General features: G+C 34.8%; 1 protein-coding gene across 1 annotated transcript; it reads left to right on the top strand.

Annotated features, from left to right (window-relative positions):
- The first annotated feature begins 14,263 nt into the window (after window positions 1–14,263).
- LRRN3 (leucine rich repeat neuronal 3) lies at window positions 14,264–49,637 on the top strand. The gene is made up of 2 exons (XM_026073208.1): window positions 14,264–14,405; window positions 46,682–49,637. The coding sequence occupies exon 2, from the start codon at window positions 47,032–47,034 to the stop codon at window positions 49,153–49,155; it is 2,124 nt and encodes a 707-aa protein (XP_025928993.1). The 5' UTR covers window positions 14,264–14,405; window positions 46,682–47,031; the 3' UTR covers window positions 49,156–49,637.
- Window positions 49,638–72,089: the final 22,452 nt, after the last annotated feature.

The following is a 72,089-nucleotide window of genomic DNA, read 5'->3' as shown; positions in this document are numbered from 1 at the left end:
TAGATATGAAAACCAGAACCACACTTTTAGAACACAGAAAACTAGATCAACCCGCCTGCAGATACGTTTGTTTTCACTAAAACCAAATTCATTAGAAATGCACAGACATACACACAGAGAACAGGGCAGTGGAAAATGCAAAAACAGTGTGACAGCAAATTCCACCCAAGCACATATACATTAAATTAACTCTTCTTCTTTCTTGATTCAAGCTTATTCTGTACTAACACTTCTCCAGCCAAGACATGGGAAATTCTTAGCACACTGAAATCAATAAATCACAAAATTCTCTTCAGCAAAACTAAAATTTTACCTGTGTTTTCATTTAAATACTGCTCACTATTGCTGACTATTATTTATTGTAGCATATGGGTAATTTGCTTTTCAAGGGTATGAAAGAAGACAATATGGAAACCTGGAAAACAGTAACCATGGCATATTTTCCATGACTTCATGAAAATAAGTAGGATTTTCTTGTTATAAATCCTTAATTCTGAACCCCATAATGTAAAAGATTTTATTACAACATCTATCTCATTCCCTACGAGCGTGTTCGGGAATGATTTGTTAATAAAAGTGAGAATGATTCCATGCCTTCCAATTCCTTGAGATGTTATCTATAAATTACTGCGAATTAGCTACCTAATAAGCCCCATGTTGCTGTTGCAAAATGTTTCATTTCCACAAGCTCTTTAGAGAGAACCAGAGCATTGTTCCACTGAACTACTGAAATAATGAATTATGCAGTATTAAAGGTAAGATATGTGTTTATACAGTACATTGAATGCTTTCAAAAATAAAGACCTACAGCCTTTCATTGTTTAAAAACAGTTTCTCTCTCTTTCTTTAAACCATTTATAAAGCTTATGAAGATTTTAATAATCACAGGATTTAGACACAGGTAAAATAATAGATGTACAGTTCTTGGAACAAAACGATTTGCTACCTATTATAAAGTTCTCTAATACTGGAGCTCTTCTGAAAGTATTGATTAATCATACTATTTAAAGGTTGTGACACATGTATGCTCAAACTAATACAAGCAGAGTTAGCAACGCACCGTTACTAACCTGTAAAAAGAGATAATGGGATACTTGGTTTTAAATCATGAACCGTTTTGCTCCCTGCCTGTTGCTTTATGCTGAAGCCAATCAAGTAGCATATCTTAACTCTTTATAGATTTGTGTGTTAAGAAAAAAAAGTCTTAATTTTTTGTTGGTTACATTTGCATTGAGAAGTATTTGTTATTTAGTTGGCTCATAAAAACCATAAAAACTGTTTAGAATAGCGATAATAATTCATGTTGCACCTCTCCTTAGCCAATATTATAAAAGTTAGTGTCACTTTAAAAAAATCAGCGGAACACTTTTTTAAAGAAATAAAGGTTGACAATAAATACACTGAAGATATCAGTCTAATTTATAAATAAATATTTAAATAGTTTTTAGTATATTCTGAACATAGACCTTCAAGCTTTAGAGAGACAAAACTTATTCAAGGTGCTGAGCAGTCTGAAAATTTGCTTAGAGAGACACTGGATATTTGGTGCCATCAATACCCTAGAATTCTTGGAATACAGTTGTGCTGAAAGTGGGCAAGAAAAAGGTCATACTGGCATATGCCAAGTAAAAGCTTCTCTCACCAGCTCATCGAAGCCAGAACACTGACCTTTCAATTTATTTGCTCTACAAGCTTACAAAGCATTTACCATGAATGATATACCCTGCTATATCTCTTTCTGCCCTTCCCTTCCACCAAAAAGAAGAAAAATTGACTGCATCCATGATTTCACCTTCCCCCACCTTAAACTGAGACATGGGGTTGCAGCTTGTGACTCGAGGAGCAATGCAGTGAGGACAACAGATGTTGAAAAGGCAGCAAAAGATGCGAAAGATAATTTCTTCACTAAGCTTAAGGAGGAAGCAGAGGACTGAAATCTCCATCCGTCTGGACAGAAGCTGGCAAGGACAAGGACCTAAGTAGTCAGTGGAGAGCCAGGGCCATCCATGCAGAAGACTTTGGAAGAGAAGGGTGAATTGCTTTTTTCTAACTAACAAGCAGGGTGGGGGGAAACGACTGAACTTTCTTTGCAGAACCATAAAGAAGAAGGAAACACTGGACATAAGGATGATGAATTAGTATAAAGTGAGCTTCAAAGCACAAGTTAATTTATGGATAGCCTGGTTAGGAATATTCGATTAAAGGCCTGGAAGTGCTGTGTAGGTAGCAATGTAGATTTTGGCTTCTCTCCCAAAAGTAGCTGCACTCACACCCAGGACTGGGACAGTCTCAGGAGGGGCTAGTGGAATTAATGGAATTACTAGAATCTCCTTTCCTGGTCAAAAGTTAGTGCTCCTGCCTGACATACAGAATGATCCACCATTTAGGTGACTCTTGAGGCTCATCTGTAAATGACAATATTGAGTCTCCTTTACGTTCAGTTCAATATTTTTCATTTGATATAACAGCAACCATGATAAAAATATGTGGCCTGAGAGTGCAGTTAGCAAAATGTAAGATTGAGTCAGCAGTCTGATTTCTCCCTGCTCAGCCCATGCATTTTAACTGGTTGAGTTTCCAATCTGAATGTTATTACTATTTCATTAAGGCCATAACCATATGTGTTCCAGTTCCTGTTTAGCATAACATTTGTATTAGCAATAATGAGAAAAATACTCTCTGCCATTATGAAGTTTGTTACCTTGATGAATATCTCTCTGTAGGAAAATCTGAAATGAGTTAATGTGCCTGCCTTTTAAAGATACTTCAGTAGATGGCTGATCATATAGGAAGCCTATCAATCAGCTAAAGAGACACTCAACATAAAATCCAACAAAGAAATACTGAGGTATTTAAAAAGTGGGTTTATTACAGCTATTTCTTACAGCTACCCCTAGAAAAAATATTTGTCAGCTGAATTCAGAGTGCTAAAATATCACACTAAAAAAGTTAGGCAGTTTGGGGGAATTTGGATTTTGCACGTAAGAAAGTCACTCCAAATAAGGCTTTTTGTGACTTCCTTGTTGCTGAACTTAGAAAGTCTCATTATCTGTCATAGTAACCAAAAAAACCCCAAATGGAGATACTGAAAACATTGAACAATAAAGTGAGGTTTCTATTTGGTGATCAATGTGGCAGTTGGGAACAAAACTTCAGGTAAAATCTAAGGCCTTTGGATGACAATTTGTTTTAGAAAATATTGTCAGGGGTATTACTGTTTCCAGAAATATCAAGAAAAGTGGAAATCCAAGGCTATCACATGGGCTATTTCTTTCCTTTTTTCTTCTGATATTTTTTCCAGCGCCATTCTATTATTAGCAAAGTAGAGATGGATAGAACACTATTTTACAATGGTAAATAAATGTGAATTACTAAACTTCTATTTGCTTTATTTACCCTTACTGGGGTAAATACTGAGATGAGCTGTTTTAAAACTGACAAACCTGTGTTTCAACAAGATGGAGGGTTAATAATTCCCACGATCCCAAATATACAAGATTAACAGAGACAGTTTAATAGAATTTAGAATGTAGAGTCTGGCACAAGACTTGCACCAAAATCTGCTAATTAGGGTTTATCTTTGATAAGGAACAGAAAACTAGAAAGACCTTCCTAAAATACTATGTCTAGCCCCTTCTTCTGTAGGCATCAACTCTTTTATAAATATACCAAACTCAACCTTTAAAGCTTTTCTGTTTAGTTGGTTTGATCTGGGTTGTTGTTTCATTTTGTTCCTGGTTTTGTTTCTCTACCCAAACTATTTCCACAGGAAACCTGTCCCAGGATGTGGTAACTCAAATATGAAAAAAAATCCTTTTCTAATTTCCAAATGTAAATTTAATCACAGTCACTTACATACTTTTCTGCTAGCTTTACCTCTCATTGTGTACCAGCAGGATGTATTTATCAGCTGCAATCTTATCTTCTCTCAGACTCTGCTATACTAAACACGGCACGGCTTTATAAACCCCTCTGTAATGTGGGCTCCCAGTCATTTGAATAGTATTTAATTTCATGTGTTGCAGTTTGAGTTCACCTTTTATTCAACACAAAACCACAACTGAATGTATTATTCTAGATGAGATGCACAAGGCTACTACTTTCTTCTTGCTACTGGATTAACTTTCCTGGTGCATCCTAGGATCGTATCTGCCCTTTTCACAGCTGCAGCACACTGTCAGTTCATAGTTATTCCTTGATTGACCAGTAATACAGAGATTCTTTTTCCTTCTCAGCTATTTCTAATTAATAAGCCCACAACTTGCAGCAGAATTGTATGTTATTGACTCCAAATGACCTTTCATCCTAGACTATTTTGAGTGTAATCTCTTTTCTATGATTAAAGTTCATACAGTGTTTCTGAATCTCTATGTCTCTATGTCCCTCTGAGTTGCTTCCCCACAGGAAACTCCCTCCTCCTCCTCCTCCTGCTCTTTGTCCTCTGCCTCCTCCTGGCAGTGGTGCCATCACAAAATGTACTTGGCACTGAACTACTATTTATATTGTATTATCTAACGTTTTATTTATTATTTTATTTACTGAAATGTTTAAATTATTAATAAATGTTGATTCCTCTTCCCCAGAAAGAAGGATTATGAATTCAATTATTAACTGTTAATTGCCTCTCAAGATCAAAGATGTTCATGGTCCTCACCAGGTAAACTGACACTGTTGTGTCAAAATGTATGTTAGCTTTCTCTGAGGGTGCCTATCCCAGTTATTTCATAAAAAAATATTGATTTCATCTCTTCTGTAATAATACGGATGGGAGTTAGAGGCTGAATGCACTGTTTTGGAAAGGGTTAAACAATAAAAGAAATTGTCAGTATTACCAAACACTGAAGATCTTATTTCTTGCTGCAAGCATAAATTTAAGGATAATGAATAGCAATGCTTTTAGTGTACCTTGAGACTTGTTGTGAATCCTTGCAATAAGAGAAGAAAGTAAACACAATCAATATAGGATTCAAACAACAGAAATACTCTGGAACATTAAAAATTTATGCTTCTTTCAGAACTCTGTTCTGATATCTCAATGTAATTCAAAGATATTTCTTTTATTTCACCCGAAAGTATTCAACTAAGTCAGGCCAAGGACATTTCAGCTTTACCACAGCTGTCATTCTCTCTCTCATTAACCAGTTAGAGAGTTAAAGAGAAAAATCTATAAGGCACTGGCTGTTTATGAATTGCGCACACAGACACACACATAAATCAAAGCATACTGGTGTTAAAAGTAATCTCTTGTTCATATGCCTACAATGGCATATGAACTTGTAGAGGTCCTAACCGGAAGACTATTGTTCCTTGAGGAATTAGTGATGCACCTAACAGTTGACTTGAGTAGGCACAGGCCTATGTTGTGCCATGCTGCACAGTACTGCACATACCACTTGGCCCTCAGGCCTGCGCCGTGCCGTATGCTACTGCACAAATCACTTGGCCATCAGGACTGTGCCGTGTGGCACAATCTTCCTTGACATGGGATGAACTTAGCCAGCTAATTGTAACAGAAGAGCCTGTAGGCGGCACTAACTTGGCATCAGCGATGACACCACCAGCATGTCCTTGTCTTTATCTTGAAGTGAAGCAACATGTTTTCTTATAAACATCCAGTTGAAGAAAATCCTATAAAAACACTAAAGACCTCAATACAAGTGACCATCACCATGGACAGGATCTGCACAGTTTGCCAGGACCTGACTAAAAGTCTGCCCAGTGCTCGGGGCTCCCAGCATCAGAAGAGATGTAAGATTTTTTAACTTGCTATCTCCTTTTCTAGAATGTTAATAAAATGGTTATCTTTCTTGAGAGTGTTTGTGAATTTCTTGATTAGATCCAAAAAGAACCTGCACCTCCTGGTGCAAAACCAAGCGATGCAATATAGCTATGGGGTCACAGGGTTTGTAGGCCCTTAAAAATGGCAATTTCTGTCTCTGTCTTCAGTTTTCTATCCTGTTTGACAGAAAAACTAACTGATATTATTCAGATAGTAACCTTGGAAATGCTGAATAAGAACTTTTATTAGCCACATACTTAATTTCCCTGTAGTTCCCTGGTAATCTGTTAGATTATTACATTTGTTACTAGAAGCTTCCATTTGTGAACAATTATGATCTCTAAGGGAATATTCTGGATTCAGTTCCAAGCAATTTAAATACTTATACTTTAAATACATATTCCCCCAAATCAGATTCATCTGGCCATACTAAATCAGCTTTTTGTTCCTGAGTATACCAGTTGAGCATACACAGTTTATAATAGAGGGACTTTGAATTCAATTTCTAATATAGGTGTTTGGTCCAGTTCTTGATCAAAACAAAACGTGACATTCACTTGGGGAAAATGGGAGCTCTGCTAACACCAATATAATGTAAATATGTTTATGGGCGTATTTGCAGTCATGTCTTAATCTTCAGCCAGGAATTTTGCCAAAAGAGTTTTCTGGGCAAATGTTCAGTCAACTGTTGAATCTATAGCCATCCTAACCGCCTTGTTTTAGCCATTATTATTAGACAGGCACTTCATTCTACTCCTAACTAATACCACATTTCATTTCCAAAAATTAAATCAAAACTTATATTGATACTATCTAAATGGTAAACTGGATTTCTCAAATATCCTTACAATAGAGGAATGCAAAGTATTGGACAGAATGGCATCTGTTTTCCCTATTTACTTATTAATACTTTCACTCTATTTTTGATAGGAACAAAGCAATTAAAATACATATATATAAACCCTTCAAATATAAACAAATGTATACACTTTCATAAGCATGTTATACAATACTTTTAGACTATTCCTTAAAGATGTGGTGTTTTGAAGCCTCTTGTCTTTTGTTTTCTTTGCTTCTTTCTCAGTGCTATAATGCAGTCCTCAGGGTTTGAGCACCAGACTTCAAATGAGAGATCTATTCAAAACATGCACAGACAAAATAAGTGGTTTCCTTAGTAATGGGAACTATGTGAAAGCCTCTGAAACAGCTCCTCCTCCAATAAGTCATTATGTACATGATCCTTTCTACTCTTCTCCACTTATTATCGGAAAGACAACTTTTGAAGTACATCAAAGAATAGCTAATGTGCACGGCAGTTTTTGACAGTCAAACTACAGAGGAGAGGGGAAAAATTACTGCATTTCTAATTAAATATATTACTTTTCTAATCAGTAAGGATGTTGTACATTCCAGTGACCTTTCAATTCATTTTCTAGATCTGTGAGTTGAAAAAAATGAGATTGTGTAAATAAACTACTAAGATCTTCTCTTCAGTATTCATTACACACCCATAGTTTAGTGTATTTGCTTTAAACTATCTTTAGCTAACCATATTCTCAACACACACTGCACACATCCTTGCTGCTCCTTGTCTCAGCCTAGATAACTTCATGACAATTATCCAGGGCCACAGCTTGAGAGTGCTATTGAGGAGATGGGAGGATTACTATGATGCTTCTTTTAGTCTCAGAGTAAAAGTAAGTAAATCCAAAATGATATTGTAGCTCCAATATTCAGCAAGTGGCTCTATTTGCCACAAATATTTTTGTCCATCCATTTATAATATTAAAACACAAAAAAATATAATAAAATGGTGTTTGTTTCGTTTCATCAGAAAAGATAAGAAATTCACGCCTTTCAGACACACGCTGAGGCTTGCCATGTATACTTAAAAAATAAATGTGACATTAACAGGGACATTTCATGGCTAAAACCTCAAAACTGGGGGGGAAGGAAGTTCCCTCTCCCTAATCATGTGCCATATACCACAACACACAGTGTTACTATAAAAATGATAAATCTGTTTTAGATAAGAAATCAGTTAATTCTCCATAGAAAGGAAAACAGAGATGAGCAAAGCAATGGAGAAAATCCTCTCTATAAGGACAGAGAATGCAATACTTACCACTATGCATAAGATTATATACATATATATATATAGTTTATATATATAACAGGTTACTGTCTGGGTGAAAATTCTGGTGGCTTGTCCTATATCTAGGCCCTACACTGAAATCATTATCAGTACCATTTCCTTTATCAACCTCAGACACAGACTAATTCAAAAAGCCATGACACTAAAATGCATTTCCCATGCTTACATTGGGTCTCATGAGCAACAGATATCCACAGCTTGCATTTCTGTTACATGAACTGTGGGTTCTCCATGGCCCATAACCACTCAGTGTAGGGTGGGCCCAACTCCTTCCACACAAAAAATTCTAAGTATGTATGTGAGCTGGTAATCAGACTTAGTTAGAAAGTAAATGTCATTGAAAATTCCTTCATTTCCCTTGGCAAACTAGAACAGTACCATTGACTCCTTTCATTTTTTTTTATTATGACTATCTTCTGGAACAGAAGAAGAATTATTCTAAGACAAGGTATGCATAAATCTCTGATTCAGTGAGGTTCAGACACCATCAGAACAGTGCTCCCAGCCATTTATTCTCATATTTTCTTGGGAATGTTTATTTGGCATCCTTCCCTGTCAGCATGAACAAAAAACTCTTCAGTCTCTACAGTACTGGCTAAGAATCAGGGAAGAAGAAAGTTTCAGGAAATTCCAGGCCTTGCTCTACCGGAGCTAATATAATTTCCGGGGGGCTTTTAAAAGGTTTTTTTATTTTATTTTAGATGGTGCTGTTATAAATATGGTAATTTTTCATGGGTACTCTGAAAGACTGAAACTGTCTCATTTGCATGTTTCATTATCAATTAACTCATCTTTGCCTGGAGAGAAGCAAAATTCTTTAGTGCCCAGTGGTTATAAAGTATACATTCATCAGTTTTGTATTAGTAATGAATCCAAGCCATCTTTGTCAGATTCTTATCAAATCAACACAGGAGTCTCAGACTTAACAATCCACCATCTAGAAGATCCCAATAAATTATAAAATTACATCCAATTATTATAGTTTACAAAAACTGAGATGCCAACACAAGTAAGACATAAACATACTGAGATAAAATCCATTTTAAAAAGGAAAACATACTTGTAAAAGAAATACATGAGCTTGAAAACCTCTTTACAGATACCATATTTTATCCATCTAATCCAGCTGCACATACGAATTCTCTAGCTGCTTTTCACTACTTCATCTTCATTAAGATTCCTACGCGGCACAGACAGGTTGTGGTTGCTATGTGTGACTCATTTCCAGCCTTCAGCAGATGCTGGGATGGGAGAGATTCTTGCCTATTAAAATAGACCCAGGGATGAAAATTAAAAGAACTCTGATATCATCCTGAGTTGTACGAGGAGACCTGATAGGCGCTAGTACAAAATATGTTAAGATTTTTCAGACCTCAGACCATTCCTGAGGAAGGCTCACTATAGTTTTGGCCTCTCCTGGGATCTTGTCCTTTCTGTTTCTTAGAACACAGTTGCTACATGAATAGGAGAATTTGCTGGAATATGCAAAATCCCCTTGATCACCAAGATAAGTGTCAGCTCATCACCACTGCTTTCATTCATCCACATTACACATGCTTGAGTTTGCCTGTACTATACAGCTGCTTTTACGACGCAGTTCCAGACTTTGCTAAGTCATATATACTTAGAACTAACATCTAGCTTTTAATGAAGTGGCTGGTGCTTTGCATGGATATGAACTTGTCCCTGTGTGAAATTCTCCTTAGGTTCACGGCCTAAACTTGTTTCCTTCTGCTTTATCTCTATCCCATCAACACTACTCAGGGATCTGATAAAAGAAAGCTGGTAGCAGGTTAAGTGATCTGAGCATAACACTTCCAAGCATGAAGTACAGCCATATTTAGAAACTTGAACTTATCATTGCTGGCAACAAGCATTTCATCTTCAAAAAATGAAGCCAATGAACTTCATTGGCTTTTGCTCATCATTAAAAAAATGGTTCAGTTTTAGTGGGAGACACATTAATACAAATTTTCACTTGTCTATATGGAAGCATAGCCTTTAGGAAAATGCAAATAGTTAGGTGCCATTATATCAGACCATGCGCATGACAGCGTCAGGTTGATGACATTGCATCAGCAGCACTGAAAATGCTGGTAGAATGAGGTTATGGGAAGTGGTGCTACTTATGTCTCTCTTCCAGGCAAATTAGGCATCACAACTGCTATAGTTAATAATAACTATAGCTATAATAACTGATATATAATAAATAATAACTATAATAACTATAGTTAATAACCTTGATGAAGTCGCAGGACAGATTTTCTTGACTCAGAGCAATTCTGAAACCTGCTTCAGAAAAGAATACCTCCTCACACCTCACATGGAAGATACACTAAGGGTATGCTTTGAAGAACTGGTGAGAATCAGTCTTAAACATCAGCTCCTTTCTTTTTCACTCTAAGGGCTACAAGAAGAAAGAGAGCAAAGAGCCGCCACTCAGCCCTCTTATTTGTAGTCATGGTATCTCAGAAACCATGAAGGAGGCATGTGTTTCAATAATGGATACAGCTATTCAAAAAGTGCCTGTTCTTTTATACTTGGGCAAAAACTGTGTAGATAATTACTTTAAAAGAATTTTTTAATTGCCAATTGCTAATATGAAGTACTTCACCTTAGAACTTAAATCACATACTTTTGGCTTTTTACTGTAACTGCATAGCATTTATTTCAGTTTTTAGCTATACTTGCTGGATTCCACAATGGAGCTCTGTTCTCAGTGCCTAAAAATACTAGAGGTGGTCACCCTGAACCACAATAAGCATACAGCGTATTAATGGTAAAGCCCAGAGATACTCATCCTTTTTATAACACAAAAACAGGAAAAAGTTTTGAAATCTCCTTCCAACTTTAGCAAAAATGCATGCACAAAACCCACTATATTTTAATAACTAAAGTTTTAATGCATCATTAATTATACATTACAAACTAGTAATTATTTAGTTTATTTTCATATGCACTCAGTAAACAGATAAAATGCATGCAAAATAAATACGTGAAGTTAGCATACATTACTTTCATCATATCTCTCTCAGTCTGAGGGATTCTTTTTCTATCCTGTAACCTAATAAGCTATATATATAATTCTGGTGAAACAGATTACGTTGCTATTTTAAAAACAGCAAACATCATAGTAAAATCAGCAGGAAAATAACTTAATGAACTTTAATCATCATAATTGTATTAGTTATAAAAGGTATTTTTCTCCCGCAGATAGTTTGAAAAAAAAATTATTCCTTAGTAAAAAAATCAATTAAAAATTTAATTATTTCACTTTTTTATAAAATAGAACTTTTTGATGATATAATAATATTTTAACTAATATGTAAGTGTACATCTATCAAGGAGATATTTTAATTGCATATATATTCTATCATAACAACTCACTCTCTTTATGCAAGTATGCTTTAGCTGATTTAATTATTCAGCCCTTCAATTACATAGGCCATATCAATCAACCACAATGAAGATGTCACGTAGGAAAAATCACATCTGAATTTCACACGTCAAATCATTGAATCTGTTTTTGCATGATTCTCATGTTAACCAGAAAGCCAGATTTTAAATGAAGGACAGCGACTATGTGAGATTAGGGGCAAAATGCAGGAGAACATTCATGTAGAACAACGGTAGCTCCACCTTTTCCCTCATCCCCAAATCTTCTGCTTTTCCACCAGACCACTAGCACTACCTAGCTCACTCTGACAGAACACTTTCCTTTTTTTAAATTTTTGCCCAGAGTTTTTGAAATTCTCTTATCTTCTTTCTTCCACCCCACCTCATAACTGTAGCACAGGTTTACATCTCTTGTCATGTTATAGATGTGACTAATCACATGGCTGGGATCAGGCATAATTTCTATTTTCCTGTTGGGGCTAGCTTGGCAAGAACTCTTATTTTTCTGGCTTTTGGTTGCGCTTTCCTTACATCATGAGGAGCACTGTCCCATCAGAAACTGGATAGGTTGTGTAGCATTTGCTAGAGAATATCAGGAGGCAGGGAAGGCTTCGAGCATTAGGTTTACTATGGGAAATTTCTCATTGTTTTATATTCACAGCTCGTAGCAGTGAACAGTACTATCAAAGGCTGTAAGAATTATCTCACAGGGGCAAATGAAAGACGAGATTTCACTGATGAACCCTGAGCCTACAGAAAGAAGGTAACATGAAATCTTTCTGGCCTGAGGCACTCTCCGCAGCAGCGCCTATTCCCTGTCCCCAACTTAGGGCAAGAAGAACTGAGAGGCAGCCAAAGATGGGTCAACACCAAGTGTTTTTGTTATATTGCCTGTTACTCCTTTAACTCGCAATAGAAAAAATTATAATGGCTATAATAAGAGAACTGGAAAAAATGGAAGGGCCACACAGCATTCCTCCCACACCTGAGTATTTCATGAATTTGCAGCCTGCCACTTAAGAGCCATTATTTCATATATGAGATTGTCCTACTCAGCTATCTATGTGGTAAAAAAACTGAACTGCAGACATCTTTAAAGAATTTTAATCATTGCTCCCTGTACTTACTTTTAGTACAGTATTCAAAAATTTGAGGGAGAAGGAAAAGAAAGTGCATTATTATTGCCCAACTAATGTAAGTACCAGGGAGTCAATCAGGATTGGTTTTGCAAAATTTACCCTAACCAATTATAACAAAGTGAAATTTATTGAAGAAGATGGCATCACTTTAATTCACTTTTCATAATAAGTGATTTTATAAAGTGTAAAAATATTTTCTTAGAGAATAAAAACAAAAATGCATTTCACAATCTCAGACTCAAAGTGAATCAAATGATATATATGGTGCTCATAAAATAATAACCATTTTATAATAGAATTTTGGTGCTATTGCCATTGCAAATGTACTTTAATTTACATTGTTTGCTAATCTTCAGAAATTTTTTGTACTATTATTAGACATGACTGTGAGCCTTTCTCCAGACAAAGCCTATGTGAAATGAGAACCACATTTCACTTTAGTCCACTAGAGGGTGGCCTGTGTCAATCAGGGTTGTAGTACTAAATTTACGCAAGATAACCAATATTTTGTTATTTTCGACCTGTTGATAACCAACCCTTTGTATTTCACTATTGTTCATTCCCCATTACAAACCAATCTGATTTATATAAAACAATATGTAAAATAAAAGGCTTCTCCTAACAACATCTCACTTATAGTTTTGTATCTCTAGGAGAAGTAATAACATTTTTCAGTGTACATTTCTGTGAAATGGAAAATATTTTTGTGAATTATTTTATAATTTTTGAAACCTCCACTGGAGCAAACTGTAATTTGCATGCCCTTTGTTCACAGATACAGAACAAACAGAAGAAAGATCTTTACCAATGAGTATTTCACAAAGAAGGGAGAGGAAGGAAAGGAGGAAAGAAAGAAGGGAAGACAATCTGTGCAGTCTATTGTTTACTCAATTAGATGGCCATAAAGCAGAGAGTTAGGTAGACAGAGATGGAAAGAAACAGGTTTTATTTAACCATTCCCTTCCTCAGCTTAATCATTCTGAATTTTTCAGAAAGGTGCATTATTGCCCTTACTTTCTGTTGATACATGTATGTAATAAACTTTAATATTTTATAACATTGGGAAAAGGAGGAGTATGAAAAAACCTTTCCTCTCTTAAAATAAAAGAATGCAATAAAATGACACGGGGGGTGGGGGGGGCGAGGTTTTCCTGAATGGTTTGAACGTACGGTATCCTTTGAACTACAGCAGCCTTTGCAGAAGTTTAGTGATCTCTAATCAGTTGTTCTGAACATGGACAGCTTCCTCATACGCCTCATACATCCTTCCTTCTATACGGGCAAAAAGGAGTTTAAATCTCCGGAGCTGTTCTATAAAAACACAAAGCATGCCCTGCAACTCCCACGAATCGGAAGAGAAACCTGGAAGCGCGGAGAGGCTCGTTTCGCGTCTCCACAGCCGAAGCAGCAGTGTCACGTAACAGACCGCTCCGCACGGCCAACCAGGCTGGCGCAGCCGCGCGCGCGGCGCCGCAGCGGGCACGCCGAAGCCATGGCCCCTCTCCGGGGAGGGGAAGGGGCTCAGTTATTAATGACCGCCGAGCAGGCAGCACCATGTCAGTGTGGCAACCGGGCGGCTGAACGATGCACCGCTAACCACCATGGAAACAAGGAGAAATAAGAGCTAGCGAGCAGCTCGCTCGCTCTCTCCCGCTGGATTGCAAGCCTCAGGCAGCCAGGCAGCAGCAGCGCTCTGGCAAGCGGAAGGGATCTCAGCTGGCAGCACAGTCTCTCGTGCTGTAGGATATCAGTAGACACGTCTTTATATTATATACCATTATACACACACACACGCACAAAACCACATGCACATACACACGTATGCATGTCTGCTCAGACTCTGGCATAAATACAAGTATGTGGTTACCTGAACTAAGGAATCAAAATTATAGAGATGCAAGAACTCCTCCAGCTTTGAAACTACTCTAATTATAGGGTAAGTTCCTCTTTATTTAAAATGCTATCCTGATTTTTGTCTTACCATGTAAACTCTTCCCCCATCTTCTTTTTGTAAAGTTATTTTATTATCATACTTCCTCATTTTACTTTCTAAATGGAAATGCAAATGCAGTTTGCTTTTTGTGTCAGAGATAATCTAAATATGCTTGCAAGAGTATCAGATTTGTGCATTTGTTAGCTTGAAAGAACATCAAAGGGTAAAATATTATAAAGGGAGAACGTTTGCCCTGATGTTTCAGATGCAAAATCAAATTACACAGTTGCTCTGGGTTTTGAAACCAATAAAACAAGATACAGGACAGCCTCTTCCTTTCTTCTCCCCAGTGCTAGGATTAAGGGAAATGCTGTTTATGTCAGGACCTAAAAACCACTGAGCAGTGAGGCTGAATGAGCATATCACAAACAGTTATTGAATTTCTGCCAGGCTACATCTTAAGCATTGTGGCAAATGACTTCCCTTAAAAACATCCCCTTTCCAGTCAGAAGGGACAGTGTGAATGTCTGATTACTAATGTAGCTGGAACGGCTGTGCTAGGTGAAAGGGTTCGCATTAAGCAGAAGAGTTCTAATCTTCTTTGGTAATTAACACGGTCGCAGCAGAGTGCCCCTAAAGTGTGTTTTCACATAAGCAGATTGATTGTGCAAATCCATCACTATATAACCTTTGCCTCTTTTGGTGCAGGAAGGCTCAAAACTATTTGTCTTTGCTTTCAATGTCTCTGTTTTCACATGTCTAGTTTGAGTTTTTGCCCAGCACTGCTGGTCAGAACGAGAAGAACCCAACATGAGATTGAGGGGGCAGAAAATGCAGGGGGCTACGAAAGAGACAACTCTTTTCTATTTAACCAATTTAATCAACATAAAATTCCATGCCAGCACGACTGTTGCCTAATGTGTGTGTGTTTATACATGTGCACGTCATTCCTTTCATTCAGTATAAGGGTACTTTAGTAGCCCTTAAGATGAAAACATATTCAGTAAAGTCCATCAGCGTGGATCTGTGATTCATGCATCACTGAAAGCCAGAGGGAGATTTTACTTTACACCATGCAAAAGATGGGTTAGCTATCTAATGCATGCTTCAAAGTGAAAAGAAATACAACCTCAATCTTCCTGCACATTTCGGTTTGTTTTCCAGAATGTTATGCATATTAAAAACAGATCAGTATTTACGTTATTTCTCCAGTACCTCTCCTCAGTCCCCCCATTCATGCGCACCTTAGTGAACATCAGAGAGAATCTGCTTTTCTGTAGAAATGCAATCATCTGCTTGCAATTTAAGAGTTACTGTTTTCGGAGAAACAAACATTGTGAAACAAACCTCAACAGACAGCCAATGGCTGTAAGCCTGCCACCTTTCCATAAATGTCAGGAAATGGGGAGCTTAACAATATGTATGGTAAGAAGTCAATTAATTCAGGTGACCTTTGTAAATGGTGACAATAAAGCAGCTCTGACAATATGCCACAGCATTCGATTTTCCCTCTGGAAAATGAATGAACTTAAGAAGAGGTTTCCTTTTCAGAGTACAAAATGAAGGGTATTGAAGCATTAGGTCCTGCTATTGCAAGCTTGCTTTCTCTATTTTGGATGTATGAAATCTGTTTAAAGCAAGCTGGCTTATTTTCTTATGTAAACCATAATTTCTGGTTCGATTAATTAAATATTCTTCTTTCACCCACATTGCATGTGTATTTTAGTTGTTTAAACATGAATTTCAAGCTACTGGTTTGGATTTTTGCAGAATGTGGTATACAATAAGGAAAGAAAACCTGATACTGAGTTCTTCATACTGTATGCAAAAGACTACTCAGATGAAACTTTTTCTATTATATATCATGGTACACACTCAGCTTTTCTGAATCTTTAACTCATTTTATTATATAAAAATTAAGTAAATATGGGTAACTTTACACCAATTTACACCATTTTTTGCTACATGTACTCTAATACACTACTTTAAAATACTGCATAGATATTCCAGAGTTTCAGAAAAATGTCGTCATTCCAATCATACATGTACAGAGGAAGTATGATGTATATTTAGTTTCTGAGTACATAGCTCAGATAGTCTTACTCACCATACTAGTTAAAATCCGTAGTGACTGTATTTTGGTTAATGCTCCCTAAAAGCTCCTGCAATAACGTTGTAGTGTCAGACAATGACTGGCTGCTGTTGTTATGGCAACCCCCGAAGTACCGCCTTTCAGGGTGGCAGATTTGAGAATGACATCACAGTGTGCCTGTTTGGAGTACCCAGAAGTACGTATTTCTCGTTTGCACCCGAATTAGGCCAGATTAGCTATAAGATGTTTCTACCTGTAATGCACATCACAAATATCATGTACAATCTTTGTAAACAGATCTAGAATAAGTAGTTTATGAAAATATGGATGTCCTGCAAATCACTTGTGGTTAGCGAGACACAGAGGACAAAATTAAGTGTTTCCAAGAGTGAGAGCAAACCATTTAACAGTTTTGCAGCAACTTTTTCTATGACTCTTACCCCTAAACTTTATATTAATACTGATTCTAGCAACAATCCAAAGCTTTACTGGTTGGTGAGAACTACTGTAACTTTAAATGGCTGGTGTTTAATAGCTGAAGTTTTATAGTGCCTAATGCAATAAAAGAAAATAAGCAGCTGAAAACAAAGAGCTTTTTTTAGGACAAGCTCTATCTTAATTCTGAAAGGAAAAGCGCCTAAGAAAAACAATTTTACATTTCTTGGACTATATGTTTCTGGTGAGTTACAGTGCATCAAAATTTTAGTTAATTCATATATCCTTCCTTCACTTTGTTCTATTAAAATCTGAAAGAAAAGAAATAAAACTCTTGAGAGATACATTGTCAGAAAGTGTCTTAGTAAACCCTTCCACTTTAAACTCCACAAACCCTACTTATTACTAACTAGCAAAATCTGACAATGAAAAGCTGATCTGACATATAATGCTCAAACAGCTATTTTCTCAACTAGAAGATTTGTCCAAAAAAATGGACAGCTTCCAAAACATAAATTTCTTCTTTTTTAACTGATTAAGTCTTTAAGCCCCTATATTACTTTAAAAAGAATAGTAATTCTCATTCTACCAATACAAAGAGAATTGTAATCCTTTACTTTATGGAAGGGAAAATGCCACTAGAATTTGAGAAGAAACAGTAGTGACAGATGCCATTAGAAAGGTCATTAAACGCATTAGTATTAACAGAAAATCAATACTGCTCATTACAACTGTAATGTAACTGTAAAAACGAATTACCATGCCCTTTACTTCTTTAACTCACCAGTCCACAAATTGTTAAATTCCTTTATTGTAAAACATCTTTTGTTCATTTCCGTAATATTCTTGAGGCCAAAAACTTTTTAAACAAACAGTAGCAAGTTCAAATGTTACACACAAAAGTCTGTAAGTGGTGTGTCATCAGTGTCACCACCACTAATTCATATCCTCAGTCGACCTGAACTGATACCGTTTCATTAAAGCACATGGAGCTATACTGATCTGCATCAGATGAAGAGCTAATATGGATGTCAATAAGATTATCCCACTTTGGCTTCTTTGAGGATCAGCTGAGTGTGCCACCTGGTGAGAAAGAGCATTTTCATGTGGGTGAAATACAAACAACTTTCCCAGTTTTGCTTGATCCAAATACCCTCTCCTTACGTGATTTCATATTCTTTACACATGGAAGATGGTGCTATATAATAAATCATCCACAATTAAGTGGACAGTAAAGGAATAAAAGGAGATAGTCAACATGTGCACATTTTATTCTCTCAATATTTAAAGACATTTGATGTTCATACAGCCAGAGAAGGTATCATTTGGTAAAAAGGATTATATTTATCAGGCTCCTTTACTTTTATTTTATGATTTCTTGGGTTTAATTTACAAAATGCTTGGAAGAACAAGCTACAGATATGCTCTCACCCTTACCATTCCCAAATCTGCTTACTGGTTTGTTGCAAAGAATAAACAAATGCAAAGGCCTTTAAAATGAATGGAAACAGTTTAATTTCATAAAGAGAAACGTATACAATGTATCCTTGAAACAATTGTCTTTCATTTCAAAATATTTATTCTTCACCAAAGATTTGCCTCAATAAAATTCATTCCCTTTCAGCCAGCCTATTTGCTGTAACTGCTTGGCCCCAAGCAGTAACGCTATAATTCAAAGGAAATAAGAAATAAACTCTCCGTATTCCTATTATTTCTACTCCATTGCGATATTTATGGAATTCATTAAAATATCTGCCCCAAATTTAATGGTAGCTTATCTCTACTAACCTGTGAATTAGACCAGAAAAGAATTTTTCCCTCTTTTCTGTTCCCAACTACCACAACCTCTGTCAAATTGGGAAATGTTTTTTGACAACACTGGCACAAAAGAAATTTAGCAGCTCTCTTTCCTGCAGAAGCATCTGCATTTAGAGGTAAACACTGCAAAGCTGAGTAAAATGCTACAGGGAATTTTTTTCAAAATGTCTCCTGATTATTAGTTTTACCCCAAGAGTCTTTTACGAGAGGGTTCTTGTCATGTGAATAACAATCACTCTGCCAGGAAACACATTAAAGTCTCTAAAACGTTTGGTAAAAATAACTGTCTTAAGTTTAGCCATACCAAAAATTCCTTGGACATCCAGCTACCAGTATCAAAAACAACCAAAAAAGAGAGATTATTTATACGATTCTCTGCCAAGGACCCTGACAATTTCAGAAATTGCCTGTTGAATAAATTACAGAAAAATAATCCAGAAAAAGCATAACGTAATAGAACACACAACAAATGCAAAAACACACAAGGAAGAGCAAAGCTGTGCACTGGGACTTGTTTAAATCACCATGGACTAGCGATCATCCCATATAAGAGGAGGGGACTCTCCTAATAGTCTTTACGAAGGCAATGTGGTGGCAGTGCAGAGGTCAGCAAGTTACTGGGGCTCTTCTGCTACGGTTTTGAGAGATCGAAGAGAACTGCAGCTGCCAGTCAGATTGGTTAGCTTTGCCACTATGCTGCTAAAACAAAAAGTCAGCTTTATTCAAGATAGCACAAGAAATACATCCCGGAACTGGGAGACACTTAAGCAAGTTTAACTAATTCCCTGAATAAGGGTAAATGGAAATGTCTTACAGCGGTGCTGGAGAAAGCCCCTCACATGGGCCAGAAAAACCTCTTCCCTCTGCAAGAGCAGCTCCAAACGTGCCAAGCAACATGCAACTGCCGTTTTTCATGTGTCCCATATAGAAATCAGCCAGTGTTTTAAAAATTCCTCTTCCTTCCCCATGGCGACTGGGGAAAGAAACAGGTTAGGAAACAAACTGTTTCAGAACCAGTGTAATGGGTTTATAAAGTACAATATTTTCTCTTATCAAATTTTAAACAACCAAGACTTTCAGTATGAAAAATAAAATTGCTGTCAAGTGGCGTTTCAGTACCAGTGGAGCTTGAGGAACATTATCTGCACAACTCCCATTTAATACCAGTTTATAGCAAAACAGAGCCATTTAGGTTATCCTCTATGCAGAAGGCTGCAAGTTCATCCTAGATAGTTTCAGTGTATTACTGACACTTATTTTGCATATATATTTATCTTTACACAGAACACTCCATATTAGCTCTGAAAAAAGACCGCTGAGACTGTATAGTAGATATTTCAAGACACTCCTGGAATATGGCAATTTCACTGTTCACTTCATTTGAGTTTTCTAGGCCAGTTACTTACTGGTAAGCACAAATACAAGACTAAAACACTACAGCACTTGAGAGAGGTGAAATGATTAATGACCATCATACCAGTTTATAGAGGTATCCTTATGATGAGAGAGAAGACGAAATGAGGTAACTGCAAATATATAATGACCTATAAAGCTAGAAATGTTTGTCAAAATAGCAGTTTCACTCAGCGCATATAATTCAGGCAACATATTCTTCCGAATGCTGCTTGGGTATAGATTACCTAGTCATCAATATTATGTCAGACATTACAGAAATACACATTTTCAGTTGTTTCATTTTTGTCATGCAATAAGAGACAAAAGGGATATTCAGTATATTATTCTAAGAATAGACTCTAAACTCCAAAAACATACCAGCAAAAGGACCCTGTCCTTCAAGAGCAGCAGCTAAGCTGCTGAACCTTGTATTTCTTTGGCAGAAATAAGAGCTAGTCAATCTGTAGAACTGCAGAGCAATAGTCCTACATTTTTCATTTCCATAGACCCCAAAATAGTTTGCCTCTTTGGACACACTCCATGCAAACACTATAGCCACTCTGATAGGAAGTAATCCCCTTAGGGATTAGTGCATAGACTAATTTTAATACAATGAGCTTTCCTCAATATTTTGCTGTGCTACCTTTAAAATACTGCATTTTCCCACCTTGTTAAAACTTGATTTCAAGAGTCCAGGGTTCAGACCAAGCCTCAATTTTTCCAGTATACTTGGAGCATTTCCTCACCACCTGCTCAGCAGTGGTTAGGAGAGCCAATGCCTTTGTGTCCATACTGATACAGATGCTTCCATCCCTATAATACATAATTAAAAACAAAATACCAGTTTCCTCTCTGTAACAGGTAGACTTTTATTTTATAGCACACGTTCTGCTACATCTAACCACATAAAATAGAAAAAGGTGTAAAGTGTATATTAAAACAACTTTAAGATATAAGCCAAAGAAAATCTGATTAACAACTCACACAATATCTATATTTTGCTTCATTAGGCACAGACACTAAAGCATAAATTGCCCTCTCTTGTACCTCTAAAGCTGGTGATACTGTATACTGCGCATGATTTCTGATGTGTTCAAATACCTCAATACAATCAGGCTGGATCAAAATGATTGTGGGAGCCTTAACTGAAATTGTTATCTTTTATTCCTTCTTGATTTTTTGCTAATTGTGTTTGTTTCTGCTTTCCCATTAACACTGTTTTTACAGAGTTCTGTGTAAAAGTAATTATAACAGAACTCTCTGCTAAAAACAAACAAAATGAAACTATTACCATTAAAATTTCCATACCAGATAGAACAATCCAGAAACCTTTCACAGATGGTCCTTAGAATTGCCATCCTTGGCTGTAATTTTACTTCCTTTTCTGATAAATGACGAAATTCCTATTGATGTCAACAGATGCAGAAGGGATTCTTAAAACCTTTTCTCTTTGCTTTTTGGTGTTTTCATCATTTTCTCTATCTAGGTATACAAAATTCATCATGTTGCTTCACTTCCAATCATGCAGCAAAAAAAGACAGAAAAATAACTCTTTGAGACCTTTCTTCCTGTTTAGAATAATCTTAATTATTATACACATTAAAGTACAAGCCTCTATCTAAAACATCCAGAGGGACATCCAAAACTTTCCAAAAAACAGGACTGCAGATGAAAGGGAATCCACCCAGACAGTTATAAAAAGCTTGAAATCACAGCCCATAACCAATGGAAAAGGTAGTTTTTCAAGTGCCATGCTCTGAGCGATCCTGGAAACAAACCTGTCTTTCAACTTCTGGTCAAATGGAGTTTGATTAAACAGAGTTATACTAAACATTTGGCCATGATTGTGCATTCATTTTTGCCAGTGTGAGGAAGCATTTGTATTTGGGAACCAGTATATCCTCAATCCAGATAAGGAGAAGTGAGCCTCTGCAATATTTAATTGAATTAATCTTACCTTGAAATACAACTCGTAGGAATTAAACTCATGTTTCAAAATAAAAACACATGGTTCTCACTGTAACCTTTTTTTCCTATTTTATATTCCACTTGCCTGTAGCTAAACTTTTTCAATGAAGCACAGTAGTGCTTACATTGTCGGCATATTACCTGAGAGTATGAAATAAGATTATGCATTTTTCAGTTTTTAAGAGTTACCATGATTATTTTATTTAGAAAGTAAAAAAAAGTCCTAACTTTTCTTTTTTTCATTTCTATGGCTCCTTGACAAATGTATGAAGAAAGTTAAAAGTTATGTCCAAGCAGCATGGACATCAAGGACATATTCATATTACTACCATCAGTAGCAGTAAGAGTTCAGTTTAATTCACCCGAACACTCAAGAGGAGGGACATACGATAATATTGTTTTCATTTTAAAGACAGAAGTTATAGAACTTATTGCTATATGTCTTTCTATGATTGTTATAATTTCTAACTTTTATACACATTACAAATCTTATTCATCAGTTACATTTAGAAGCTGATCTAAAAAAGATTAAATTATTTATATCATGTGCCAGTTAAAAATATGTGATTTTACTGGGAAAATATTGATTAAAGTAGAATAGAATTTTTTTTCTTATAGTTATGTATTAAAATTTAAGGGTTTTAAATGTGGGAGTCAGTGAAAGGTTTTTCAGTTTATATTTAGGTACTTAGATAAAAGAAATAGCTCTAATAAAGTTTACATTTTAAAGTTGCTGACTGTCTAATGTTCCTACTACCTTCAGAAGCTTCTCAATACAATCCGGATCTGGGTGCCATTTGGGGGTATTTTAATATTAATTTAATAGCATAATAGCATTCTGTATGGAAAATATTGCCTTCAGTAGGTATCACTTAACAATAAACTGTAACCAGAATATAGATATAAAGCTATATGCAATTTCAAAGATTTAGCTGCTGAAACGTTAAACTCTCTATATACATTGTCCAAATTCTCAAGTGCATTTAGGGTTCTTGGTTAGACTCTCAACTGAAGTATAGAAGTATATAGATCTATCAAACTCAGTGGAGTTATGCCAACACAGGCCTTGGCTTTCTGTTCTAAACTAAAGCACCTTTTGCTCTTCTAAAGGTTGGAGAACTCATAAACTTTCTCTCTGTCAGGTGTTATTCATCACTGCCCTGACAGTTTCTGAGGCTTATCCAAAGTTCACAGAAAACAAAATCTTTCCAATTACTTCAAGTGACTGTGCATTAAGTCTTTATAGTCTTTCCTTTGGTTTTAATTTGTTTTGTATCAGTTCTCAAAACAATGTGTTGTGTTGGTGTATCATTTTATTAATCCTAGAAACAGCACAAAGACATAGAAGACCTTAGAAACTGATAGAAGGTTTATGTAAATACACATCATAAACATGACACAAATATCTCAGGGAAATGATAGCAGTTATGTCGGGATTGTAGACTATCTGTTCAGAACTACTTGATGGTAAGTATATAAAAGTTGTCATATAAATCCTCAGTAGTGTTATTTAATCTCTCACAGAGAGGCCAGTCAAAGTTTCTAAAACTCTGAGTACATTTTGTAGAAGTCTTCTGGTCCATCATTAATTGAAATGTAGATATTTCAAGAGAAGCAATAAGGAGTAATTAATATTCAGGACTGAGGAAAATATTCAATTCTATAAAAAATAAATCATGTTTGCATTAGCATTGCTTAAAAATAAATTTTGCTTGGCAAGTTAAAGCACAGCATTGAATCCACATGGACCAAAGTCAGCTGTGATCTCTGTGAAATGGGAAAGTCTTGGGACAAAATTACTAAATCCTATATAGCAACTGGTAAGAAACTCTAAAGCCAGATTCCACCTTCCGTGAGCTGGTCTGATATAACTACTGACCTTGCTTTGAGCCAGAGATTGGACTAGAGACCTGAGGTCCCTTTCAACCTGAGTGATCCTATGATCCCATGATCCTTACAAGTAGAGGGACTTGCTCCTTTGCCCACATTGTCTTAAGTGAAAATCTACAGCACAACTGTATTCTTCAGAACCTGATTAGATGTCTTAGTATTACTGAATCAGAGGACAGCAATTAAGATATTACCAGAGGTGAAAGGAATGGCGCCAGTCTTTCTTGCTACATGCCTTGATTTTCATCTCTGGCCCAATAGTATGGAGTCAAAAATTTTGAGAAGTGAGACAGTCTGCCATAATCTTAACAGCTATAAAGGAAATCATTCATGAAGCAGTATTTGTTTTGTTGTCACCCACCAAGAGAAGGGTAATTTGATGATGTCCCAACAGGATACCAAAAACTGTTTAAATGCCTTCCTAGTTTGTTTAAATCCTTGAAAGCAGCACATTGTATTTATTCAGATAACAAAAATCAAATGTTTTCTAGTAGAGGAGGAGAACAACTCTCTGGGACATTACCACCTTAATTTGTAATCTTTGTTATTCTATTCAGCCACATGTTCAGTGTATTCCACACATCTGAGGCTGAATAAATTACAGTTTTATATACAGTCTTGAAAATACAATATGAGCAAGAGTGAATTATAATTAGTACAATGACTTCTTCATATTAAGCTCTGACTACCATACCAACCTTTGCCTTTCACTTCCTCGAGTGGTATTTATTCATTCTTTCATGTAGTGAATACATTTAATCTGTTTCACTCTTTACATAACTTAAACCTGAAATGAACTTCATGCGGAGTGATTCTGCTGAGAAATCTGGCCAATTTAAAGCTATTATTTGTGCTGAGTTTGTCAGAGTTATCTCCAATATCAAGATTCTTCCAGTAATTACTTATACTAGAGTAATTTAAGAAACATGAACCAGTCAATTATAGTAGTCTAAAATTTATAGAACCCTCAGATAGACGATTAAGTCAACACCATTTTCAGTCTTGTTCTTTAAAAAGACAGTAATGTGCAGAGGATGACAAACTAGAGTCATGCTAATATTATATGTAACTTTACTGAAGCCATGGAGTGTAAAACAGCGCAGAAATTAGCTGCAAACGGTAAATTACAGAATTGTCTCTAATGTCATCCATAGCATAAGACAACCTTTTCATTTCTAGGATCTGAACATATATAAAATCACTGTAATGAGAAATATTTAGTACTAAGTTTAGAGGGAGGATGGAGAAAACCTTAAAGCATTTTTCTCATATTAGTATTCATCTTTCATGAACAATTTACATCTCTGTTCTTTGCCATGACTAAAAGGATAATGTTCTAAGGAAAAATATTTCTGTAAAAATTAAATTGTATTTCTTATATTAATCACTGGTATTACATGAAGTCTCTAAATCAATATACCAACACAAGCACACTCTAAATTCAAAAGTGTAAGAAGACTTTAAAGAGTACAAATAAGTTTCAGAAGCATTAAATGTTTTAACAAAATAATACCTATATAGAGCCATAGACTATTTCTTAGCTATAACCATTACATTTGTCTGACAAAATCTGCCTTGTCGCCATTCACTGGGATTAAAATGTTAGATTTAATTCAAATCAAATATTGCTTAATGATACCTTATAAAATTATTTCCTCTTATAATAAGATACATTTCTCATTACACAACAAGTTGCAGAATTCACTAGCAAACATTTTCCAAAACAGGCACAGAAAAGCTTGCCTTAATAAGGAACTCCTGTTCAAGTCCTAAATTGTTCTCTTCTGTGAACAATGAAAGCTCAGCTTTCTAAGTGCCTGCTGACTTTTCGCTCAAATACTTGTATTCAAAATAGATGCTTAATGGCATGTGAAGAACTACAGGAAGTCATATTTAAGTGCATAAAACAACTTTTAAAATTAGATTTCTGCTCACATGACCTGATAATCACACATAGAGAGTACTACCAGCACTGACACCAATCACAGTTTTATCTATTAAGTATAGATAGTTTGATAGACAGGTTAAGTTCAGTAGATAGATGTTTAAATTATTTTCTGAGATACAAGATACAAGTGTGTGGAGAGATTCAAGGTAAAAGCTAAAGCAGATCTAAAAGGACTAACAGAGGAAAACCATGGAAAACAAATTGAGAATATGAGACTGCCTATCATACTGCTTTCCACACTGTCAATTTACATGTGTTTTATTCTTGGATTTTTCCTACGAAATGCAAAAAATGGTTACCCTAGCAACTGCCACATGTTACTCAGTTTATTTCTGAGATACAGAGCAGCCTATAAAAGAATGATGCTATGCACTTTTATCAGGATCTCTCAACGCCGTGGAGAATTGAGAACTAAGTGTCACAACATGTACACATATTTCCCCAAAATTTAAGAAGGCCTATTAAAGAAAGACTAGTTTTATATATATTACATTCATCTTTTTTGCAGTCTCATTTTCTTTATTGCTTTATGTGTAAATTAGAAAAAAAGATTAAGACTTCTGTGAGGAAGGATTTATAGTCTGTCCAATCTGACAGCTGTTTTCTGCATTGTCTTTTTATTACTATTCAATTATACTTTTATGCCATACACTAAGCAAGTAAAACTTTCAAAACCACTTTAATGATGTAGGAGATGCCATCTTCCAAAGCACAGTGAGAAGTTAGGTCTCCAATTCCCATCGCCTGTCAAAGGTTAAGGTTTAGTTCAAGGTAGGAATTTAGGCATTTTAAAGTTAACTCTTCATTATCTGCTCCCCAAAATGAAGTGAGCTCTCTGTTAGACACCTAGGCCCTATATAATTTGTGAAGAGTTGTCTTGGAATATTATTACAAAAAAAGAGCATGCTAACAGAGAGCCAACTGAAGATAGCCACTGATAGCCACTGATAGCCATTGAAGATAGCCCAGACATTATGGGTTCTCATGTTGTAGCCTACCGTTAAGAAGGTCAGACTAGGAATCTTAGGGGGGGGTTCACTTCCAGGGCACTTTTTCTGTATTTTACATAAAACAGTTACTGGGTAAAATATAGGAAAATACTTGATTAAATCTTGATACTTCAACTGAGATACAGGAAGATTGTACCCATTCAGAGAAGAAAAAAAATTCTAAATTTGTAGTTGAAACAGAATTATCAAAACTAAAAAAGTTTTGGATTTAGATAAGCACGATAAATATACAAATGTATATCTGAGTATCCTTTCAACTAGTTACTTTCACAATTTCTAACTAGTAAATGCTGTTCTGCCTATTTCACTCATCTCTGCCGATTTCTGCCATATCATCATGGACCTCAGGAAAAAATATAAAAGCTGAGAAATAGAAGTAAGGAAACAGAAGCACAGATACAGATTTTCAGATACAGATTTTCTGAAGCTATCAGAGAAGGAAATTTTGTAAAACTTAGGGAGAATGGCATTGGGATATAACTGCAGACTTCAATATTAAATTGACAAGAAAAAGAACAGTGTTTGTAGAAGTCCTGACAAGCTTTGAACAGATCAAGTAGCATAGGACTCTTGGATTGGGAGGGTAAACTAATACAGGCTAAACATATATTTAGGCTTTGACAAACAAGTTACAAGCACCTCAGACATTAATAAAGGCTTATGACATGTCTGTGAATTGGACTAAGATCAGCACATTCATATAGACCACACATAGCTATCTGTTGGGTTGCTTTCCAAACTGGCAGTCCAAAGGTCAAAAGCACATGCTTTTTATCCCAACATATACTTCAAAAAATGTTACAGATACATAAAAATAAACACAATAAATTCAGGTGCAATGTCTTAGAATATGCTAGTCCAAAACACACACACACACACAATTATACTATCACAATTTAAAATCATTTACCTTTAGTAACACATAAATAATGTATTCTTTTGATGTTTAATTTAATCATAGTACAGAAACAGAATAGTAGGAAACATACAAACAAATTTTTTTGGAATTCCCTTGGGCCACAATATAGAGCAATCAATTGTAAAATAATTGGGGAAAATGTGCGTTTTGCATAGTATAAAGAGGCACAGCATTAATTCATCTCACAGTTTCATGAAGAATCATTTGCTTAATGGCATTTCTAATATGTTATGCATATATTCAGCCTAGTTCTTTATATATTGAGATGCAAAACAATTACCAAAGATGTAAATCCCAATAAACCATAATCTACATCTCTATTAAACAAGTAAAACCAGAGTCAACTACTACATCTTTAATTTATACTGAGCAATATACAGAGTAGCTGAGTGTATCAAACCCTTCATCAGTTTATTTTATTAGAGAGATTTTACTAAGAATTTATTAAATTTAGCACACTTGGTATAGATATGTAAAGCCACTCATGACAGCACAGAAGTCGCAAGTTGTACAATCTGTCTGTATCTAAGTATTCAAGACAGTGCTATAGCTCTGCACATGTTCCTTACTTTAGTCCTTATATAAACTTAATACCTGCTCTAAGTACAGTTTCAGTAATGTTTCTAATGGTATATATGTTTAGAAATTGTTCTCTTTTTAAACAAAATCCTGCCTATGGTTTTTCTTGTATTGATATGGATAGACAGATAAACAGATAAAATAAATATATGAAATATATGAGACAGACAGACAGACAGACAGACAGAAAGGGTGAGAGATAAATATATAAAAAGCCACTCTCTGATTAAAGTTCCCAACACATGTCTGGAGGGGAAAGCACAAGCATAAAAAGTGATAAAAGAAAAATCTGTACAAAAAACAATAACAAGCATTTTGCATTTTACTGACCTTAAAAAAGAAATTTTAATTGATAATTTACTGAATATGAGATTCAATAAATGCCATTCTTGCTCTGATTAAATGTCAAGGCCATAGACATGTTATTTCGGAGTGAGCGAGCAACAATTTTGTGTGTATAATGAACCTTCCAGAGGATTTATCTGTACAATACTTTTCTAGTCCTATCAAGGAAACTTCATGATCTGATGTCTTAAACTGCAGTCTCTTTGTTACGGTATGTTTAGGTTTAATAAAATTCCATTTTTATTTTTAACAATAGTAGCAAACTGATGCTAAACTAATCTGATTGTGACTAAATTTCTGTGAGTAGGCAGAGAGGAAGGAGTAGACTAGGCATTGCTTATATGGAAAATAGTGATGTATGATGATTTTTGCTGCTCGCATCAGGTTAACTGAGATTTGAGAACCCCATATTCAGTCCTCAGATAGGGAATATCATCCACCATTTCCATACGCTTGAGGAAAGAAAAGAAAAGTTGTTTGCAACTTTGTACACGTCTAAGCTCCAGAGGCATTCTAGGTCGGTGTGTTTATCTTAGAAAAAAGTTTTTTGTGACTCTTTACAAGTCTAAGCTCCAGAGGCACTCTAGGTCCATGCACTTATCTTAGAAAATGCAGCTCATCACCACCCTATTCTATAATCTATGTCTAACCAGACATGATTGAGCCTTCAGGAATTAATGGACTTTTTTGAGTGGCATAAAAAGCATCTCTCAGCAGAAAAAACATTGTGCAGTGGACCATTCCGTTCAAGTTCCTTGCATAGAAGGATTCAGAAAATAGCTTACAAGCATTTCTAGAAGTATTTCTAGTATTTTTAGAAGCCCTATAACACAGGAACTAAAACCTGGGAGAAAAACAGTGTGAAAAACATTTGCAAAGGTTACTGAGACTTTCCTGAATCATATCTCAGTTCAGCAATATTCACACCCTTCTGCGCTTTTCAAAATTGTTTGTATGAATAAAACTGTGATCATACAGAAAGCCAAGCAAAATGAATTTGGGGTCTATTACTGAAACTGTTCAACTGGGAAGCAAGTTCTAGGTTTGGATTCAGCAAAGTCCCTAAGAAATAGTTAATTAAAAGTGAATCATTCACTTAGAGATTAGCTCTAACAGAAAGTGTTACATAGATTAAATCATAAACTCTGCAATCAAACAACTAATATGAATTATTGTATTCATTCACTTAAAAGCAAAAAAAACTATTAAAAGGAACATACTTGAAGTCATAACCTGTTTTCAGACAATTTATGAATGGAAAGGTCACATTTACCAATTATCCATTTCCAGTTAAATTTCATAATCCCAAACCGATAAGGGAAATATAATACACATGACAGCATACTGCAGAAAGCATGAAAAACTGATAACCCAAAGACACACACAGCTTAGGCTAGTATTTGAGATCTTTCAGCTTATGTTGGATGAAATTGAGTTCTTGCAGCACGCTGATGTCATGGTAATTGCTGGTTTCACGTCACTCTTTTGTGCATGGAAAGAATTGAAGAATTCTAATTTTTATTATATGGGTCTCCAAACAGCCATTAGAGAGACAGCCTTAGCTTAAGAAAAAAAGCCCTCAAAGGACATACCAATGAAATTTCTGTTTTTCTGAAAAGTGCTGGTATGCAGCTAGAGCAGAGGTAGAATTAAGTTAACATCAATTCAGTTTTACTTTCAGCATATGAAGATGATGAGCAAGAGAATGCGAAAAAAAAAATTTTCTCATTCCCCTCATCTTATTCTCTTCTGCCTGCCTCCAGCAGACAAAAGCTGAGTTATAACTTATAGCTTTCAGGATAAAACAAAGTTTTAATTTAACATAAGGTTACCAGTTTAAACTGTATTTCAGAGCTTAGAATTCTAGTCATCAAGAATGACGTTAACAAATTCCTTTAATTATAAAGCTAGTTTACAAAGCTAAGCAGCAACTGAGATGACCAAATTTAAAGAAACAAAACAAAACAAAACATCAAAGTTAGGTTGAAGAGTTTGATAGCAATTCTTATCTATAGGTTTTCTTTTGAAGTCTGAAGCTGACTGGCAGAAGAGCTGTGAATGCTACGTATCAGCATTCCCCAAATCAGGATGCACAAGGTTGGGATATATGGATGGAGCTAACTTATACTGATTTCTGGTCAATAAGTATTCTGAACATTTTCCAGTCATTAAATTAAATAAGACCACAATTAACCTTGGCTGGATTCTAACACATGTCCTAACTGCAGAAGACTCCATCTGGATCCTCCTTTCCTACAGCCAACCTCTGCAACTTTATTTTTATCCCTGCTGACAACATCTATTTTATGAAGAAGTAGATGTGGTATTACAGCAAGCATCAGTGCCCCCATTAGTTTTGTCACGGCAGACAAAAGTCACTGAAATCTGAAAATAATAATTTTGCACATAACAATGCATATTTACCAAGGACTGTATTTTATAATTGTTATTGTAAAAGAACATTGCCAAGGTTGATAGAGCCAAGTAATTACATACATTTTTCTAGTATCTATTTGTAAATCCATCTAAGCCTGCAACATTCTTTCTATAACATGTAGAATGTAAGCCTAACACTTATAAGCATTAAAATAACAAACCAGTATGTTTGACCACTGGAATAAAGCTCTTTTTTTTTTTTTCCCAGTGAAACAAATTCTTAGTTTCATGCTTCTTTTAGCTAGTATTATTTTAAAAAGAGAAAGCAATTAAAACCCTGATGATAAATATCTTGAGAGTGAACTTTTCTGACAAAAATATGATTGACTCAGTGGCAGTAAGATAGGAATGAGTCTGTTCCAAAACAATCTGCCTAAACTAATTACCAAACTAATGAATGTTAAGCATGTCAGACCTTAATAGCAGCCTGAAAAATATGCTATTTCACAAATTAAACTTGTCAGAGAAAGATATTTTCCACTAGAATGCGCAAACATATCTTTCAATTAGATTTCAAGGATCACATTTGTATATAATCCACTATTTTACCTATATAGGAAAGCAGAACAAAGGAAAACAAACCTTGCCACTCACTAACAAAAGTTAGTGGGTTTGGGGTCTTTCTTATGTTCCATAAACAAGTTCAGAGAAGAGAAATGTTGCCTCTCTCTCCTTAAAAGTTCTGGAAATTGAGTCTATATATAGGGAAGAAGTAGCTGGGGACAACAATAGGAGTCTTTCTGTTTTAACAGAATGGAATTTGTACTTCTCTGACTCACAGTTACAAAGGTAAAGACTTACAGGAATGCCTGAAAGAATTAAGACACAGAAAAAAGCTAGGAAGACCAGAAAAAGGAGCAAATAAAACCCCTCAGGACTCCTTTAACTTAACTTTTCCTGGGTTATCGGTTTGGTATGTACAGAGCATTATGATGACATTCTTCCTCATAAGAAAGAATTGTGTTTATTAGCTGAGCTTAGTTAATAGTATTTTGAACTGTAAATATTAAGTGAGGATTGGCTATATCTAAAACAGCATTGATCCTGTCTTATTTATAAGATCATGCTTCTGGATAGCCATGATAAAGAAAGAGCTGCACAGTCCTACAGGAGACATATTCAAAAGATCTGTTAAGTCTCAGTAAAACAACACACCGTTTCAAAGGAGAAACTCCTCTGATAGAAAAGCTTTTGGTAATAGATCAAGCTACCAATAACACAACCTGCTCAACCTGCTGTGAAACCCTACTGACCTGGCACAGACCACTACAGGACAATATCCAAAGCAATACCAAGCTTTGCTTCATCTTCATCAGTATGCAAATACAGCTTTCCAGTTTTATTTTGCTGAAGTTAATGCTAGATTTTTGTAACAGAGTATCCATGTTCTAACATGTAGTATATTCTGCATCTTTTCTTAAAAGTTTAGGTTAGTGAAAATCAGTTTTCTGTTTCCATATGCCTTCATAAACCATAGTGGCATTAAAAGGGATTTAGACATACTGAGTGTGAAGAGAACTGATCTCAATAATTCTTAGTATTTTGTCCAGTGATAAGACAGACTTCTATTAACTAAGGTGGAACACAAAAATGTTTTAAATGTTGACCATTGAAGAATAATTTTTTGTAGAAAAAGAGCAACTAAACAGCAAATTTATACATAACTTATCAATTATCATTTCATGCTAGCATTTATCAGGAACATGAGCTATATAATAACTCTGTTATAATACCCAATTTTAGAGCCAAACATTTTTATGGCCTATAGGGTATTTTCCTTACTGCTTTTAATGCAATAGTTAATCAACTTTAAAATCCTCTGTTCCTGAAATACCAACAAATAAGACCATTTCACTTCATAACTGCCATAACTTTCTACTCATTACTTCTATAACTTTCAAACGTTATTTCATGTTTCCTGGATTCTTTCTTTTGGTCATATTATCTCTCATGAATGGCAAGAGATAGAAAAGAAGATTCTATAACTTTCAAGAAAATGTTTTCAGGATTTTTCAAGTTCTCAGCCATTCAGATGTGTTGCTTTACCTGTTTGTTTAATTCTGGAATAATCTCAACCTTTAAACAGTTGAAAGTTACCGGATGGCACTGGAGGTTCAAAATTAGAAGTTCAGAAAGTCATCATGACTCTTCTCCATAACCAATAGTGGATATTTGACCTGCTCTGTCAGGGTGTGAAAATATAAAAGTTAGAATGCTCACATTGTTCTGCACTTTGTGTTATACAATGTTCCAAATCATAAATTCTAAATCTGGATATACTTTCAAAATTTGAATTTCCATCTGAAATAGGATACCATGATAAGGACAATTTAAAACATACCAACACTAAATTAATAACTGCTATGCTAATGTAGCTTCAAGAACAGCCATGGATTTTTAAAAGATTTCCATGATTTTCTTTCTTACTATTAAGAACATGAAAGCAATTTTAGGTGACATTTCCATAGCTATGAACAGAGGACACAGTCATTTGCAAGGAGAAAGACAGGTAGTTTATGAATTCCATCACTATAATAATATTAAACAAAGTGACAACTGTTGCCTGAAGGAAGGATGATTATACTACAAGAGAACTTAAGCTACGTATTCAATTCAACATTTATAGGAATTGACAGAAAAAGCCACAAATCAAAGCTAAATTATCTTTGTTTACCTGGTTAAGTTGTGGTTAACCAAATTATTCCTCATGCACATTTAATGGTATTGCCAATCTGGCTTTTCTACTGCATCAGCTAACTCTATCAAGTAAATACTAATCAGTATTTATAGATATCTGTATTTCCTACTGTCACCCACTGCTGCGAAAAAGCAGACATACTTAGAATATGTTTTTAGAGAATCACCTTGTCGCCTGAGTTTCTTCTTCTGAGATGGTGGCTCAGCTATTCTTGAGAGACTTTCTGCCTGGTTTTAACATCCTGGATGAGAAAGGACCAAGGACAAGATAAATCATCCATTCCAAATGTCACAGAGAGTTGATATGTGTCCTTCGCTTTACTCCACTGTGTATATCCTTTTCTTTTCTGAACCATAACAACATATATTGTTTTAAATATTGCAAATTACAGGGATGACTTTAAAGAGGCTCAGGCATTTCTGGTACCCTAACTGCTTTTGCATCTTGTGGAAAACAGTGGAAAATTCTAACAGCCCAAGAGCAATTTCTAAGGAGATTATCTAAATATCCATACCGCTCAAAGAAAAGGCATCCTTCTACCCTTCTATTTCCTTCTATTATTTGTTTCTAACTTATGGGATGTACTTTAGACCACCTATGCAGAAACCTCCTTATTTTCTTCAAAGCACCGACATTTATATAGGACACAGTGTTTTTTCATAATGTTTGGCTGTTACTTTTTCCCTACAAGCTCCTAGTTTACTGTGGCGAACACTGTTAATTGAGCAAGTTAATGAAGCACAGTAGTAACATGGTGGGACAGATTGTGAGAATATTTTTAAGAACTGCAATAACATTTTTGCAATGAAATCTTCATAAGGTCTTTGTCAGTTGATATATTTTCTTAGAAATATCATGTACATATATGGGGAAACAGCTCCAGGTTTTTCTCTCTCTATATATATATACCCACTCCTGATCTACCTGTACAAATAATATATTACTGCACATAATATTTTGTACAAATGACAGTAACAACTATTTCTCCTCTGTTGTCCACAAATCTAAAATTATTACACAGGGGGAAGCAACATTCTTTTTAACTAAAGGTTAGGAAATACTGTAAATTTTCAAAATGTACATTATTTTTCATAACATCTTTGACTATTTGTTCACTGTTTACAAACAATGTTTACATTCACAGAAATCACAGAGGAATATGGGTTTATTTTAGGAACACAGGATTGGAAGGTCACTTACTATTGTAAGCAGTGAGGTCATCAAATTTCTCAAACAAACTGAACAAACTTCCTCTTAAAATAAATGTGTGATTTTTGTTCCAGTCCTTTTAGACACTGTTCCACAACTTCACTCCATCTGATAGCTAGTAATAATTTTCAAGGTCTGCATTAATTTTTTTCATGTCCATTATAGAATTATTTGTTGTAGTACACACATGGCTATTAGCTTAAATAGTTCTTTTCACTCTATGATGTCTTTTAACTTCATATAATTACAGAAAGCAATCCTTTTCCTCCCATCTCGCAAAAAGCCACCCATTTTCCTGGTTTCCTTTCATTAAAAAAAAAAAAAAGCATTTTCTTCACCCTACTAACTGATTCTGCCCTAATTCTAGTTTATTTTTGCTGAACTTGAGTGACCAGAACTGTACAGTGTTCCATGTTCATTCATGTTCCATGTTCATTCTTATCTGCATCTTGTAGAATGAAACTAATGTTTTTCAGCATATGCTAGGTTCATGTTTGCTGTTTCACAGGCATACTAGAGGTCATCCAGTAAGCACACCACATCTTTCTCCTTACTTCTTATTGCCTAATGATGAGTTCCAATTTTGAAGCAAAAATTAGTATTAGACCCTAAATGAATAATTTCACACTGTTGAAATTATGTATTACTGAAATGTCTATCTTTTCTTACTCGTTCAAGTGGTTTTACTACTGGAAAAGAGAACCAGACCATCATCTGAAAATGGAAAGGTTGAAGACAGATTTAAAACAATGTGTCTTCTAATAAAATGACAGGCTCCTTTGATCAAGCATTATCATTATTATCAAATCATGCCTAAATCTTTGCAAGCATAAACTCAAAGGATGATCTGAAATGGTACATCTATCCCACAGCAACACCAGTGACGAACAAAACTGTTCAGTCTGTCATTCCACAGTCACCACTAGCAGGTACTAATATGATATTTTCAGGTAATATCAGTGTTCAATACCCTTGATTGAAACTATATCTTTTGTTCAGTTTGAAGAGCCATCTTTCCATAGCTAGATGCATTTTATTGCACAAATACCCTTGTGCATCTCTAACATTCTTCTGGTGATATGTAAGGCAGTGTTCCCAGATACCTTTACACATGCACCTAAAGCTTATATGTCTATGCACAGTCTTTGCATTATAACTAAGAATCAAAACATGAGGGAAATTATGCTTGACTAGAAAAACCTATACCCAAGCTTTGAGTGCATTGACAACAATCTGTTTGATTGTAACACCTGAACAGTAAATACTGGTCAAAATTCTCCGTGAGATTGGCACATTAATGTAAATACTGCTTTCAGATTTGGTACACAAAATGCAGAAAGGTGATGTAAAAATGATAAATGCTGGAGAACTAAGAAGGAAATATAAAATTAAAACGTGATTATGTCATACGCGTTTCAAGGGGAGAAATTAAACTAAGATAATCCCAGTCAGCGACATGATAATAAGCCAAATCACCTAATATTAGGGGATTGAGTGAACTTGTCACTTTAAAGAAAATACAAAAAATTCTTTTAAAATAATAGTAAACACCAAAGGGATTATACTTTGGGCAAAAAAGAGCATGGGGGAAGTGGCAATTGAGTCTAAACAGGCTGAAAGGGTACAACAAATTAAATAAGTTTGTAAATTCAAACATAAATTACTTCAACTTTAAAAGGAAAACAGGAACACTTGAAAGAAGATGCAGTTAGTGTTTCCAGAAGTATATGATTACTTTAGTTTTAGTGCCATACATAGTAGAAGGGATATTGTACTTAACTGTAAGTGTTGTTATTTATTTATCTTGTATCTCTCCTCTTTCTTCTGGTCTTATTTTAAAAAGCAAATCATAAAGAGAAAATAAGAATTGAATGCACTTTAAAGTATTTCCTTCTGGGACAATAAGAAATGAACCATGATAATCCTATAGTGTGGATTAGAGCTGACAAATGGGTCATGTAAGCATAAAAAGGCAATAATTTTCAGGTCTGAAAATAACATTAGTTTCTTCAAAACATATACAAAAATTAACATATAATATTATTAATGAGATGCTCAACTAAGCAAAAACTGTAATTAAAACTAAATACAAATCAAAATACTTTCTGTAATCAGAAATGACAGTATCTCTACAAGCTGGTAATTTATAATTATGCATAAATCACTCCAACTGATATAAAACACAGCAGAGACCAGAACTCTTTTTTCCTAATCTTCTTTACAAATAATATTCTGTTTTACACGTTGTCAGTTTTTGTATCCTGAAATTGTTTTTTCATCCATCCATTTCTCTACACTGCCTCAAGCAAGATTAAAAAAATATATCCATTTCTGTTGAACAATCCATTGTGAACATCATTCCCCAGGTGGCTCAGGATAAAAGTAATCACCCAAAATTATATTCACAATTATAAAGTTAAGGCAACCTAGTCAGAAAATACATGCCATAGAAAATATTATCTCATCCACTACTTGCACCTCAAAATAAAAATTACTACTGTTTTTAGTAAGGAATTTCCACTTACTGTAATGACAAGCAAAAAAATCTTTCCTTTAATAGATCTTAAACCATATTCCATGTAGCATGTTGAATGTATACATCAAGTGCTGATTGGGATGTTGCTTTTCCTGATACAATTGCATTCACTAAGCCCTTTTATATTTTCAGATTACTGTAGTTTAAAATTAATAAAGTGCAACTGGAAAAAAATTTTTTTAAGGTATAAGGGCATTTACTTTAACATATCCATTTCCCAAAGCAAATCATAAGTACACCAATGTGAAAAGACTAAACATTAGGAGTCTACAATTAAAAACTGGTGATTTAAAATAAACAAGGAAAAAATGAACGAGCCCCAATGATCAAATAATAACAATTTTTATTGCCTTTTAAACCTAAATCTTTGTATAGAAAAATTATAGAATAGAAATTGTAACTCCCCAAATCATCTTGTTTACTATTAAGCCAATCTGCTAACAGTTACCTTCTTGCCATAATAACATAAATTTTAAAAAGATAATAAATTCACAAGGAAATATTAGGTGGTAAGTACAGCCACTATCTTTCTCCCTCTGAAGATGTATGTTTCCATGTTTTAGGCACATGTTTATCGTTTAAATTTTAAGAGCTACAAAGAAAAAATATCATGAAATGCACACTTTGCCAATAGCTCTGCTTGATTTTGGCTAGGCTTCCTTACTAGTCGAAAGTATTATAGACCCCTGAATCAGTTTGGTAGTTTTTTATAAAATCAGGCCAAAACTGGTCTCACTCATCTTTAGTTCTAGCCATCTGCTTGAAGCATCTGGTAACTGGGTACAATCACCCACATCCAAAACGTGACTGCTTTCCTGCCAACTATATGCCTAGGTAACTGCCAAAATGTGCTTCACCAGCACTAACATGACAACTGTCAAAAAGAAGTTGAACATCTATGAATACATCTAAATTAAACTAACACATTACTTTCCCAACTTACATCAATACTTTTTTGACATAATTGCCTGATAATGGTGACAATAAATAAGTCAGTTAGACAGTGAAACATTTCTGAGGATAAAAACCATGACAAGGATGTCAAAGATCTAAGCACTTTGAAAAGTTATTTTTAAAGTTTTAATCTTTTGCTATTTCCTCTGACAACTAGAAAATATATACGCACAGTTATTGTTTTAGAAGAAACCAAAACAATTAAGTGTTAATACTAGCAATGAGTAAAATTTTTAGCTAAAAATATCAGAATTATACATTCAATATGTGATTTCTGAAGAAGAAATAAAATAAGAATCACACTTCAGATTATTTTCAAAGTTTTTTACAAGTACATATACAAGTATATAAAATTACTATATGTAGCCTGTCACAGATTTAAATTACTGCAAATGAATTTGGAATGCCTACTAAAAACTGGAACATAATTGATAAATTAGAAATTGATTGGTAAAGAAATGTGCAACTTTAATTGAAATTAATCTCCTTGCCCTGTTAGTATAATTTCCTAACATCTCTTCACTCAGAATGAATACCTACAGATTACTTTGTACAGGACACACTGGGAGAAAAATTTGGGAAATGTGGTAACTTTGTAATTACTGAAATGATGATTTCTTTTACTGAATGCCAGCTAACAAACTGTTCATCCTCTCTTTTGCTATGACATTTGTGAAAAGGTCAGATGTATACCTTGGCTATGAAGGATGCAATTAAAAGTTAAAAGTACATGAGAGAGATATCTGCAGACAGAGAATCTAAAATCAAAGCCTGGCACACTGATCCCGGATGTAGATAGTAAGCTATTTTACTACGGTAAGAGGAAAAGAATAAAGTCACGAATAAAGTCTGAGAATACCATGGTGACTTCTTTTTTCCCCTGCCCTGTCTGAATAATCGGCTGTCCCTTTTCTTGCACAAATTGTAAGCTCCATGGAGTAAAGTTGTGTTCTGCAGCCATTTAGCACACAGTGTGGTCCTCACCCACTGCTAGGGCTCTGATGCCCAATGCTGCTTCTGCTGCCAATACTAATAACAGTAACAATATTCCATGGTATTTCTATCAAGCACTGTGACTGTGATTGACAAAAACCTTGCCTCACACACAAGTGTTCCCACAGCTATTTGCTGTTCTGTGGTCAATCACTGGTAATCCAGTTCAAAATAGGTTAAGGAAAAGAAGTGCTATCTTTTCCACATTTTTAAAAGAAGGCTTTATCAACCGCTCATTCAAGTTCTTTGAAATGTTATTCTAAAATAACATATGCAATAAATTATCAGGTACTATATGTAAAAGTTCCTTTAGCTTCCATTTACGCTGGTGTATTCATAATATCTATTTTAAATTCTGTATTTTCAAAGCTTGTTATGTTGCAATGCTTTTCAAAACACTGACTCTTATGTGATCATTTTTGATTAATACAAGAAATAAAGCTATAGTAAGTTCTTGATGAATTGTACATGGTAATAATTCCTCTGATATCAGTTAATTTACATTAACATATAATAAACAAGAGAACAAGAATGGTTGACCAGACTCAATTAGTGAAAGAGAAATGGTAGGTCTCATGAATGTAGATTTAGCTGATCATAATATTTTTCAGAATCTATCTTTAATTTTAGATTAAAGAAACCTCAAAGTACATGATGTCTACAAGCATAAATAACCGTATATGAACTACAAAATCTTCACACTGTTGTCTTGCAGTGGTCTAAAATGCGAGAATTTATCCTGTCTTACTCTCATTTTAAACATTTTAAGCTTTCAGCTTTCCCTCGGGCAAATTTATTCCAAGTAGTTAAAAAAATGAAAAGGAGACATAACAAGTTCACAAAATAAATATAAACACACGTGCTGAAATAATTATACATACATTGCAAATTGCTTCCAGGGTTAAATATAAGTAGCTTTGCCATTTCCTTTACATCTTTCACTTTTTCCTATTCAGTGCAAGTCTGAAGTTCTACAAATCAATCATTAGAAAAAAGTGAAGCAGATTTTCAAAATTAATCAACACCCCAACAGTAAGCCCTAGTCAAAATTTTCAAATATAACCAGGAATTTTAGATAGTCATTTTTAAGGTTTCCAACCTAAGACTCTAAAAATCCAACCATTATCTGATACTATCAGCTGCCCATTCCTCAAGTTGAACATCTCAGAATTGAGATTGTCAGAAACACGGTCACTTCCAAAAAAACTTATTCATGGTTTATTATGAGCCTATATAACAGCTGCATATAAGAGTAATGTCATAATACATAACAGTAAGAATATATTACAGTTAGCTGTTAATTTGCATTTGTAAAGAGAAACAGGATTCTGCATGAACCTCTCTGCTCCAGAGAGTGGAATGTAAAGACTATAAATGCGAGCAGAAATCCTTTCCATTTTCACAAAGCCCACATAATTTCAAGCAACTGTATCAGAGGATCTAGAACAACTTACTTCTAGGAATATTTTATTTCACTGGTTCTCTTAAAAACATGTCATATTATTTCTTTGAGCTTTAACTTGTACTTCTGCCTCAGTAGCAAACTTTCTGTTCATATTTCAACAAAAAACTCCTAGTTACATTTTTACAGAAAAAAAAATCAAATTTCTGCACCAATTCTTCAAATATGTCAAATGAACTGACAAGTACAAATAAGCTGTTGCATCCTTTAATCAATAGTGCTCTAATAACAAAATACCTCAAGAAAACTTTTTTTATTATTATTGATCATACAGCAAACAAGGAAGAAGCAAGCATCTTATAAAATCAGAAAGATACTAAAGGTTGAAACTTAAGTCTGTATATCTCCATGACTACTACTTTAAAAAATATCTAAGTGCTGTAACTGTAATAAAGCAAGGTATGAAATGTCTCATCCCCATTTTTTGGTTAGTGGCATTTCCAAGATTTCTGCCCACAGAATTGCTCAAAGAGGTTATAATGACAAGAATTGAGAAGTGGCTCTTTCAGTTGATGTGTTTGAAAGGTAGCTTTGTACGAACAGCTGTGTTTTGAAAATGCTTGCCACCTCTAAATTGGTCCTTGTGAAGTGAACTGTTTGCCTTATTGCCAGCAGGGCACATTGCAGTGTGGCTGCTGCATTTTTAGTTTTTATCGCTGTCTCTCTAACTGCTGAAGTGGAAAAGAAAGATTGCCAAAACCTGACGTGTTTCTTTTCCTTTCTGCCCACTCTGACTTGGTTCTTAGCTGTCTGTTGCTCCAGTGATGAGAAACGTTGCTCAGTTTATTCATTCCCTGAATGTCTTTTCCAGCTCAAATAATGGCGATACCCTCTTGTAAACCAATGCTTCAGCTGTCAGTAGTAGTAAATGAAACAAACCTGATTAAGGATTACCAATCATTGGCTACAGAAGAGATAATTAGCCTGCCAAGAGTCACACACATCAAGAATCCAGGGTGTATTTTTTTAAAGCAAGGAATATTACTTTGAAAGGAAGAGATGCACCATATTTCATTAGACAGTAACTGTGGACTGCAAGTAACTGAGATGGACTTTCAGAAGAAATTAAAGAATTTGTCCACAAAGATTTAAACAGTCTTAGGACAGAAATTCTAGTATGGGAGAACAATAATAAAAATACTGAATAATTATTATTACTAATAAGTAATAATAACTAATTTAGACACAGTCCCTATTTAGACTCTTTAATGGCAGACATTAGGAAGCAAACCACAACATTTTATCTGGATGAGGAAATAGATGTGCACTCTGATTGTACATATATCAATGCACTTGGATGAAGAATTTCACATCAGAGACTCCTAAACTATGACACAAAGCCCCTGCCATTGCTTGTGTGAAAACACTTATCCCACAGCTCAGCTTAGTGGTGATAATTTGCTGCTGAGCCCCATCTCTACAGGCTTTTCTATTGTGCACCATAGTAGGTACAAGTTTTAAGAATTCCTTGCATCCCATCAAAAGCTCTGAGATTTCATCGAAGGAAACTGATAAAAAAGCTATATTAAAAATAATATTTTTATTTAACAGACAATGCTGACACAAATTCATTACTCAAATTACCATTTCAGGGAAGAAAGTATGTACTTTTTCACATAACACTGGTGTATGCAAATCCAAAATACCTTAAAAATCATTCAGAGGAACAGGACAAATGATCTTTGGTTTCTCTTTGTACTTCTTAGTGCCTTTAGAACCACTGACATTGAAAGACATTTGAAATGCAAAAATTTCACATAAAGCTCCAGCTGGGAAGAGTACTTAACTTTAAATCATTGGAAGGCATTAATAAAAAAACTCCGAAAATCACTATCACATAGCACATTTCAATTTCATCTTTATTTACTGTTATCAGTTACATTAATGATGAAAAGGAATCAAAGTATTCAGAAGGCTCCCGCCTTTAAAAAAAATCATCTACATGTTCGATAGTGACATATTCAGCAGAAATTAATTTTTGTTATTGTGTAGGAAGAAAATTATGTAATTAAGAATTCTCCAATATATAAGCTTTTGTTTATGAAAACTGTTCTAGAACAGATTCTTTGCCATATTAATTGTAAGAAGAGATGTTCCAATGTATATCAGTTTCCACTCGCTCAGTTCATTTAGCACCAAACACACTACTCACAGTTTTTTAGGCATGTGAAGCAGAAATAACAATTTACATACACCAGATACACACCCTTATAAAAATGATATTTTGCAGCCAACATTAGAGAGCCTGGCCATAGTTTTTCATGAAAAATCAAGTATCACAAAGTTAAATCACAAAGGAAAACGAACTGTACTTACAGTCTATAATGTTGAGTGCAAAATATAGCTTATTTTATTACAGCAAACTGTAGCTCACTTCTCAGTTCAAAATGGTTTGTATATATCTCAAGGCTGAAGGTTAGAAATTAATTGCATACATACACATTCAGTCAATGAAATCAGTTGACATAAGCAAAGTCATACTACATAACAATTCTGTGCTTTGATCTCTTCAAATGGGATGAGAAAACTTAATATTAGCAATCCATGATTTCTTCCTTTCTTTGTCAATATTATATATTGAAGTTTCACACAAAAATATTATCAAAAACCACAAAAATATTATCAAAAAACAAAAACCTCCAAACAATGTTTTGCCACTCAAATGACTCTACACAATTTTTCCAATGCATTTCCCTGCTTCTCTGTTTTTTGTGTACTTTCTCAGAGCATCCTCTTCTGATTAATTAGACCACCATAGATATCCATACTATTCCAGAAATATTCTTTTATTCCATACCATGAATGATAATCAAAAGCAAATCATTTTTATATAAAATAATGCATAAATATGACACAATCTAAACCAAAAATCTTTAGGAAAGAATATATTCTGGAAGGATGACTCTGCAGGCTGGGAGTGAGTGTGAAAATTGTTCTATGATCTGTTATTCAAGGCACTCAAACCCAGTGAATATTTTATACAAGGCAGAAGCAATTTAACTGGAGAAATAAGAAAGATTTATGCTAGGACACCATGTGAGTTTGAGCTGGTGGCTTATCAGCTGAAGCATTCACCAGAAAGACAAAAGACATTAGATTAAATCATAAGGAAGAGGATTTCAACCTGGATCTCCCACATCTTTCTCTTTGATGCCTTTTGTGGAATGCCCAGTCTAACAGATATGATATGAAAATGTCCACTGGTACTCCTGTACTTGGCTTGAGAATCCCATAGAAGCTGAAGTGTAAACTAAAATCCAAGAACATCGTGGCTTCCTATACACAAAACTGTAGTAGCTTATGTGCTTTTAGTGGTACAGTCTTTCAGTTACCTAGGACTTTACCTAAGAAAAGTCCATCTTGCTCTACATCCTGTCTTTCACAGTGTCCAACAGCAGATGTCCAGGGCGGAGCAGAAAATCTGGTCAACTATGTAGTTATGCTTCCCAAGAATACACTCCTACTGCCTTTACTGAGCAGAAGTTCTGAGCATCTTAGTGGCATCTAAATACTGAACATAGATATCAAAACTAGCTCATCTCAATGAATTTATTATTAAGGTAAGATTTTCAATGATCTTTCTATTATTACAAGCTTACATGTTGTATTTGCCATGCTTACAGATATATTTGTAATATATAATCCAAATAAAATGACAGAAGTCAACGGGACACATGGTGTAAAAGTATATCAAGAACAGGACTCAAAAAATGCCCCCCACAAAACCTCTACTACCAACATAGTAAATTATATCTGTGCATTTGGCATAGAATGATTTCTACACAGAGATCCTAATAAAAGGGAAAGTACTCCATATTAGCATATCACCTTGCCTTCTGGGGGCTAAATTAAGAGCAAGTTATAGGCATTAGCTGTCCATGCAAACCTTTACTTTTCTGCAAGCCTCAGGTTCATCTCTTTTCCCAAAACAGATTACATTGTCATTATTTTCTATCAGCATTTCTTTGCATTTCAGTATAAACTGGGCCATTTCCATAAAAACATATTATTAATCTTCAAAACAGCAGAATGTTTTCTGTATGTTTATCTCACACATTCTCTGTTCATTTTATTAATACACTCATATGTTAAAGTAAAATATTAAATGTCCTTAAATGTACATAACACATACAGCAACCTCAAAGACTTGCCAAATGTACTTCAAGTTGGCCCAATTCATATGTCACTCAACCTGGTCCAACACATTTCTTCTGAGCTGATAAGGAAAGCCTATTTGGGCAATATGTCCATTTCCTCCTCGGCCTGGAAAGGAAACCTAAAATCCAAATCCTTGACATTTGACTCCTTAAAGTGTTTAGTAACTCTGTCTATCTACACCAGCAAAACCTCAAAAGTTATTTATGAATGTCAACGAAGTATTGATCTTATCTTACAGTTTGTAAACAATGTCATTGTGAATTTTAATACAAAAGGCAAAGGGAGAAAGGGCATAAATGTGTATCATATGGCAGACTTTTGAGACAATGTCTGGTTAGAGTCAAAGTACAGGCAGTATTCTGAAGTAAATACAGCAATGAATGTGTACTACTTCACACCTGAAGACATAGAAGCTTTTTACTTATGTGGCTTGGAATACAATGTACACTCATAGTAGGATTTTTTTCCTCAGAAAAAGTGAGTAGAAAGCAAAAATCTGAAGCAAGGATATATTTGATGGGGTGTCCTTCAAGATGCTAAGCCCTCAGTCTCTATTTAATCATTTGGGACATGAAGAAGACCAGCAATTTCATAGCAGACTTCAGAGTCTTACTGAGCTACAGACCACAGCAGAAATTGCTAGCATGGCTCTTTTTTTTTTTCTTTCTAATCACTCTAAAAACACTTATCTGTTATTATTATTTCTTGCCATTGAAGTTATATTTTCTTCCTAAGCCAAAATAAACAACCCAGTAATTAGATTGAATTTGCCAAGATGACAAACTATTTATTATGAAGTACACATTTCTTTCTAATTATCTCTTTAATAAAAAGCGAGTTTTCTTCCTAAACAGCAGCTACAAAAGAATTAGAAAAACATAAAACCTGTGGATTATCAATTTTTTATATTTTTGTATAAATATCTTACAGGTTTGCCTCAGAAAATCATTATTAGGAATGTGTATTACTCCATCCATTCCATTTACCTCTGATTACTCATAAATTATGTTCTTTATAAACTTCATGTTCAAAAGTTAAATATTCATGCTCTGCAGGATTTTGCTCAGTGTTTACATTTTCAAAGCCAACATAACTGAGTCTGCTTCTAGTGATAACTGTAAGAAAAAAGAAAATATTCTAAAGGAGCATAAAATATGTAGAGAAATCTCTCTGATATCTTCTGCTTTATACTTTGTGGATCTTCATCGTTCTGCAGAGCAATGCTCAGCTGGATTTGTGACAAGCTACAAGTCTAAAGATATATTACTATATTAACTTCATTTATGCTGTCTGGATACCACTACAATACTCTTGGCACCACAGTCATTTTCTTTTTTTACTTGCAATAATTAATATTAGACAGCAAGAGATAGCTAAATTAATTTATAATTTTATAGTTTCTTATACTAATTATTTCCTCTTCTTACATTTTAGGTCATCCTGTCACTCCTGCAAACACTAATCAATCATGGGATTTGAAGATAATACCACTAAATAAATGAACTGCTTAATCTCCTACGACCATCTATACATGCTTCATCTTCACAAAGCTTATCAATTTTATGTCATCAAGGACAGACTGACCTTCATTTCCACAAAATGCCTCTTACTACTGGACAAGTTGGTTGCAAAGTTATCACTTATCCTCAAGAGGAAAGTCTTTGGCGTTCATTATTTGCAAGTGCAAGTGTGTGTTTTATCAATTGACCAGGTCATACTGAATTCCAAAACAATAATTGTGGAATAGTAAGGAGCCTGTTACTTTTCTGAACATTTGAGCTAAGATGAAGGACATGCAACTCAAAATTAATTTTCTACTTGGCCTAGTTATCACTGCACTAGTACAAGCGGTAGGAAAAAATGCAGACTGCCCAGAGTCATGTACATGTGAGATCAGACCTTGGTTCACCCCCAGGTCTGTGTATATGGAGGCACCAACAGTGGACTGTAATGATTTAGGTCTTTCTAATTTTCCAGCCAGACTGCCTGCTGACACACAGGTTCTACTTCTACAGACTAATAATATTGCAAAAATTGAACACTCAGTAGACTTCCCAGTGAATTTAACTGGTCTGGATTTATCTCAAAACAATTTATCTTCAGTGACCAGTATAAATCTTAGAAAGATACCACAGCTGCTTTCAGTGTACCTTGAGGAAAACAAACTTACTGAACTCCCTGAAGAATGTCTCTCTGGACTCCACAATTTACAAGAGCTCTACATTAATCATAACCTGCTTTCTGTGATTGCACCAGGAGCTTTCAGAGGCCTCGATAATCTTCTCAGACTTCATCTCAATTCAAATAGTCTGCAAATGATCAACAGTAAGTGGTTTGAAGCTATTCCTAATCTTGAGATTCTCATGATTGGAGAAAATCCAATAATCAGAATCGAAGATATGAACTTTAAGCCTCTCAACAATCTGCGCAGCCTAGTTTTAGCAGCCATGAATCTTACTGAAATACCTGATAATGCTTTGGTTGGCCTTGACAATTTAGAAAGCATATCACTTTATGACAACAGATTTGTTAGAGTGCCCCACGTTGCTCTTCAAAAGGTTGCAAATCTTAAATTTCTGGATCTAAATAAAAATCCCATTAACAGAATACGAAGAGGAGATTTCAGCAATATGTTGCACCTAAAAGAGTTAGGAATTAATAACATGCCTGAACTGATTTCTATAGATAGTCTTGCTGTTGATAATTTGCCAGATTTAAGAAAAATAGAAGCTACCAATAACCCCCGATTATCATACATTCATCCAAATGCATTCTGCAAACTTCCCAGACTGGAATCTCTCATGCTCAACAGCAATGCACTTAGTGCCCTGTACCGTAGTACAATTGAGTCCTTGCCTAATCTCAAGGAAATTAGTATACACAGCAATCCCATTAGATGTGATTGTGTCATCCGCTGGATTAACATGAATAAAACAAATATTCGCTTCATGGAACCAGAGTCACTGTTTTGTGTAGACCCTCCCGAATTCCAAGGCCAGAATGTGAGACAGATACACTTCAGGGAAATGATGGAAATTTGTCTCCCCCTGATAGCTCCTGAAAGTTTTCCATCTACTCTTGATATAAAATCTGGCAGCCATGTTTCCTTACACTGCAGAGCAACAGCAGAACCAGAACCTGAAATCTACTGGATAACACCATTGGGACACAAACTTTTGCCTAATACTATTTCTAATAAATACTACATTCATTCTGAAGGAACATTAGACATAAGTGACATAACACAAAAAGAAAGTGGCTTGTATACGTGTATAGCGACAAATTTAGTAGGGGCAGACTTAAAGTCAATCATGATTAAAGTGGATGGCTCTTTCCCTCAGGACAGCAATGAATCTTTGAATATTAAAATAAAAGATATAAAGTCCAATTCTGTTTTAGTCTCATGGAAAGCAAGTTCTAAAATTCTGAAGTCCAGTGTTAGATGGACAGCCTTTCTGAAAGTGGAAAACTCTCAGACTGCACAGAGTGCTCGAATTCCATCCGATATAAAGGTATATAATCTTACACATCTAAATCCATCAACTGAATACAAAATTTGTATAGATATTCCCACTATCTATCCACAGAATAAGAAGCAATGTGTCAACGTAACCACAAAAGGACTGGACTTTGCAGTGAAAGACTATGAAAAGAACGTAATAGGATTCCTTGCCTGCCTTGGTGCTCTTCTGGGAATCACCTCTGTGGTATATCTCTACAGCTGCATCTCACAAGAGATGAACTATGATGCAGGACACAGCTATATAAAGAATTACCTAAAGAAACAATCCTTTTCACTCAATGAGCTTTATCCTCCTCTAACCAGTCTCTGGGACATGGGCAAAGAAAAAAGCACAGCTATGGAAGTAAAGGCAACTGTAATAGGTGTACCAACCAATATGTCATAAATATGTCAGTATAAACTTAATTGCTGAAATAAAAAGCACGTGACTGCATTTGTGCTGAATAAAAAGGCCACAAGAAAAAATATTTCTTTTAGAAATTAGATGCCTGGACTTTGCTGCTGCCGAGAAATGGGAAGAGGTACTGAATCAGCGTAAGAGAAGAATTTTAACTAACTGGTTTCTAAGGGTATTCTGCCAACCAAATACAATTAACTCCGCTTTCTAGAACTTTTGTGAGACTTTTAAGTCTGGAATACAGTGCAAATAACCAAGAACATTTTCTGTATTTTTCTTTTTTTTATTATATAAGAGTAGTGGAACTGAGCAATACCTCCTCCTGTGCTGTATTACACACACTAGCCACGAGTTTTTGCAGTGAACAGAGAAACTAGAATTGACACATGGTGTAATGAAATGGACAAATTCTGTAGAGTAGACACAGTGAGTATGTGAAATTTTTTTATGAGAAAAATACATTTTTGATTAAAATCAAAATAGTTTTTGGCTTGTTTGTTTCTAAAAAAAATTCTGGTCTGACAATAAACAAACTCATTTTAATGTCTGATTAAGCATCTCCTTACATGTTCTCCTGTTGAAATGCCAATCTCAGTGCACAGGATTATTTTTGCTCTTTTTTAGCCTGTATAACTGCAATAAACCACACAATAAATACTTTTATAAAGTATTTCCCCATACATTTAAGAAATAATAACTGTACTGTATATGATGCTTGTTGTGGGAGAAGAAAGAGAGAAAAAGGGTGGGAATGAGACATCAGACTGAAAGGGAGATAGACTATTAGATACTGGTATCAGCAAGTTTGGGGCTGGTTTGGTATTTTTCCAGAAGCCTGAAAACTAAATGTAATTCTTAAACTCAGATAATGTAACTCAGTATTTAGTCTTCAGTCAAAAGGGTAATTCAGTTATCAGTATTGTCTAAATTTTAAGTTGGTCATGCAGTGCTGCACTCAGGCACTTTAAACAATTTAGCTGATATTACGGGTTTCTTTCTGAACAACAACAAAAACAGAGTCTATAAATGGAGTCTATAAACCTCCTCAGCTTTCAAGATGTAGCAAGCAAATAAATGACTAACAAAAACATGATTAGTAGAAATGAAATGAAACAAAACGAAAAGAGAACAACAAATACCTGACTCCACTCAAAAGGAAGTTAAAGTCCTCCTGGGAGTAGGACTGGGCGCACAGGCAGCAAACATGCACCCAAACTGCTCATCAGAACGTGACGCAAGCTAAATCCAACTCTGTTGGGACTGAGTAAGTGACGACTTAGAAGTCCAGTACAGAAAGGATATCTGACCATTAAGATACTTAATGAAAAGAAGTGGTACCTCCTGATAGGGAAATCAATAGCAAAATTTTTGTTATTTCAGTTGTTAGTTATGAAAACAAATAGAAAGAATGAGGAAAACAATAGTTATCACTGCATATTGTGCTTAGGGAATAAAATGTGTATAGGTATCTTGCATAACAAAGTAAAAATAGGAATAACAAACAGTTCTTGTAAGTTTTAATAAACTTTAACATTTTTAAAACTCTATAATAAAATAGATTTTATCTTTCTAAACGTGTCTGAAACAAACATTTCTGTGGAATCACTGACAGAATTTTTGTAGGTAGAAGCAAAAGTGCTACTTCTTGTACCTAGACATTAACTTTTACACTTATTCATAGTTTGCTGCATACTTTCAAAATATCATTGGTCTGTAAACATTTCTAATACAGAAAGACCATTTAATTTTACCTATTACTAATGAATATGTCGCTTTCACGTTAAAGACATCCTTTTTCTAATTAAATCCCAGAATTTTTATATTATGTAAAGGTTATTTTCAAAGTTGTTAAAGGCAGAAAGGCAGACTTGATGCTAATTTTATATTACAAAAAATTAGGAATTCATATTCAATGAGTTTCACTGGAGAAAATTTTACAAACCTGATGAATCACTATTAAGCATACAAGCACATTAAAATTTACCAGTTAGACATACTCAAATGGTGTGAAAGTTTTCAGCACCATGAATAAAGCTTGTAGAGAAGAGCTATTTATCAAAAAAGGTAGCTGAAATATGACCTGTTACAAAGCAGATATCGTATATGTCAGCAAGAACTTGCCAGTATACCTTGTATGTTCACCTTTTTCTAGCTACGCTTAGTACCTACAATGGTGAGAGCTTTGAAATGAGAATCTTAAATTTTCAGGCAAAATAATTTCCTCACAATGGTATAAAACAGCACAAGAATACAAGTCAAATGGGGAGCACTGACTTGAAGATTCCCCCGCTGCCCTGTAGAAGTAATACAGAAGTTCATGAAAAATAAGCATGCTATTTGCTCTAAATATCTCACTAAAAGTTTTTATTGATAGATAAAATACATTGCCTTTTTTATAAGGAAGAGTTTTCATACTAAAGAAAGGTTGCTGAAATATAACTAAGTCCATCTCACAAGTATATGAAACATTCTATACTTTATACTGGTATCAAATGAAAATATACCTTACATTTTAGGAAGAAATTTATTATTCTATTACTAATTGCTCAGACATGAATGATATCCTACATCTCCTGAAAAGAAAAATATAATTGCCTTTTGTTAAAGTAGCTTTGCAATTCTCTTCTCACATGGCCTTGAGGAAGTCATTTGATAACTTCATTCCTTCCTTTCTCCATCTCTGAAAGAATGTGTTGAGCTTTTGTTTTTAGTGGGAGAAAAACTTTGGTAAGCAACCAAACAAAAGGATGCATCTTCTGTAATTAAGCATTTGGGGTAATATTCTTTATTCCTTATGATTTACTGAGTAAGATTCGTTATTTATTTATTGAGTAATATTCTTTATTTATGCAAGGATGCCTTCACTGCTATAAATTAAAAGTGCTACTTTAAGAAATACTAGGAGACTGTCCATAAGCATGGTGTTAACAGCATCTCTGCAATAGATTATGAGATCACAGAAGTTTTGGTGGCCTGTAGAATAAAACGCTTAAGAGCCTGGTAGGGATGCCTATGTAAGGGGTACAGAGGAGGAACACAACTGGAATAATGAGAACAGGGATGTACCTTGAAAGAGTTCTTGCTCTTACCAAGGGATCTGCAGAATGAAATGCAGAATTAGCTTTAAACTTTTGAAAAACATTCTTACTAACACATTCAAGATAATCTCAGCAGCCATTTATTCATGTAAGTATATGTCAACGGCATTATAATTCTTTGGTATTCTACTGAGGTTTTAAATACCTTTAAATTGAAGTTTTACATGTATCTAACAGATACATCTTTTTAGCCTCAATATCTTAGAGTATATTTAATATACATTACATTGTAGACTTATGAAAAAAAAAAACACCTCTAAACACACTTTTCCCCGGCAAAGTAGCATCTGGAAAAAAGTATTGGAAGAACTCCCTAATAGTGCTATAATATACTTTTTAATAATCTCTTCATTTACAGAGAGGGGGGTTTTTTTGCCCACCAAGAAAAGGCCTAAACTTTCTCAGTCTTTTATTATCTTCAGTTTAGCCCTTCAATACCAATTTATATTCCAGTTTAGACCAATCAGAAATGTTATTTTATTCTGATGCTACCATTTAATATCTTACTAACACAGAGTCAAATCTTCATTTTCTGTAAATCACCAAACTCACACTCACTGCAAAAGGAATAAACCGTTTTACGCAATTTAAGTTTATGCTAAAGTCTAGTCTTGGTGTTACACAACATAGCATGATGAACTAAATCTAGTAAACCAAGAGGAAAGCACACTGCTTGTAGACCTCGACATTTCAAACTTATTCTTTCCATATATTTCCTTTTCTATATTCTTCTGAGGTAAGGAGGTAGTTGGCACAAGGTGCAAAAAGAAGAGTAAAATGTGAGAGCCTTTAAATTCTGGGAAACACCTCTAATTGTGATGAGGGAAGCAGGGAGAGCTAGTTATTCCAGGAAAATCATGTTCAAATTAGCTCAACAACTTCATGCCAAATCTCCCTTTGTTTTTAAATCGTAAGAAGGAAGCAGAAATCAAACTTAGAATATGAATTTGTAACCTTTTTGTGCAGGTTTATATGTTCCTGTAATGAATATGAAGTAAACACATTCAGTGTAATACACTTATTGTTTAAGACTTCTGTGAGTTTTCAAGGTTATGTAGCTGACTTTTTTAGTGCAGAGTGGATAACTCAAGGCGGTACTTGGGAATGCATGGCTTTCAAAATGTCCACATTTAAAAAATGACAGCAGGAATGACACAGAAACCAACTCCTGAATACATTTTTTTTTTAATTATCTATCCTTCAGGAAATTTTTTGTTATGTGACCAGCAACTCCAAAACTTATAGCACAAAATTATCATGACTTTTGCAGAACTTTCAGAATAATTATCTGTATTTAATTTTGTATTGTCTCAAAGCTCCATATTTAATCTTACTTTCTTCTTAATTAACTGGAATGTTTACTCTCTTTAATTGAAGCACACACTGACAACTAGCTGCATTTAATTTCCTCAGAAACAGATAAAAGAAAGTACTGTTACACACCTGTGTTTCCTTCTTATTTAATAGTTTCCTTTCAGGAAACCAGTACCTTAAAAACACTATTTACTGATTTTTCAAACCAGAAAATAGCAAGTCATAAATGGATTAATTTTATCTTGGCATTTGACAGTAAACCTTACTCTGAAGCATTTTACTAACAAAAGAGAGGAGAAGGTAGCATCAGTTTTTGAAATGTCTGGCTAGGCAATACCCAAAACATAGACTTAAAGGACTTTTTAATTCAACTTTTCAATTCTGTTACCTTTCTTCCGTCAGTCAGGTACTAGACTGAAAATCAGAGTGTTCTAACAATTGAACATTTACTTCGAGCATTTACTTCTTGGTAAAACCATTAGAAGTATCATTCTGATATGCACATCAACTAACACAACCAAGATGCTAACATACATACGTACATTTCAGCTTCTGTTTCAGATGCAGTGATAGGAAATCACAATTACAAACAGTAGCTAAAAATCTTAGGTTAAAAAAAAATTGACTTAGTAATGAACTGATCACAGAATAAATTTTGATTTCCATCCTAAAATAAAAATTCCCTTTCCTCACTTTCAAAATTCATTTTGTTTGTGTAACCTTAAGCACTGACATCAAGATAACTTCAAGAAGAAACACAGATTCTTTCCTCAATCTTGTGCTGGCAAATAATGAAAGAGACACAATGATCGACAATAATCTTATCAAATATTCTCTGTTATCTGAAGCCAGAAGACACATTTCAAGAAGAAATATGCATAGTCTAGAAATAAATTCAGATACTAGACAGCACCAGAAGAATTAAGGAGCTTTTAGAGACAAAAATTTAGAAAGAATCATTCTTTCAGACTAAGGCAGAAAAGAATTCTTATTAATGACTTGAAAGGCTAAGACTAGAGTGGAAGTGTGTCTCTGATGGGACATGGAATTTTTTAATAGCAGAAAGTGTACAATCAGTAGGAAAACCTTAGTATGAAAACTGCACAAGGCAATTTAAGAGATATAGCCAGTTAAATGGAATAGAGAGGACAGACACTGAGCACAAACCACTAGAGACAAACCCAAGACAACTCAGCTCATGGTAAAGATGAGAAATTCTGCTTCAAAACAGATTAACAACAGCATGCTATTTTTACAAAGGTAAGAAACAAGATGATTAGAAACATATCTGGACTAAAAAATTACTGGTGATGCCTACCAAAGGCCATGATACTTTATCACAATGTAGCTTACAGACAGACATCTTGAATAAGATTGAAATTAGAGCAATAGATTAAATTAAGCAAATTATCTCCTTAGAGCACATTTCTATCCCACAAGTGACAGTAGGAAGAAGATGCTGGAATAAACTGTGAGGTAAGAAAAAAATTGCATCTTTCTGGAATATTGGTTTACCTTCTCCTGGGAGACAGGTTTGTCTAATTTGTATAGCTTCCATTTTAATATCGTTGGAACCAACCGGAACCAATCTTCTAGGAAAAAAACTAATTAGATACTTAGGAAGATGTTAAGCTACAACAGCAAAAGAGAAGGATTATCTGAACATTCATTCAACACAAAATCAAGACATTGAGAACTAAATTAACCAAGATACCCAAGGCTGTGAGGACAAAAAAAAATCTTAAATTACCCATATGACAACTTCAGAAGTTGAATATTAAACAAGAGAAATGCAATTACTCATTTATATGGATAAACTGAACTTGAGTTATTACTGAAACCTGGTGAGATCAGCATGATTGGAATTTTAAAACAGATGACCATACAGGTCCAACAAGAACTGTGCTATACAACTGAGAACTGAGCTATGCATTTCAAATTCAATAAAAATTCAGAAGGAGTTCCTCTTGAATGCTTGTATTATAGAATAATGTGAAAAAAATATAATATATCAGACTGAATTCTATTCATGATTAAAACTACTTCAATATTCTGAAACAAAAGGTACCAGCATTGCTTGTACTGGCACAAGCACACTGTAGAACTACTAATGATTAATGAAAACTGGCCCCATGATAAGTGACTGTCTATGATATACAAACATTGAATCCTTTTATGCTATTGTTCTGTTTACATTAAGTAATAATTCATTTCTACAGCCAGAACATTTTCAACAAGACATATAAGGTTAAGCCAGTCAGGACAGTATGTTTAAAAGACATGTTATTTTGAACACTCAAGAAAAATTGTAAATACAAGCAATGCACATCTACCTGCTTGACTGCAATATTCTCAGAGATACAAAGCTGCAATTATATTGAAGTGTTTTCCCACTTTCAATTTAAAAAATGAAGTAGATTGATCTTCAAAGAAGGCAACTGTAAAGGAAGATTGCAAATGATCATAAATCTTGAATGTTTTTTATGAAATAATGGACAAATCGCTTTTGTCCTTGGCTGCTTACAAAATTATGACCAGTTGTCAGAACTACCAAAGATGAATAAAAGGAAAACTATGACTGTCAAATTTCTTTTTCTGGGAATTACAGCCACAAAAATTGAATACAAATCAGTTCATACATTTAACTAAATGCAAAAAAAAGAACATTTAAATATAACCAACATCATCTTTCAGGAAAAAAAGGCAAAATATGTCCACCTATGAAGAGTCTACAAACCTTACAGGCATAAACAGTATTTATTATTTGATTGCAACGATATAAATAACTTCCACCCTCTTGTACTGTTTTGCCATACCTGTGATGTCTAATGGCATAAACAAATGTATAACAACATATAAATATCTAGTGTCGTTCTGAAAGCTTTCAGGTGCATCCCTCCTGACTTTCAGTTGCTGCACCAAGGAACACCTACCTCTTGTAGGTCTTGTCAGCCCTGTATGTTGATCCCCCCAGAGCATCAAAAAATGGCTGGCTATGTTTAGGAACATAACAGTGAAAGAACCATCATGCACAAAAAAGAAATTCCGTTATATTCCAAAGAAAATGAACTATTTGATGGGAACTGTCTTTTATCTAAAATGTTATTTTATGGTTAGCAGAGTTCATTCCTACTCATCCATAAATAAATGGTGAATGGTATCTTTACTGCCAGCATGCAACTGGGCTGAAAATATAGTTCCCAAAATTAATTTTTCCCAAATGCATTTGAATCTTGTTTTTTAATCTAAGTATATATGAATCAAGCTAGTGGACAAAGAATTTATTTTGAAACTAAAAAAGGAAATTCCCACATTTTTGGAATATTTTGGAATATTAAAATGGATTAATAGGATTTCTTTAGATATTTAGGAAGAAAACCATCCATTTTCATTTACTAGATTACTGTAACGGAACAAATACAGGTATTTACATAACATGAATTAATAGAAATACCTGAAATGAAATCCTGACATGCAATGTTGACATTCTTGTAGAACATTTAATATTCATTGAACCTAATATTTTCAGATTTTAAAAGTTCCTTTGTAAAATGCTTAATTATTTCTAATGTTCATCCCAAGGACACACTCCAACTCTAAAAATCAGCACTCTTCAAAGCTACTGAATCTCTTGTTTAATCATTCATCCTTTTGGAGATGAAAACTCCTTCAAATGAAATTCCTCTGCCTGCTAAAAAATGTTTTTTACAAACCATTCTCTCACTTGCTGAAGTTTTTCTTCTCTTGGCTTCAATTATTTTTATACTTTTTTTTTTGCCATTTTTTGCTCCAAAATCCTTTTATTTGCCTTGATACAAATGCTCAGCTCCTCTCCCTTCTATAATCCGTGTTAGTCCTTTACTTATTTCCCACTACTATTGTTGCCAGAATTGTCACATCATTTCCAATGCTGCCAGTAAGGACAGATGTTGTCTGACTTATTAACAAAATTATCAAGCAAACATCATATTTCAAAGCAAAATATGTGAATAGCAAAATATAAATATTAAAGAAAGACCAGGATTCTTAAAGAGAACCCTAGTGTAAAACAAATCAGTTAAGGACATGAAGTCTCCTGCAAGGAAACAAAGCATAAAAATGTAATGACATTCAGATGAAAATACTAACAGTAATGTGGGAGTAAGGTAAAGCTGAAAGGGCAGGCAATTAGGGCAGATGGCCTATTCCTGATCCCAAAATAGCTGATGTTCTTTTTAACATTACAGTTTAGAAGAGTGGAAAACAACTCCATCTGCCTTACCATTACGTAGCTATTGTTCCTTATTCGTGTTGGTGACAATTTCATGCTGTGCTCCAAATAGCCTTAATGCTTTTGGGAATCATAAAGCTACATGCTGTATGTGTTCAGGTGTGAAGGGAAATTTAGAATAAATGGCCAAAAGAACAAGATATTATTTACCATAATAATTGTAGTTTCTTGATCCGAGACCATTTACATTCATACTGCTACAAAATATATCCCCTAATATGGAACTTTAGAAGTTGAATTCACTGATTCTCTCCCACCCATTCAAAATATAAAATCAGGCAATACTTAGCCACAGACCAGTATTTCTTGTAAGTAGGAATTCTTCACAAAAACATGGAAAGCAAAGTTAGGAAAGTATAAGGAAAAATACAATCATACTGAAGTCTCCTTAGAAGATTGCAGCTACCATTGTAAATAATCATCTTTTTCCTTCCAGGAATTACCGATTAAAAAGATCACCAAGATCTGCAGAGTACTGAGTTCTAAGTACTACTTTGAATGTAGGACCGTCCTCTAAAATTGTGTGTCCAGGCTAGAGCTCCAGGAGAAAGAGAAGTGCTGAGGACAACGTACACACAGAAAGCAGTGCTGAATCCAGCGCTGAATTCAGAGCGAGGTAGGCTGCACTTCCTGCCCTAGATATGGCCTGCTGCTTCAAAATGTGCTTCCACGCGTGACACAAAACTACTTTCCAGTCATCATGATGAAATACACAGCATGATTTTTTTTTTTTTTGACAGTCCAAGCTAACTTTATTCTTTATCTCCATATGCCATGAAGATTTACTCTGTTTCCTGGTACCAGTGCAAAGATAGGATCCTCCATGACATTTGGGGTAATATATCACCTTGAGACTGCCTGTCTGTACTTGAACAGTCTGGATTTTGTTTGATCAGACAAAATTGTTGCTAGCCAGCTAAACAGGTTTACAAAGATAAGGAAACAAACCTGAATAGTTCCATTTTAGCAACAAGGTTTTCACAGCTGCTCCCTTCATTCTCGGCTATTGCTGCAGATGAAAAAGCAAGGAAGAATTGAGCTCCTAGAGAAGCGTGTACTTATTTCACCCTGCAGCACTTCAGGAGATCTGAGAACTAGGTGCCAGAACAAGTAAGTCCTACTACGAGTAGGGCAATCTATCAATAGAAGACAAAAGACAAGGAACAAAGCAAGACACAAAAATCAGCATATGTATGTTCTTTTTCTAAGTACTAAACTCACTAAATATGGTTTCCAGTGACATCACTACAGTGCATGAATTACCTTATTCATCTTTTATATTAAGCCTAGCAATTACACCATCTGGATGAGTGTACCGTGAAGTATAAATAAATGGGAAAATCATCTCTATTAAAAAAAAAAAAGGAGAGAGGCATCCCCAGACTGAGGTGTGCAGCAGTATGGACAATGCAAAAATGAGAGTAGAAAATGAATGCTGCTTTTCAAACTAACTGAATAGTTAGGAAACAAAAAAAAATCTCAAAAGCTTTCATGACAGTTAATTAGCTGTGATTCAGAGCCTCATCAGAGAAGAGAGAACATGCTGCTTCCAAAAGGGCACTAAATATGGGGCTAGCACTGCAAAAAGACAGACAAACCTCAAAGAGAAATATTTAATACTAATTTTGAAATAGTAGTGAAGACAGTTTTTATCTATACTCATTTATTCAAGTCCGACCCTAGCTTCTTTAAGGTAAGCATTATAGACTCATATACTACACTTTACAGGTCAAGGGCCTGAGTTTGTCTTTTAGCCATGTAAACACAAATCAGATTACTTGCGATGGCTGTTGAGCATAATATTTCTGGGCAGAATCTTACCAGAAATTTTTATTTTTTGTATGAAATTGTTCTCCGTGCTCTTAATATTTACCATGCATTTTTGTTTCTGTCTCTAGCCTGAATTTCATGTAAACTTAAAAACATACAGCTTACTATTTTCAAGCATCAAAGAAATTGGGTCACTGTCTGAAGGCCACCAAAGACAGCTAACAGATAACGCTTTGATAAAGTTATGGTAATGGTAAAATGATTTTACAACATGAAAATCATCTAGGCCTATCTTATCCTAATATCTACGTGGAAGATATATGAAAAGGGCTACAAGTAGAGTTAGAATTATCACTTTTAAATTAAGTGCAAAGTATCCAATAATTATGCAAAATAAAAATAACCATTTAAAGTTAATTTCATTAAAATAAAGCAACTACCATGATTAAACTACTGGTAGTCAGACATTATGACTTTTTTACATATTAGGTAATAAGAGAATTAAGTGAAATCAGACTCTTACTGTGAATTAGACTCTCTTTCAGGTTAATTTAATCCTACCATAACATTTACTACAAAATTTGACAGGTAAGTACATATTATTTAGATAGCTATTCAAAAAATGCATTTTTGTCTAGTCAGACTATTGCGCAAACAGTAATACTGTGATATCTTCTGAGAAAAATTAAGCTGTATAAATCCATTTTATATTGTTTCATAACACTGAAATAGTCATATGCATTTTACCAATCCACTGTCATTTTTGTGCTTTACAAAAATTAAACTGCTTACCAATCTTTAGTGTTAAAGTTTTACACAATTTAGTTCCATAAAAGCTCTGCAGGTATTTGCAACAAGTACATGTTCTTTTTTAGGAAACTAAGAGCTATACTGAATATTCATGTGCCACACAAGGTATTCCAAAACATAAAAAAAATGTTTTCTTCTCCAAAATTATCTGCTTGCACAGGTTTGCCTATCTTTACCTAGATAATATAACATGTGCACATCATTACCTCAATTCTATCTATCTCTTCTAAAGTCATATAAGAGGATTCAGTATTCATGGTAGGATAAAATGTATCTCCACGACTTTCAGACCCTTACTGTGAACACTCCAAAATAGCACTGTTCACCCTCACAACATTTATAAATGCATATGCACATTATCTTGCCCAAATCACCTTGTCAGCTTTCAAGCTGTTAGAGATCCAATTCTGAATTTTTTTTTTTTTTCAGTCCTTATAGGAACTTCAGTCTCTCTCAGCCTTCACATTTCTTCCATTCATTTAGCATTAAACTACTGTTTGCTCTTATATAAAATCACAGAAGTGTGGGCATGCAGACCGCCTTTTTAACTACTTTCTACTTCATTAACACTTCATCTATTTCCCAGTCTCCTATGAAATGTATTTCTGGCATATCTTTCCCCATGCTATCTATTATTATTTCTGCACAATTACATGAAAAAAAGAACACACAAAAGAGCTGAATTGTACTGTGGATTTGAGTGCAGATCTCAAGTATAGCCAGAGGAAAATTAATTCTTTTATTAAATAAGAAATATGACCCAAAATCTTTACATCGGCTTCCATATCACAAGTAGAAGTCGGAGCCTCCCAGAGAACAGGGGGGATTTTAGCCAGCTTTTAAGGTAGCTCAGGCAATACTGAAAACTCTGCACTCCTGTAACCCCTGCCTGCTTAAGCAGTTCGCCAGTATTGGTTATTTCTGTAAGCTAATGCTTACTTTTTTTTCCGTAGTCTTTGGAAAGCTGGATGAAATGGAGGATCTTCACTATTGCCAGAGCATTTTAAATTATTTCTAGCTTGTATAACGTCTGGATTTTAGAAAGAGCAAATGGAACGAGAATCTTATTATCCATTCAGCTTTTCAAAAGCATATAAGCATGCATACACAAATAAACACATTTTGCCAAAGTACATATATTAAAGGGGAAAGACCCCTGCTGCCCTGAACATTGGTTAAATAAATAGTTTTGAAAAAAAGAAACAAAAAAAAACAGATTTTCAAAGGTTTTTGTGCACATCAAGCAATACATAAGTGCCCACTGGTACTTTGTCATACAGCAAAAGCAATTAGGTGCATAACATCCACTGAATAGAAGAGGTATGAGACTCTAACCTATTTAGGTGTTTTGGACAAAACTACTAAGCATGTCTCTGAATTGTCAGAAGCGTGGCTACATGGACCTATCTGACCCATAGACCTCAAAAGGTTTCATATGTATGGCTCTACTGAAGATGCTATGAAAGCAATGTACATCATTTATTTAACTGAAAACATAACATATATTTTTCATTAAGACAAAATGGGAAAAGAACAATATTACTTATTTAAAATACTTAGAATACTTTGTGGAGAGCATCTGTTTCAGGATTAAATAATTAAATATCCACACACAACATCAAAGAAATATTGGATAGCTGGAATTTTAAATGCTGGCACAGGAATGTTCTGCCTGTTCAGATATTACTGAATTACAAACAAAAGCTATGTGCCATACAATATATTCTATATGATAATCTAATTAATTTATTTTAAAATACCACCAAGAATTTAGATTTCTGTCAGATTCTTCCTCCTCCTGACGCAAAAAGTATGCAAGACTCTGCTTGTGCTATTTATCTCTAACTATCAATTATCCTCCTACTGGACCCTTAGAATTCAGCTTGTCTTCCCCCTCCTTTTGTCTCCCTCACCTGAAAATTTCTTTTTGCCTTTAATTATCTTACATGTGAAAGTTCCCTGTCTTCATATGTCATGCAATATCACCCTCCCACTGTTAGCATCTCCTACTTTGCTTAATATTCAGGTCCCAGACTCTACTTTGCCCTTCCCAAAATTAATATTCCACTGCACTGGATATGTATAAAATAATCTAAATTCTTCTTAATAAAACCCATACATTAAAATATGCCAAACTGTATGTATAATGAGTAGGTGTTTACTTTAATCAAGAGTGTAGAAACTATCTCATACATATTCAGAAAATGAAAGAAAGTGTAAGGAAGGAAAAAATAATGTTTAAAAAACAGGTAGATTACAAACCTCATCATTTGCTGCTAGCAAATTAAGTGCAAACCATATGAGAATTACAAATAAAGCTGAGGAAAAAATCAGAAGCAGTAGACAATCAGTAAGATTAAGTCCCTGGTAAAAAAAATAAATTGTAATAAAGGATGATAGAAATATTTAAGAAGTCAGAACAGAAGAGAGCAAACCTGGAAAAATGTGGCCAAAGAGGACAAAATTGCTAAAAGATGGAATTGGTACCAGCATCAAATCAGTATATATGAGGAAAGATCAACCAAATGAACAAAGTAGCTCCTATAACTAGTTTTACTGAAGTTGAAGGAGAAAAGTAGGGTAGAGGAAAGGTATAGGAAAGACTGTTGAAGAGGAAGGAGTTAAGACACTGGCACCTGACAGCCCATTCTGGTAACACAAGAATAAAAAGTTAACCAGAGATGGGTCTATAGCTGGAAGCAGGTTTGGGACAAGAGGAAGTAGCAGTGTTAGTTAAAAGAGAGAAAGATTAATAAAGAGAAAAAGGAATATGATAAAAGAAACAAGTGGATTTGGAGATATTATGAAATACACAAATCAAGAAGTTTGAAATGAAGTAAGAAAGAATTAACAATGATGGGGGAGAAGAACAAGGCAGGAGGAGTATGTGCTTTGATTTGGGCCAAAATACTTATTAAAGAATAATGCATATCAGCAGCTGTATGAAGCTGATACCTTATAGGTATTCTGGACTCAATCGGGTAGCAATCATGTTTAGGAGATAAATATTTCTGGACTTTAAGAGTAATATTTCACCAAGTGGCAAGGAAAAAGTAAGAGTACTATCTGTAAAACAAGCAGTGCAAAAATATTTATTAGAAGGCAAAAAGAAGTAAATGCTTAGGTAATCAAGAAGAGCATGCCTGGAAATTCTGGCTAAAATGAGGAAGGCAGCTAAAACAGGTAGTGTCATTTGGGAGCTTCTATTTAGAAGCCAGCTGAAAGCCGATAACCCTGTGTTATTAGGAAAAATACTTTCATAAAGAAATCTCAGGGGAAAGGAGACAGTACTGCCTCTAATTAAGGACAGTGCTCAAGGTCCAGGAGCTGCTTAACAATATCAATTATAATACCACTAATAACCAATTAAGGTTTGTGATTTTTCTAAACATTACCAGAGCTACAGCAATTTTTATTGTTGATTTTTAGAAGTCTCAAAGTTCTTTGAAAATAATTAATTCAAAAGGATTAACTCAAAAAATCCATTTAAAGGCAACACCAAAAGACACTCTGGAATGTATTCAAGTTTGTTTTAAGTTGTATCCAAATCAAATACATTTCACTTAAAAAGGAGCGAATCATTATCACACAGACTAAAAGCCTAAAGAGAGAAAAATAGAAAGAGCAGGACTGGAGGGGAGACAAAAGAAAAAAAATAAAATTATAAGAAGGAGGAAGAGGAAAGAGCAAAGATTCTATTTAAGCTAATATAGAAAGTTATAAAAGTTACATTAATGTTTTTAAATTATGTATGAAAATACTTACTAAAGCAAAAGTTGCAGATGGAGTATAGCAACAGAAATATTTAAAGAAAAGGAAATGATTTTTTTAACCCTTTTTAAGCAGTGAAGTTCTGGTGTAAACCAATCAATGAAAACTTGAAAATAAGGGACACTAGAATAAGTTAACTAGGAGTCTGTATGTAAAAGGAGAGCTGACCTGTTGAGTGTCTGAGGATATATCTACACTTAAAGATGCATCACAAGTGCAGTTTGGTGAGATCTAAATTAGTAAGTCCATAAAGTGCACTGCAGCACTGCAAGGCTTTTACTAGCTTGCGTCCAAGTGCATTTGAACAATATTAGCCTGACAGAAAGGTACATTAGCTTAATATTACTCCCATCAGGCCTGATTAGCTTGAAAGGACCCCATATTCATACAACTAGATTGTAGGGACAAAGGTGCTAAAATCTGCACAGTACATTCGATGATTTGGCAGAGGAACTATATCCCCAAAGATTATTCATGTTTTGGAACCTGCTTAGAGAAGCAGAAATATTTTTGCTCAAATGACTCCAAGGTTTTGATCAGGAGCATCCTGTTATTCCTTTTTAAATGATTCATATGGTTCTCCAATATAGTTGCAGTATTGCAGAGGAGCTTTAGTTTGGGTAGGTCTTTGGGCCTTTTGAGTTGCTAAATTTTAAAATTGTATTCACAATGCAGAAAGGTATTTCCACATCCTTTCTATATGTGATGATGCTTTATTTTAAAGATATTTAGTCTACTTTTTTTTGGAATAAATTCTTAAGAATTTCTTAAATGTCATTCCTCATATCCTACCATTTGCATTATGATGCTCTGCCTAAGTATCCAAATAGCACAATTTCACACAAATGTAAAGCAACAGACTGTGAAACTGAATGTAAGAATGCTTTCTGCTCTGCATTAGTAACTAGCTCTAACTAACATTCATTTTTCTAGTATATAAAACATTTAGAGTAACTCCATCTACATGAAAAAAGATTCAAATACCTTCCTCTTTCCAAAGAAAGTATGAAACTTTGATAATCCAGAAAATCTTTCCTCTTGTACTATTAACCATTTTAAAATTTTATTTCTTTGGAGGCATAGTTTTGTTTTCTACCTTCAATCCTTCCATCTTAACATTTCACTCTTTTCAAGCTTGAAGTTTCAGGTTGATCAAGGATAATTCTCTTATAAGTAAGGTAATTACCTAAACTGTATGCCTAAACATACAGCTTCACCACTATGATGAAAAGCCACAAGATTTAAGAACTTGAAAAAGCACAGACTACTTTAAAATATTAAAATATTTTCAAAGTGGTCCAGAGGAAATATTCAGTCGAAACAATGTCTTGCTTTAAGCTTTAGATAGTACACTGGAAATGCTGTAATTAATAACAATAAAATGGACAAGTGGAAAGAGAATGTGGAAAAAGAAAAAAAGAAATAAAAAAGACCTCAAAAACTGAGAGAGAATCCACCCCTCTCTTCAGGAAAATTGCAGGAAATATACATGGAAAATGCAGCAGAAATCAAGACAATCAGTCACAAAGGAGAAGACTGATAATAAGCAGGGCAAAAGACACAGCCATAAATGCATTAAGGTAATACCATTGGCTGGTGGGAAAAAGGAGCACTTTAGAAAAGAATTTTTCAGTTCAGGTAAGTTACAGAAATAGTAAGTTCCAATTATCAAGTGATCAGTTAACAATCAAGTATATACATAGGAACACAATGATATATTCAGACCACGAGCTTGTTTAGCTTTGTATCCTGTCTCTGACAATGTTCAATAGCAGGTGCTTAGGGAAGAGCACAAAAACAGTTTTCCATGCTACCCCGCCATAAGACACCCCCCATCTCCTAGCATTCCCAGGCCTCGGGGACTTCCTTAGCTGGGGAAACTTGCAAGTATCTTTGGGCTTAACAGCCTTTCAATGACTATTCTCTCATGAATTCATCTGAGCACTGTTTCAATTTATGTCACCCTCCTAACATGGCGATGGGTTCTATGGTTTAACAACATGCTAAGGATATATGTGGATTTTTTACAGGCATATGCAATTAGGGGCTTACATTTCTTAGTAAACACAGAAGGATCACAAACATTTTTCATTATAAATAAGGGCTCAACATTCTCAAATGCCTGGTAAAGTTTATATTAGTTTTCTAATGTAGCCAACATCCTAAAATAGGTGCTACATAATGTTAGGTTATCTGACTAAAGGCTAAGCAAATTAAGCACAAAGACCTGGTGCAGATCAGAGGAACATTGACAGGTGGAGGCACCCTAATAAACTAATCTGTGAAAACAGAGCGCACTAAATTCAGCACTCCTCAGACCATCAGAGAAGGATTAGACTGTTGTCCCTGGTGTGAAACCCACTAAGGTGACACAAGAAAAGAAAATATCTCCCCAAATGCCTTGCAAACTAAAGGGAGCAGTGCCTTAAGGGGTATAAGACTTATTCTGGGACACAGAGGAAAGAGAATTTGGGGATTTTGTAAAACTTACTGTGGGATGTTTTATGCAGAAGGATCAAAGGCAGGAGGGAATAATTAGGGTGGATAGGGGAAAAATAAGCAAAGGGAAACATAGAGAGAAGAGGATAAAAGGAACTGGCCACATGTAAGCATGGGGCTGCTCAGCATGCTTCTCTGGCCAAGCCATGCACCTGACCACCACAGCCTGTCCTCTCTTATTCAACTCTATTCCTAACTATTTTCAGTGTAAGTATGCTTTCCAGTCGGTGTGTGTATGCACGTGACCTGGTAGTGAACATCAGGCTGATCCAGAAAACTCTCCAGGATGGGTGGCCTGGCTGTCCATCACTGGAGAGGGACCCAGGGCACAGGGCACCAGCAGCTGAGGGACAGCTACTGGATAGACTGAGTGTCTAAAGGCTACTCAGGGAACCCTAACGTGTTGCATGGGCATGGGTGTGAGCATTAGCAAACCTCGATCCTGATCAGCCAGGCGGGGGAACCAGATCAGGCCCTCCATGCTGCTCGTGTTTGTGCGAGTGCTGAGTGTTTATGGCAGTGCTGGTGAAGGCACTGTTTTCTCTCTGTGTTGGCTGGCCACGTGTGTCCTGCATGGCGCATGTATGTGCCCGTAGGGAATACGTGCTCAGCCTCACCACTGCCTGCACCTGGGGACAGGGCACTGCAGATGCCTCACATTTCCCAGGCCAGACCATGAAGCTCCCATGGGTCTTACAGAGCGACTGGCTCTAGCAGACTGCAAAGAACTTCCCTGCGTCCTGTAGTTCACAGGATCTGGCCCCTCTAACAGTTTCTAAGGCTAGCCTATCAATAAAAGCATTTACCATAAGCAATAATACCTGAGATGATTGACTGGTTTAATCTCACAATCACTATATACATAAATAAGTGTGGTTTGCAAAGCAAAAAATGTGTTTCTAGTTTAAAAATAGTTCCTTGTTTAGAAATATTTCATTGCACTTTTTCTTTTTCAAGCTATTTTCACATTTTTTCCCCTTTACAACACAAAGCAAGCTCTCCCTGCAACATCACCACCACAGGCAATCAGAATTGATCAGTGGTAGGTTTATTGGCTCTGATGTATGCTGACAAGCCTCTTTGCCTAGTTTCCTACAAAACTTCAAACACCCCGCACAGCTGAAGTCATTTGCTTTTTGTCCACTGACAAAAGAACTCCCTGCCACTTAAGAGAACAACCTTTGCTTCTGCCTCTGAGACCTTACATGTAACCACTCAAATTGACAGCACCAACCAGGGTCAAACTCTTGTTGTGGCCTGAGGAAGGTATTTAACAGAGCAACAACTCAATTTGTTTTCCATCATGCTACCTTTTGTAAAAGGACATTCAACAAAAAGCAGTTGCTGTCCATTTTATCTTCTGATATTACTGTGCTCTTTCATTTCAAACAATAATTTATGACATTAATTTGCGTTTGCTATCCTATTCACACACAACAGCTGATTTAGTAGTTGTTTGTTTGAAGAGTATTTCTTAGTCCTGTGTTACTACTGATGCCTGCAATCTTGCCATTGTCTCTTAAGCGTTTGTCAAAGTTTAAGCCAGATTCAGACAGTCTAAATTCTACCTTTATCCCTTTCCCTGATATGTTCTATTAGCTCACTTCAGAAACTCCTACCCAATACGAAATACTAGATGCAGGCACTAAAAGTTGAATTTAGAGCATCTGTTCCTTAAAGTCTTGAGTCACCTAGGTCTCCATTAATTCTTGTTCCTCAAATCAACAAGTCAATCTTGCTATAGCAGCAATAGTTCCTTTCCTTTATCAAGTTGCTAAGGGTGGAAGAACTTGCAATACTTAAGTTCATATTTGTTCAATTTTTCCTATTTCTGTAATCTTCTCCCTAGAATCTACTTTGTAATTCCATCCTAGAGCATCAGATATATATGACAGTGAAATCTACATTCTCTCTGCAGCTTCAACCCCAAATTCATACTAATTATACATTTAATTGCATCACTACCTTGATGCCTTTTAAATTTCACATTCACCTCAACTGCAAGCCACCTCTGTTTCTTTTTTTTTTAATTCTGTGAAAGTTTTAGACATCAATATTATCTCCAAAATATTATCTATAAAAAGGAATGGCTAAACTCTTCACATAATAGGGTAAAATATTTCATAATTTCTAACAGTTTATTCTATTTACTTCACCTTTACAGAGCTTTCATACTTCAATTTATTTCCAGATATTCCAGATAAAGATATTTCCAGATAAAGAATCCTTTTCTTCAGTTAAAAGCGTCACGTTTCACTTTTAAAATATTTTCTTACTAAAACAGCCACTTTAACGTGAATTTTATATATAAATTTTAATAGCATATAGTGCAATGAATGCACACATCTCCAATGAGCTACCCGGTGTAGGATACTGTAAAATCAATTGTTCTCTGAATGACTGCTCATCCCCACTCAACATGAATTACTGCCTTATAAAGTACATGGATATTCTTTCTTTTGTTTCTTGAGCACACAATATCCTGTATCTGGTTAAATAAAGGAGAAAAGGATTCATATTTTCTATTGTTCATTCAAATTCTGTGGACTAGAAATCACATTTTCTAACTGATGTTATATTGAACAATTCTCCCAAACAATTTTTACTAACGAGTATCTCAAGTACCCTTGCTTTCTGCCTTTCATTTAAAAACAAAGGATTTCCAGTATCTTCACAGCAGAATGCGTCATTCACTACTTAATTTCTGTCTATGTATTTCATATTAAAATTGTAGACACATATGTCCTGTAGCATACATTATTGCTACTTATAATAACCAGCAACTACTACAAATAGCAGAAATTACAAGGTTAATTCCCACCTTAGAATCAACAAAAGCAACAAAATTTGGAGTTTAGATTACCATGATATTCTTAGTTCATATAAGGATATGTTCACAGTTTTCGAGTCTTGAAATCACTGATTTTGAGACTAGACACTTCAGTAAACTTTAGCACATACTTAAGTGTATAAATCCCTATAAATTCAATCCCAGAGTGCTGTGGTCATTAGATTATTTGTTGTTCCAACTTCAGCTGAGAGAAGAAATCAACCACCACTCTATTTGGCCTGAGCTACCCAAATGTTGAATGATTCTGATTTCATTCATACTGTCTTTCCATCATTATTCTCAGAACATCACTAATAATTTAATATGTTCTGGCATTTAGCCATTTTATCATGTCAGCAGGGAAACTGTAAAACACAGAAATGTAAAGGTACAGTTAAACTTGCAAGCATCTCTAATTTTAATAGGAAGTTTGGAAAGCTATAACTCAGTGCATACCCAACTTTTTACACCATGAAGTTACATTTTTTTGTAAATTAAAATTAAAAAATAGCACAAAATGCCAGCTCTCTCATCCTCCAAAGAAATGGTATATATCAAAGGCAAGCCTCACTGAATACTTTCTCATTTCTAAAAATCAGGAAATGTGAAGTTTCACGCCCAAAAGATCTAATTTACTTGCTCCTTATGAACTATATGCAGCTTAGAAAAGCATTCTGGGTAACACGTAATTACTCATTCCAATTGTATAACTAGATCCAACATTCCTTTATCTGACCTCTCCAATCTTATTTTAGAATTACTTACCACAGTATCTGAGTACCTCCTGTACAAAATCAATAGCAATAAGACAATTTTAATGGAGTCTGTCACATTTTTTGGGGAGTACTTAAGGTGTCAGTCAGTTTTAAGAAAGTCTTACTAAGGGAAAGGTTCTGTGATTTTTCTCAAACAATGTCCCAATTCAGATTTACTCTCTCTCTTCTGGAAGATTAAACTGCATTATTCCAGTTTTCATAATTTGTAATAATCTTATAATTTAAAAAAAATAATGTTTTATTAAATGTGTGTATTCATGCAATTTGTGCTGGGCTGCTAGCTGCATCTAGCAACAGGCCAGATCTCGTTTTTCTCCTCCAGATTTGAATAGCTATAGTTATTCAAAGAAGCGGCTTTTTTTTTTTTTTTTTTTTTTTTTTAGTAAAGGAGGAAAGAGATTTTCAGTACCAAAAGAAAAAAAGTTTGACTAAAGAACAAGGAATTATGACATGAATTATTCTGCGGCAGTAAGTAACATGAAATTAGCCCTCTGGTCACAAACTAAACCCTTCACTATTGCTCTATTCTGTCACTACTCTGCATGACAATTTACAATACAAAATAAGATGTGGTATGTCATATACCAGTGTCATGATTACAGTAATAACTTTTAGAACTCCAAATGATGCATACACCTCTTTTATTGTATAGAACAGCTAAAAGAGAAAAAGCATCTGATGAAGGAAATAAATCATGTGTGAAATTCTTGTGAGAAAACAATCTACATGATTTCATAATAATGTATGTTATTACCAAGCAGCCTAGACAATTATGGAAGCAAAAGGTGACCCCAGTTTACCGTTGTCAACACTTTCATTAAGCCGAAATATGAGAAAAATCCTTTCTAAGTACTATTACAACTCACCTGTAGTAGATATTTCAAGTTTCATTTCTTGTAAACTTTTCTGGAATCATTCTTCTTATAGGCTTTTATATAGTTAAATTAAGCCCTAGTATACATATTTTAATTCTACCACTAAAATGGATATTGGTTCAGTAGAAAGATCTTTATGAACTTGTTCATTTTATCTAAATGTAGTGGAAAAGAATCTTAGAATAATTTTCCAACTTCCTGCTCAAATCATAGCTAACTTCATAGTTAGATTGGGCTGCCCAGGACCTTCCCTAGACTAACTCTGAAAAATAAATGCATTTATTATATCTCCTGTCTTCTTTGAATCATCCTTTATTCTAATTTTTAAATTCTTGAGATTGTCTTGTACCATTCAGTTATAGGATTTCCTATATCAAACTGAAGCCTGATTTGCTTTTTTTTCAAATATTGTTCTTGTATTGTTTTCATATATTGTCTTTTCTGAAGAAAAAGACTGCAGCTACAGTATTGCTCATATAAACTATCAGTCACACAAATATATTTTTCTCTCTGTGGGAAAAAGAGTCTCCTTGCCTTTCAAGGTACCAGAAAATTCAGAATTCAGCTTAAATTTTTAAAAAGTATATCACCAGTTGGCAATGTGTATAGAAAATATCAAAAACAAATTATTTTCGAAGATAACTGAGACTATAAAAATACTTACAGAACACGGTATAGCTTTACAAAAACAGTTGTCAATTTTTTTTTAGTCATCAAGTGGCAAAAACTAAATAGCCATGTGGCTATCTTTCTGACAAAGTCACAATATCTCAGCGACACTTATCCTCTCTCTCAAAAAAGCCATTTCAGCTAAATGGATTCAGCTCCAGTAGGGGTATTTCATTACTGAACTAGGTAACTCTTCTTAGATCACAATAGTAATTAAAACACTAGAGCCAACATAATGTT

This window comes from Apteryx rowi, unplaced genomic scaffold (genome assembly GCF_003343035.1).
Source record: "Apteryx rowi isolate R43461 unplaced genomic scaffold, aptRow1 scaffold_1099, whole genome shotgun sequence".
Classification (NCBI taxonomy): Eukaryota; Metazoa; Chordata; class Aves; order Apterygiformes; family Apterygidae; genus Apteryx; species Apteryx rowi.
This window is presented reverse-complemented; position numbering and strand designations above follow the sequence as displayed.

Coding starts and splice junctions, on each gene's coding strand:
- LRRN3 (XM_026073208.1), top strand. CDS start 47,032: ATGAAGGACATGCAACTCAAAATTAATTTTCTACTTGGCCTAGTTATC.